The sequence below is a fragment of the Physella acuta genome, unplaced genomic scaffold, assembly GCF_028476545.2.
Source record: "Physella acuta isolate Inbredline_101_S28 unplaced genomic scaffold, ASM2847654v3 ptg000636l, whole genome shotgun sequence".
Classification (NCBI taxonomy): domain Eukaryota; kingdom Metazoa; phylum Mollusca; class Gastropoda; family Physidae; genus Physella; species Physella acuta.
This window is the reverse complement of record NW_026732155.1, coordinates 278855-339802: the sequence shown is the minus strand read 5'-3', so window position 1 is coordinate 339802 and position 60948 is coordinate 278855. Positions and strand designations below refer to the sequence as shown.

The following is a 60948-nucleotide window of genomic DNA, read 5'->3' as shown; positions in this document are numbered from 1 at the left end:
GGGGGGCGAAGCCCCCCCCCCCCCCGAAAATTTTTTACCGCTCCCCCGAACGAAATGAAATTTATATAATTTATATAGAAAATATATACTTTTAACAGTGTCCGCCCCCCCCCCGAAGAAAGTTTACCGCCCCCCCCGAAAACTTCAAAACTTCAAGTGCCCCCCCGGAGAAAAAAGTCTGGAAGAAACACTGGACTACTGTACAAGCTACATCTGGTATAACACGAATAATGTTACTGCTTAGCTACTTGTTCAACCTAAGTGATAATTTAAAACTGCCATAGAATACTTAGAATATACAAGATATGCAATTAAATGTTGTTACACAAATATTTTATACTTTTTATTTTTAATGTTTACGTATCATAGAACAAGACAGCTTCTGTATTCTTGTATAGTAAATTAAGTTTTTACATTAGTTTAATTTAAACTGTACTTAACATCTGTTACATTATATGAAAATGTTTTGTATATTTGTTTTAATTAGTTATTGTATAAAAGTCAAAATAAAAGTTACTACACTATTATTTACATATTCGTTTTCAATCAATACTTTATAGTATAGTTATAGTTTTCTTACATTTGAATGGATGGTATAATACAGATTTTAATATATGAGCAGTTTTTGTGAATGTATTGCTGCTTTACTACATTTTAATTAAAATTTCTTTCACATTTTGAATTTAACTTTGTAAATATTATGACTGATATGAGAATGGATATTTTTGTATGCTGAAAATCAAAATTTGAGCCAAGATGTAGCCAGGATATACTACAGACTGAGCCAAGGTATAGCCGAGATATAGCCATTATTGGGCCAAGATGTAGCCAGGATATAATACAGGATGAACCAAGGTATAGCCAATATTGGTCCAAGATATAGCCATTATTGAGCCAAGATGTAGCCAATATTGGGCCAAGATGTAAACATGGTATAGCCAATATTGAGCCAAGATACAGCCAATATTGAGCCAAGATGTAGCCAATGTTGGGCCAAGATGTAACTAAGATATAGCCAATGTTGGGCCAATATGTAGCCGGGATATAGCCAATACTGGGCCAAGATATAGCCAATATTTGGCCAAGATCTAGCAAATGTTGGGCCAATATGTAGCCGGGATATAGCCAACATTGCGCCAACATCATGCCGAGTTTCACTACCAATGTTTGGCCAAGGTTAAGCCAATGTTGCACCAAGATGTAGCCAATATTGGTAACCAATGTTTAGCCAATATTGTGTATCACTTTTATGACCTTAGAAACCAACTATGTAGCATATAATCAGTGGCGTAGTGAGGTCGACCAGAGGCGTAGCGACCCTTCCCGGGGACAAACTTTCATTTTTGGATTGCCCCCCCCCCTTCTCAAACTTTCGATATCCACCTCTTAAAAGACCATTTAACACTCGAATTAATCACTTAATTAAGTGGAATTATCATTTTTTCTCTATATATTTTGCTTTTTTTTGCCTCGGTGTAACCCCCTTGAATGGTGTCACTCGGTGCGGTCCGCCCCCGCCCCCCCCCCCTCGCTACGCCGCTGCATATTAATAACAGAGATTGTTCCAAAGATATAGTAAAAAACTAACCTAAATAAATTGGCCTACTATAAACTGCCATCAAACTCCGATCAGTCATATATTTTTCTGAAATTAATATTTTTACTTACTCGAATATGAAGTAAAGAGAAAGTATTATAATCGTGAAAGAAAATCGAAATCGAGATTTTGTCAAATCTCGACGTTATACACCTCCCTTAGTCGGGAAAAAAAAATCGCTTAGCAATTTTGTCTGTGTGTCTGTCTGTAAACACGATAACTTGAGTACTATTTCAGTTATGCTGATGAAATTTTACATGTAAGTATTATATTAATTTGTAGTTTCATATAAGCTTTTGAGCGATTTCCGGCAACCGGAAGTGGTACTTACTCTACTTTTGGTTTCTCAAAAGCTAACAACCGTTTACGAAATTGAACGAAATTTCAAACATAAATTTTACATCCAATGTGCATATTTTGAACGTTTTTCGGTAGCCGGAAGTAGCACTTTAGTCTATTTTAGTCTTTTTTCTTGTAAACATGAAAACTTGAGACTGTCTCAGTTATGTTGACGAAATTTCATATAAAGTATAAGATACGAGCTGACCCGCGCCGCAAGCATACGCCGCTATTTAGTTGTTTTATTTTCTACTTTTCAGTAATTCATAATTCACTACCAATGCTGCGACTGAAAATATTTTGCTTTAAAACACTATCAGTAGCTGGTAAACACGTTTATCCTCACCTTCGCTCCCCACCCCCACCCCTCCCGCGAACTCCGTGAAAGCAGCCGTCTGTGATGACAGTTTACAGACGACAATGAATAGTTATGGCAGAAATGGTTATTACCTCCCCTTTTTAAATTATCTGCCCCAACCCCTAATAGCCGACCCGGTTCCACGATTGTAAACATTCGGGGTGAACCACAGCTCTCCTGACAGGTGGGGATGAGGGTGGTGGCTATGCTGCGTGGTGTCTTCTATGGTCCCCATGAAAAGAATTATAAAGCACAGTTTTCTAAATTCGTTGAGGCCGAGCTTTTGATAAATTTAGATTTAGATTTTGTTGTGCACGATTACAATACAATACTGTGTGGAGAGAGGGAGTCTGATACATGGGCTACATCTGGCCCTTTCTTTTTTTTACCACCCCCTGGATATATATATATATATATATATATATATATATATATATATATATATATATATATATATATATATATATATATATATGTATATATATATATATGTATATGTGTATATATGTTACAGCTGGACTAAGGTGTACTTAAAAACAGGTCATATGACCGAAGAGGACATACTCTTATTCCCTCTCCCCAATGTGGACATGGCCTCGTAGTCCACGCCTAAAAAGGTGGGTGGGGGCACTGGTGGTGACTACCAGCTCACCCACATATTGGCTGGGGATTCTTTCTCTAACTCCATCCTATAATTAGAGGGGTGCACAGTTTCTGGCTCCCTTCCCCAAATAAGAGGATGGGTGCATTTTCCTCGTTCCCCCATAAGTGGGTGGACCAAGGTTGGGGATCTTCCTCCACATATGTGTGTGTGTGTGTGCAAGTGAAGGCCCCCAATTCCCCTTAATAAGCAGGCGGGGGCGCTGCTCCCTCCTCATAAATAAGCGGATGGGTTATGGCCGTATCCTCCCCTCCATAAGTGGGCAGTGTGTAGCCCCATCTCATCCCCCATAAGCGGGCGGTGGTGCTGCCCCATCAACCCGTATAAGTGGGTGTGGGCACAAATGGGTCGCCAAAACGCCTTCCTGTTTCTCTCATTTTGTCTGGGAGAAATGCTGGTAGGGAGTCTTTCACCCCACTCCTCTTCACACCCTCTATTAGCTGACATTACTTCCCCTGTAAATTGGCAAACAAGTTCAAAAAGGTAAGCCAATCTTAGTGTTACATAAAAGCACAGAGAGTAGCTATTGATTTAAATTAATAATCATAGTCCATGCAGTGGCGTAGCTAGGATTTTCGGGCCCCTATGCATAAATTATCAGTGTGCTCCTTCGTCATCCATTAGGCTACAAAAATAACAGCAATAAGGAAGAATGTGTTAACTTGATGCGTCAATCCGGCACCTAGGTTAAAATCACGAGAGTCGTGCAGATGGGCGACTATGTAGCAGAGGCGTAGCTAGGGGAGGGCGGGTGAGCGGCAGCCCCGGGCGCCAACCTTAAGGGGCGCCAAAAGGGGTAGAGAAATTAATTTGAAAGCTCATTTTAAGCTGAAGTATCGAATTATACACTGTCAAAGCTACGAAAAATAAACGACTACAAGGCTTCACACACTGATTTAACAACTTTGTGACACCGAAACAGAAATTGTTACAGGATAGTAAACCTTTCCAAACGGGGGGGGGGGGGGGGGGTGATTTTTCATAGAAAGGAACAACTATATATAGAAAGAGGGGGGGGGGGCGCAAAATTGATAGTCCGCCCCGGGCGCCGGATTAGGTCGCAACGCCTCTGTTATGTAGCAGAACGAACTGCATCTCTCCCCCCCCCCCCCCAAGAATTACATCACAGACTGCGGTCTGTAGTACACTGAACTCACGCATTAGTGGCGTTCCCTGCAAGTTATTACATGAGCTAACCATCCGTCCATCCTGCTTATTTTTCGGCATCTTCAAATGGAGGAACTGATGTTTTTGCGTGCAATTGCACATCTCTATTTTAGTTAGCCGAAAAACTGTTATTCCAATGACAATAGAATTTGCATATTTAGATGTATGGACAGACGGATGGACAGACAGACAGGTAGCCAAGGTGTGTGGATGGGCCATTCGGCCCGTTGGTATGTGGTAGGTGTTGGTGTAGCTGTAAACGTAGGTATATATGTAAGTGTAGGTGCAGCTTTGTTATGCAAATTGCCAATGGTCAAGTAACCTGTGATCAAAACCCGCGGTGAACAAACTGCCTGTGGACAACCCTTGGCTGTGGTCAAACAAGATGTGGGCTTATCACTTTTGGTCAAAATCTTAGGAATTTATGATTCTATTGATGTTAGAAAATGATAAAGCTTTCATTATCAAATAAAAATATACAGACGTTGAAATAAAATATTTCTGTCTATGTATATATAGGCACGTGCTAACTCAAACAAGCACGCACACAACACACGCGCATTGCCATAATCTTCATTGGTGAGCGATCTGTGTGTAGTTTTCTGTGTGCGCTAATTTTTTATTTGGGTGATTTCTGTGGGTGCACATTCCTGTTAGCACATTTTTCTGTGTGCCCAAATTTCTGTTTGTGCTTTTTTCTGTGTGCGCATTTTTCCTGCTCATTTTTTTTTTGATGTGCGCAAATTTCTGATTGTGCTTTTTTCTGTTTGCACTTTTTCCGTTGCGCATCTTTCTGGGAACTATAAAATGCAATGGATGTGTGTTTGTTTGTTAGTCCGTCTTTTATGCATTACTACACGTTTCATCCGATCAACATGAAACTTTAAGAAGTTGTTGTGAATACTTATGGGGAGGTTTGATATTCGCAGGGGTGACATGCCGCAATTTGTTTTTTCTCTATATACGGTATATAAAAATAAAAGTCAATTGCGGTTTGACTTTGGGAAGCTGTTGAGAATACTCCTGGGGAGGTTTCTCAGAATTTTTTTTTTCAATTTCGCACAGGCGGTGCACCAGCTGGGTGTGATTTGGCACCCCGGGTTATCCTGTGAGCGCTATGGCACCTAGGTTAGTTTTAAATAGTGCGATGGATTATGAATAAGATGGGGCATTTAGTCGTTCACTAAATTGAATCAGAAGTGTTCGCCGGCACCCAACAAGTTGCTTTTTGCCGCCCCGGAAGCGCTTTAAAGATTGTGATAGAATATGGATAATAAGCAGTATTATAGTCGTTCACTGAAGTGAATCAGGTGTCTGACCACGGCCCAGCAGGGTATGATTTGCCCCAGGCTATCCTGGGACTTTTTTAAACCCCGCGGCAACTGGCATGCTAGTTTATTTGTATAAAGCAAATATTAAAATTCCAATGTAATAGTTGATTTTTTTTAAAGAGGGAAAAGGGCCCCAATACGCCTTGGACCCCTATGCCTTGCTTACGCTAGCTTTATGGTAGCTACACCACTGAGTCCATGTCAGGTCCACCTAAATCCAATCTCAGTGGCTTAAGTTTTGATGGAGGTAATGACAAAGAAATTTGCTTTAAATCTGATCAGTAGCTTGTGATTTACGAACCCAGATTGTACTATCTGTCCCACATTAGCTCAGCTCTCAGGTTTGTGAACATCAATTGCTATTGAATATAGAAATCTTTAGGTGAGATATTCCTAGGCTGCTACTTGAGGTACTTTTATTTGAAAAGTGTAAAGAAAAGAGTCAAAACTGAGTTACAAGATTTGAGAAAAAACTTGTAAAAAACCAATTACATATGATCACACTTTAATCTTTCTAAACATTTGCCGTGATTATGTTTAGACTGTAGTTTCCTTCTGTTTCTTGTTATTACAGGAACCTTGGTTCTGTGAGAAGTCTTGTAAAGTTGTTTTATAGAGAGATTTGCCTTTAAGACTGAGGGAAGTTCCTGAAGTAATCTGGAACACAGATAGAGAAGACTAAGTAAAAGACTCAAAATGGATGAAATGTATTTATAATCAGAATTGCAATAGAAGTACTTACTTCTACTACAATGTAGTCTCCTGAATTTGCCTTTGACCCATCTTCTAGTACTTCAGGAAATATAACCTTTGTGTTTGCATCATTACGGCCAGCAAAATACTCAGGTGAGCGTTTACTTTCCTGTAAGAGAACATTTGCTGACCATTTTTTCAAAATTATATTTTAAGAAATAAACACATTCTCAGTAAACTGCTATAAATATTAATTAATAACTTTTTTATTTATTTTCTTCAACAAAAAACAATACAGTGAAAAAAGAAAAATTCAGCAGTGTTTACAGAAAAGGAAAAAGGAAATTAAAAGTGTAACATAAAGTTGCATATATGAGATAGTATTCATAAATAGACCCAAAAAATGTGAAAAATATTTTACTTACCCCTTCTACAAGTACTAGGTGCTGCTGACCAACCTGAGACAGATGCAATGCCTCTGCGTGCATACGATACCGGTCATGAAGTTCCATGTGGCGCCTATTTTTTACTTCTTTTGGAACATTATCATCCAATCTGTGGTGTGCTCTAGTTTTCTAGATGGTAAAAATTATTTAGAATATTGTGGCTATTTAGTTTTACCAAAATAATATTTATGTATTTAATAAAAATGCTTTATAATACAATCATAATCAATGATCAGCTCTTGGTTGGGCGATTTATCTAACGAAGCAGCATTATGTAAATAACTAAATCACTTGTGTAGAACATCCCAGTTCATAGTTAGTACGCAGCACTGTATGGCATGGACATATAAACACAATAGACCAGAAACTAAAATTCTAGAAATTTGAACACAAAAACTTGATACACTTAAATCAATATAGACATGAATATATCACATACTCTGACTAGCCCAGATATCCTAAGACATGAGAATTCAGTGGCACCTTATAAGCTGCAAACAAATAAGGTCACATGGTGAATTATGTGGTATTTTTAAAAAAATGGTACTAACCTGTCTCATGCTGTAAGGGAAACAGAAAGCTGTGTTGTATCTAACAATGTCCATTAAGGAGAGAGTATCTTCATGAGCTTTCTCTGTTTCCCCACAGAAACCAGAGATGAAATCACTTGAGAGAGCAACATCTGGTAGAAAAACAATGCTTTACTAGAGTGGTTTTGAATATCACAAAGAGAAAAGCATCGGTTTATTCAGAAATTCAATCAATTATGCACACAAAATCTGCACCTGGAATAATTTTCCTGATGTAGTTCACCAAATCTATGTACGCCTCTCTGGTGTAGCCTCTCCCCATAGCTGCTAAAATGTCAGAGTTGCCACTTTGTGCAGGTAGATGGATTTGTTTACAAACATTAGGGTACGCAAGTATTGTATGCAGCACCTATATCAAACATTTAGAAAACAAAGGATGAGTATAAAAAAAAACCCCACTGTTTGAGGTAATACAATTAAAAGCAGGTGCATATCAAACCTGAAAAGACCATTATAAAAACAAATGAACTAGGTCAAATATTTACATTATCTGGAAAATCTTTTGGATGTGGGGAGGTAAATCTGATTCTCATTTCTGGATTTATTTCTGCTACAGATTTCAATAACTTCGAGAATGTGTAGCCACCAGATTTTGGTTTATAGACAGTTTTAAAACCTGAAACATGAAACAGATATCTGCAATGATTTAGCTATATTTTCTTTAAATTATTGTTAACACTTTCATATAAAAATCTTTGTGTCAAAACTAACTAACTAGTAGTATAACCATAAAGGTAAATACCAACCAGCACTAAGTTGCATCACAGAGTCTTCATCATCAGCAGCAACAGACATATCCCTGTAACTATTCACATTCTGGCCCAGCAAAGTCACATCCTTTACCCCCTGAAATATATTCAAGTCATATTCTAATTTGCATTCAGTGTAAAAGTTAATAAAAATCATGATAAATGGGGGCTACTAAATGTAAATAAAAAATCTATAGAACTTTCTAAGAACAAGAAATTTTTAACTCCACTTCTTTGAATTTAGGATAAACAGTTTTAAAGTAACATTTTTATTCTATACTAGCATGCCCGTCCCTGCGCGTTGCCGTGTGGTTAAAAAAGTCCCAGGATAGCCCGGGGCAAATTGTACTCTGCCGGGGCGCTGTCAGAAGCCCTGATTCAGTTTAATGAACAACTATAATACTACTTCTTATCCACATTCTATCACAATCTTTTAAACAAACGTATGCATCATAGCACTAACGGGATAGCTCTGGGCAACCTCTGGTCCATTGCAACCTGTCAGGCACCGGCGAATATGTCTGATTCAAATTAGTGAACTACTAAATGCCCCATGTTATCCATAGTCTATCGCGTTGTTTAAGATTAACGTAGGTGCCATAGCGCTCACTGGATAACCCGGTGCGCCACACTCCCCAGGAGTATCCTCAACAACTTTCCAAAGTTTTATGGTGATCGGATGAAAGGTGTAGTAATGCATAAAAGACAAAAATAAAATCTGACAAAATATATTAGGATTTACAAATTCTATATTCCTAGACACGTGACCTTGTTTTCTAAAACTGAGATAATTAAATGTAAACAATGCCTGCGCTTGGATCATATTAATAAAAAATTATAATAACAGAAATATCATAATAATATGATTTTGCACACCCACGCAATAGTTAAATAAGTAAAAGTTGAACATATTTGAGAGATGAACACATTTTACTGTTATAAAATTTTTTTTCAATACAATATCGACAGATATACACTGTAGAGGTGTATCTTAGTTCATGGATGTTCAGTACTGTACAGAATGACGCCAGCTGATGATTCCTACTTGTAAATCAAATGCTTGACTTAAGAAAAACAAATGTTCTATGGAAAGTTTGTTTTCTGTGACACTATTTTGAAAATTTAAGCTCAAATTTCAAATAATCTGTTCAACATCTTACAATAGCTATGCATATATCAAAAGGATTACAATGCTATGCCTAGTAGCAACTTTGAGTATGCAGCTGTGCCCTGAGACTTAAATAAATTTTTAGCCAAGCTGACAAACATCATGGTGCCCTTCTGGCAGATGGCATAATTGTATTCTTATAGTATGGAACGCATGAGTTCAAAGAGAAAATAATTGTTTTTATGTTCGGCCTATTTAAAACAATTTTTTGCTGTATCTGTACAAGAACACAGATTTAACTATTACCACTTGTGCCAGCAATCTCTTCATGGAAAATAAAACAGTATTCTTACCTTTTAGTTATCTCAGTTACACACTTCACAATGTTCTTGGAATTCTAAAGCTATTATTTGTGTACAGCCCTTACATAAAAGACACATTTACATTTACTTCCGATAATTGACAAATTTAAGATAACAAACCCACACATCAGCATATATCATATGCTGAACAAATAAGCTGCCATACTGCATGTAACCTAATAATGCTTTTTAACTGGCTGGAGTTAGAACTCTGAACTGAATCGTGGTTTTTGAGTAAGAACAAAGTGGCATGACATTATTGCGCAATAATGGTAACAGATACAATCATTTTTTTACCATGTTACTTTGGTAGATCAAGAACACAATAGCACTAATCATTAAAAAAAATGAAAAATGAAGTTAAAACAGTCTTATTCTAGGGAAGCAATAAGTGAAAAATGAATTTAATGATTTAAAAAGAAACTTACCTGATCTGATAAAATTTGTATCTCATTGAGTATGGAGGAGAAAGGCCTGCTTCTCTCACGTCCCCGAGTAAATGGTACAATGCAATATGTGCACATGTTGTCACAGCCTCTCATTATTGATCTAAAAATATAAAATTATTAAAAAAAAACAATTCTAAATATTGCAATAAATTAAAAAAAAATAAATACTTGGATACTGATGAAACAAAACAAGAATTTACTGATGTTACTTTCAATACATAATAAATAAGTGTAGAATACCATTCACAGTAAGATTTAATAATGACAATAATTGCTCACTTACACAAATGCTGAAGGACTATTAGGATTATGACGAACAGGAATAACATCTGCATAGGTTTCTTCCAATGACAGTTGTACATTAACTAGATGAAAAACAATACATTTTATTGCAGAATGTTAAAGCTTTTTAAATTAAAGTAAAAAAAAAACACATTTAAGAAGCAGTTTAATATGGAGAACTAATTAAATTAAGGATTTTTCTTTTAGTTGTTATAAAAATAATATTTGCAAGGTAGCTACACATCTAAATGAAAGTTAAGAAAAATCATAGATTTGTAAGGACAGTGTATTCAAATGGTAGCTTGTTCAACTGCTAACCCCTATAATGTTCCTATGTCCACCCAAGGCCGATGCGTACCTGAATTTTGTCAGGAAAAGTAAAGGCGGCTCGGCATATTGCTGACCACACCGTCCGAGGTAAAAGAAAAAGCCAAAGCTTACTTCACCTTCCCCCATGGACCAAAAGGTTTTAAAGGGTATTAAAAAAAAGATTTGTACAGTTAAAAGAGTATTAGAAAGAATAAGTATTTAAAAATATACCTGCAGCTGCATCTGAAATTGCTAGCAGTCTAGGCAAATCTCTGTATGCATCAGGTCCACAAACAATATCTACCATTTTCTCCCTCTCAAGAATTTTATGCTTTAAGCGCTCAGCCATGCAACCTAAATAATATAAAAGCATTTACTTAGGCCTATACAACTTGATTGAAAAAAGTCTTTAAATAATCTTGTATGGACATTTTTGTAACCAGCACCTAAGATTCCAATTTTAAGAGGGTGGTCTTTGCTTCTCCTTAATTTGATACTTCGTAAAAAGCGAAGACGGCTCCAAATTTTTTCTTCAGCCCCTTCTCTTATAGCACAGGTAACAACCAAAACTGCATCAGCCTGATAAAAAGAATGTAAAAAATATCATAATCATCTTTTCTTAATTTTATTTATTGTTAACTTAATGCTTTTTTTGGTACTTGTTGGAAAACAAAACATTTACCATTGCTATTGTTACCTCATTTATATTCGATGCTTTGCTAAATCCATTCTTCTGCAATATGCCCCATGCTATTTCTGTGTCATTAACATTCATTTGACATCCATAGGTTTCAATAAATACTTAAAATGTAAAATTTAAACAGAGTTAATTGAGTTATCTGAACATAGTAGTATAGAACAGGCCTAATAAATACTTTTAAGTAAAGAGAAAAAAATCCCTGTCCCAATTCATTAGGCCTAACTAAAATATTTATTATTTAGGTATAAGCTACCTGATCTGTTGTTGCCATTAAACATTTCAGTATCAAAATATGAAGTATCATCATTTTCATCCTGTACTATGGAAGTTGACTTATAAGGATGTTGTAAGAAATCAGACAAAGAGGGACCTGATTGCAGTTGGATTCTAGAATTGGCAGTCCTATCTTTTAAACTTTTATTGTGGCTTGCTGAATTTTGAATTTCAGTTTTAGAATCATCATTACTTGCTTTAGAACTAAATCTCCTATGCATTTTTGGTAATTGAAACTTCTTAGGAGAATCTTGTTTAAATTGTGAGAAATTCCAAATACTCTTGGCAGAGGTACAAATATAATGATTATAATTATGGGCAGTACTATTAATAATTCCCGCATGAAATGGATCAGGATGAAGAACGAATTTAATTTGTTGATGCACATCTTTACTACTCAAAGTTTTAATACTTTCTGATAATATTCTTAATCTTTGTCCTTGAATTTTTGAGTGTGATTCATTTTTTTTAAACAAATAATAGTAGTGAGCTTTATAATTAATTCTATTTGCAGTAGACATAGATCTATTTGAATATAATATATTTGACTCTAGATCTAATTGTCTTTTGTCGCTTTTGGAAGGCATAGATGAAAATTCATTACATTTTTTTTTAACTGACGAATTTACAACAAAAAGACTGAAACCACCATTTTCCCGACTAAGAAAATCATCTAGATCTAGGCCTAGATTTTCTACTTGTGGATAGTTGTGGAAAGCTGCCAACAACTTGGTATTATGAGGGAATCTGTTTATTTTTGTACACAAACACATCATTTTAAAAACTATCGTATCACTGTGAGAAATTTAGTCAAGCAATCAGATCTTCTAGATCTAGATCTAGTCTACAAACTAAACAATTTGGCATTGAACTACGCTTCAAAAGCGAAAATGAAACTGCGACGGAAGTAGACTAGAACGTACTAAATAATGCCAGATAATAAAAGTTGTGAAACGTATTCAACAAATTGTAAAAATATGGTCGACCAGAGTTTCTTCCAGCAAGCATCTCTTCGCCCCCCCCCACCCAGAAGAAAGTCTACCGCGCCCCCGAGCGAAATGGAATTTATATAGAAAACATATACTTTTATTAGTGTCCGCCCCCCCGGAAAATGTTGTTCGCCCCCCCCCCCCCTCGAAAATATCAAGTGCCGCCCCCCTCGGAGAAAAAAGTTTGGAAGAATCACTGTGGTCGACGAAAGTGGATAGATATTTAAGTCCACAAATAATATATAGCATCAATCTTAATTTAATAAGGGGGAGGGGGATCTATAAATGACGTCACATTCTTGGAGGTTGTCCTTAAATGACGGCACAAAATGTAACAATACATTTTAGCATTAAAAAGTAATTAAAGAAATTGAATTGAGCAGACAGTTATCTTTTTATAGACTTTAACAATTGTCATACAAAGTGATCAGTAAAAACGCCTACTTAATGGTGTTCAAAATCAATTATAATATTTAAGAAATAAATTTCATTTTCAATAAATAATAATCACTGTTTGAAAAAAAAATTTGATAAACTTCATTATTTTACTTGATCAGCAAGGTTAAAAAAAAATAAACTTGTTTTACTGTATGTTGACTCCTAGGTTTAAGTGAAACTTTAATTACCTTATGACAAAATAACTGAGTTTAGACTTAAGTGCAACACTACTCATCCGTGTAGGTATCTCTCGAACTTAGGGGGGGGGGGGGGTAATACCAAAAAAGCACCTGCACCAACCCCTTCACGTTGGCCCAGAGACTGGTTACCTGATGAGGTCCACCCATTAAATAAAACACTGAAATACTTAAATGAAATACTGAATTACAAAGCTTCATTTATCCTGTAACAGAAATGTATAGGCCTGCCTAAATACGAAATAGATCTAGATCTAGATTCTAGGCTATTATATATTATATATTATATATATATTATGTGAGGCCTACATTTTTAACGGTGTTGTTCGTACTACATATATTAGCGATAAAGGGGAAAAAAGAAGCACAAATAGCTCATTTGGTTATAAAAATCACTGTATCCATTTATAAATATTTGACTGGTTAAAACAATTATTTAAAAACTCATAAAGGGTAGGCCTATATATATATATATATATATATATATATATATATATATATATATATATATATATATATATATATATATATATATATATATATATATATATACATTTTTTTTTTTTTTTTTTTTTTAAAGATCTTGATCTAGACGCAGTAGGCAAATTTTCCTTAATTTTCGACGTTTAGTGAGAACGTAGGAAGAAAAATAAACTTCCGGTATGAAACCATAATATTTTCATTTTTCACTCACTCAAAATCCTCCTTTTAAAAAGCAGAAATAAAGAAATAAAGATACAAAGACCTGACGTTATCTTAACAATTTATTTTTTGGTAATTGATTTATTGCTTCTAACAACTTATTATTTTAGGCTACTGGTCCGAATTATTTACTATTTACTATTTATTTATTTATTAGTTTATTAGTTAATAACTTAATATTTAATTATTTATTATTATTATTTAGTACGAAGTGTCTACTCGGAAGAAGATTTTTCTCCCCAACGTCTCCATTTAGTCGGCAAAAGATAGTTCTGCGCAGTGACTTATGGCTAGGGTTAGGGCTAGAATGAGGGTTAGGATTAGGGATAGGGTTAGGGTTAGGATTAGGGCTAGGGTTAGGGATAGGATTAGGGCTAGGATTAGGGTTAAGGATAGGATTAGGGTTGGTGTTAGGGTTCTGCGGTTGTAAGCACACGCATGCGCAGTACCATCGAAAACATCGCCGCTAAGGCAAGTCGTAGTTTCTCTCCATTGCGCATGCGTATCGCATGCGTATCTTATTCCGACTAGAATCGGCCTATAAATATTAGTTTAGATAGATTGAAATTCTAGTAGTAATTTACTATTAATTTAGACATAGGCCAGGGGTCGGCGTGGTCAAGTCGGTAAAGCTCATGGTTGCTAAACCGAAAAGTCTCGAGTTCGAACCCCCGGGCTGATGAGGCTCGTTAGCTGGGGACAGCCACTCTTCTAGGAGAGACAACTCCAAAATCAAACGACTACTGCCTTGTAGTTAGTTCTTGGTTGGACAAAAGCTATGGAAGCAAATCCGAAAAGAAAAGCAGGCTGAAATCGGAGTCAATGGCACTTTAATTGTGATGGAGGCGTGGTCGAGTAGGCAAAAGCTCGATCCCTTCCAACACTAAAACATTAAGAATGGAGAAGAAAGATCATGACTAGAGAATGAAGTACAGATTAAGAGAGCAGTGCTTTTTAAAAAAAAATGTGTTTTATTTTAATAAGAAAGAGTATTTCAATGGTTGAAGTATTTGCTATGTAAATTATTACTTATGCACTCTACAGCTAAATAAAATAATTGGGGCCTAAACGTCATTTTTAAATTAAAAGTTATATATAACTATTTAGAGTTCACAATGCTATTCTACTGCCAGTTTCCATTTTAAAATTAACAGAATTAATATCAGATAGCGTGTCCCAAATCAGGGATTTTAAAAAGGCTAAAATTTTAAACTATATACTTCCCATATCATTTATATATATTATTTTTCACTAACTAAATCAATTAGACAAATTGATTAAATTGCACTGGCAAAATCTTAATATAACCACAGTGGCAAACTGTTTTAAATGAAATTAAAAGTAAAAGAAATAGTAGTGTAAGCATCAGTATATCAAGATCTGAACCTATTAAGTAAGTATAAAAATGTCAGTATGTTTGACATTTTTTGTTGTAAATAATTTTTTTTTTACATGTGAGCAGACATGGCAGATGATAGAGAAATTCTAAGAGAATTGTGGGAAGGAAAAATACCAGTTTGTTTTCAACTTGCCCAAGAGGAAGTTTACACAGTTGGTCAGCCTGACCCTTTTTTTGTAAGTTTTTAAAACTACCTTTTTCATGTTTAACTTATAGAATAGTGCTACATTACCACAATAGCTGTCTTACTATGTCTAACACAAAGAGCTACATTACCTCATCTAAAATGATTGTATGTTTCTGAAGTAGATACAATCCTATGTTGTATTACCCACACCCTCCTGGCCTATGATATTTTAACATTAGCAGTCTGAGAAAAAAATCCACATTGTGTTACCTCTAAAATGATGTGTTATATTTACAATCCAGAGTCATTTAAATGATATGCTTTGAATTATGTAAGCAAACCAGAACAACAAATTTAATGTGACTTCAGATTTAAGGTTATCTTTTGTGGTTTGTTAAGTGGGAAACAATGGTAGCAAAAGTTCACTTAATTACTTGTAGCACTAAACTTGACATTTGTATTGACATCTTTGATTAGGTGACATGGATGTGTATAGCTCCTAAAGTTTGGCTAAATGTGACATTTGTATTGACATCTTTGATTAGGTGACATTGATGTGTATAGCTCTTAAAGTTTGTCTACACTTGACATTTGTATTGACATCTTTGATTAGGTGACATTGATGTGTATAGCTCCCTAAAGTTTGGCTAAATGTGACATTTGTATTGAGATCTTTGATTTGATGATATGGATGTGTATAGCTCCCTAAAGTTTGGCTAAATGTGACATTTGTATTGACAGCTATTGGTGCCCAGACTGAGCTACTTCCCATTGGTGACAGACAAAGTCTTGAGGTACATGGTCATGTACATCGAACCTGACAGCCACGGAGAAATGTGGCTGGAGTATGATGGCCAACCTTTGAAATGGTGAGAGAACTAAGAAATAAATTAAGTTTGATGGCCAACTACTGAATTAGATTCTGTAAGCTACTGAAGTAGATGTGAAAACTACTTAAGTAGATGTGAAAACTACAGAAGTAGATGTGAAAACTACTGAAGTAGATGTGTGAACTACTGAAGTAGATTCTGTAAGCTACTGAAGTAGATGTGTGAACTACTGAAGTAGATTCTGTAAGCTTCTTCTTCTTCTTCTTCGTTCTTAATTTTTGAATATGGTGGAGGATTCAGACAACAAGTCCAACTTCGTGGACAAACCGGACTGTGGTTTCCAGTTTGTCAGGTGTCCCATATAATTTTTCCCTGAGTGGGGTGGGCTGGGGCCAGTGTCTGACTCTTGCCTGGCTATACAGAGTACATTCCTGATTCTGTAAGCTACTGAAGTAGATGTGTGAACTACTAAAGTAGATGTGAAAACTACTGAAGTAGATGTGTAAACTACTGAAGTAGATTCTGTAAGCTACTGAAGTAGATGTGTAAACTACTAAAGTAGATGCTGAAGGCTACTGATTTATGTGCTATAGGCTATTGAAGTATATGCTGTAGTGTAGGTTTGCAAGAAATTTGTTAACCAATGTGTTTAGTTATAATGATGTTAAATAAATGCCTAAATGTAATTGCCCTGCCAAGTTTTTAGACTTACCTTACATGGCTACATTTGGTATTTAGATATTGACCTGGCAGAAGTGGTAGACTTTTCTCATTCTTTAAAATCTATTGTTGCCATATTGGTTTCATCAAAAGTTTTCTCATTCTTCAAATCTATTGTTGCCATATTGGTTTCATCAAAAGTTTTTTCCTTCTTCAAATCTATTGTTGCCATATTGGTTTCATCAAAAGTTTTCTCATTCTTCAAATCTTTTGTTGCCTTATTGGTTTCATCAACATTTTTCTCATTCTTTAAATCTATTGGTTTCACCAAGAGAAGTACATAATTTTTCTCTAGATTTAAACAAAAATTTCAAATTGATATTTCTCCAGATCTGTAGGCTGGTTAAAATATAACAGATGGATTCATGGATATTCATTTTAATAGCTACAGACGTATATTTTGGAGTTTTCGTAATAAACTTTATAAAAACTTTATGAGTTGATTTGTGGTACTGCTACTAGGGATACAATTTTTATATATTTGTTGATTTTTATTGCTAGTAATTTTTATTTATTTTAATATTTTCCTCCAGGCACTATCCAATTGGTTTATTGTTTGATTTGTATGGAAATCAAAATGAGTTACCATGGAAACTTACTGTACACTTTAAGGTATGGTTTATATTTGTTGTGCTACATATTTAAGTTTTGTAGTTTTCTGTTAGTTACTTTAAAAAAAAAATTAACTCTAATACTTACAGGCTAACAAAAGACCAAATGTACAGTAGTCTTTCAATCACACTATCAGAATATCATTTACTTCACTATATTTCACCTGAACTTGTCAAGGTCTGAATAAATGTAAAAAATACCTTAAGTAGATATATAGTGCATGCAGTTTTTTACATGTGAACATAGAAAATAATTGTACCTAAAGTTTTCAAATATTAGATACAGTGTGATCCATACCAAATGATTTCATTCCTCCAAGCAGTGTCAAACACACTGTAGGACTTGAATGAGAATTTTTTAGTCTGTGTCAATGCTGTTTTAATGTTTTAAAACTTATTTATGACAAGAGCATCGTTTATATTATTTTATTTGAATAAGATATTTTCTTGTTAGCTAATGATTACACACTAAAGTTAACGAATTAATCAAAAGGATGTCAGCCTGACCTTGTCCTGATCAACTTGTGTTATTTATTGGGCATTTAACATGAGCACACCTGACAGATAGCATTTAGTTTGAATTGATTGCTTTTACAGATACAAATATATTATGACAAAAATTGTTTGTTTTTCCCTTCCAAATTTTCTTTTATTTGAGTTGTATTTTGGCATGTATTTCCTGCCCATTGAATGAAAGCCAATGCTGTGATTGTCCAGAATTTCCCTGAGGAAGAGTTACTGCACTGTCTGGGTAAAGAAGCTGTGGAGTCTCACTTTATGTCTGTTGTCAAAGAAGCTGATGCACTCAAGCACAGAGGGCAGGCTATAAATAGCATGCAGAAGAAAGACCATAAAGCCTTGTGGACAGGATTGATGAATGGTCTGCTTTTATTGCTTCATAAATTATTTCTTTTCATGCCCAACGTTTTTTCTTTACAAATGTGTAGACATTTCATATTGTAAATATTTTACACAACTTCAAAGACACCAACAAGCAGGCCATAAATTGAAAACAGTTTATATGTTCTTCATTTTTAGCTCAATTAGTTAACACATTCCTAGATTTTAACTACTGAATTGTTTTCAAATAGTTTTAGCTTACCAGTTAATTAAAAGAATGAAATTGATTACTAGCTATTCCTTTTAAAAATATGCTAATTTCTGACAGTGTAATTTTTGCTTTCACTAAAAAAATAATTGGAAGGAAAATTTGTTAAAATCATTTTGTTTTGTTTCTGATATTTTTATGATGCTTATATTTTTTAATGTCTGTAGATAAATTTGATCAGTTTTGGTCTGTCAACAAGAAACTAATGGAGAACAGTGGAGAAGATGCTTTCAAATCTGTCCCTTTTAGAATATACCAGGTCAGTCAGACAGCCGCTGATGCCCATGCTTTTTTATTCAAACAATCAAAAATATTTTTCTCAAACAGAACTTTGATTTAAAAATTAAATTGTGTGTAACTTTGTTTGATTTTTATCTGAAGGTGGACAAGATCCCTATACAAAAGCTATTTAAACCTGTAGATGACAACGGTGAATTCCTGACTCTCAATAGTTTATTGAAGTCTGCCTTGCCTGACTTGGTTGAATCAGGTCAGAATTGTTTTAGTTTTGCTTTAAACAAGAACATATAACATGAAATGATGCATGTTGTTGACTGTTTCAATAAACTGTGCTTATCAAAATTAAAACTGTATTGTGCCAAGGCCCTTATAGTTCAGATCAAACAACCATTTAAAAAACAGGACTTTTTTTTCTGTGTACAGTTACTGTGAAAACTAAATTTACAATTGATTTCTGTACCACTGTTTGCAACAAAACTCCAGGTTTAAAACTACCTGTACTTCCCACCTCTGACAGTACTTCTCACCTCTGACTGTACTTCTCACCTGTGACAGTACTTCCCAACAGTGACAGTACTACCCACCTGTGACAGTACTTCCCACCCATGACTACTTCCCACCCATGACTGTACTTCCCACCAGTGACTGTACTTCCCACCCATGACTGCACTTCCCACCTGTGACTGCACTTCCCACCTTTGACTATACTACCCATCTGTGACAGTACCTACCACCCATGACTGTACTTCCCACCCATGACTGTACTACCCACCAGTGAAAGTACTTCCCACCTGTGACTGTACTTCCCACCCATGACTGCACTTCCCACCTGTGACTGCACTTCCCACCTTTGACTATACTACCCATCTGTGACAGTACCTACCACCCATGACTGTACTTCCCACCCATGACTGTACTACCCACCAGTGAAAGTACTTCCCACCTGTGACTGTACTTCCCACCCATGACTGTACTTCCCACCTGTAATTGTACTTCCCACCTGTGACTGTACTTCCCACTCTTTACTGTACTTCCCACCTGTGATTGTAATGGGCTGATTGTAATAAAAAAAACTTGTTGCAGGAGAAATTTCCAACTATCGTGTGATAACTCAAGGCATTGAACCCCCCCTGGAGACACCTGTGTCATGGATGAGTGAACACCTGAGTTACCCAGACAACTTTCTCCATATGATTTTAGTTTCAAGGACAGAAATTGAGAGCTAGTAATGTTTCTATGTAGTGTGTGACAGATTGTGTTTTAATGAATGAGAGAATTTAGAAAAATACTGGTGGGTGTATGAAACATTGATGAACATTTGTTATATGAAACATGAACATTTTATTTCCCTCAAATCAATGTAACTACTTTAGTCTGTATCATAATAAACCAAAGTTTATACTTGCAATGTTCTTGCCATGATTTTGTGTTGAGTTTATCCTGCTGGACAACAGAATTGACAGATATGGGGGTAGTGGCCATTCATTTCCTATAGAAACTGGTCTAAATTGGGTTAGAATATTGGACCTTATCAAACAACTAGACTGCTATCTGAACGATGCAAACATGTGTTCAGATTGATTTATTTATCTTTTGTCCAGGCCCCCCCCCCCCTCCACCTACCCTGTTAACTATTGTGTAGCCCAGGTGAAAAAAAAAGGTGGCATAGCGCCATTAAGATAAAATTATTGATTAGAAACAACGGGCGGCAGGGAGTTAAGCTACCGGATGTAACACAGGTGTTCATTCCAGATGGTGTCATGTCAGATGTTGTCAGGTGTTCTTGTCAGATAGTGTCATGTCAGATGGTGTCAGGTGTTCATGTCAGATGGTGTCATATCAGATGGTGTCAGGTGTTCATGTCAGATGGTGTCAGGTGTTCATGTCAGATGGTGTCAGGTGTTCATGTCAGATGGTATCATGTCAGATGGTGTCATGTCAGATGGTGTCAGGTGTTTATATCAGATGGTGTCAGGTGTTCATGTCAGATGGTGTCAGGTGTTCATGTCAGATGGTGTCATGTCAGATGGTATCATGCCAGATGGTGTCATGTCAGATGGTGTCAGGTGTTTATATCAGATGGTGTCAGGTGTTCATGTCAGATGGTGTCATGTCAGATGGTGTCATGTCAGATGGTGTCAGGTGTTCATGTCAGATGGTGTCATGTCAGATGGTGTCATGTCAGATGGTGTCAGGTGATCATGTCAGATGGTGTCAGGTGTTCATGTAAGATGGTGTCATGTCAGATGGTGTCATGTCAGATGGTGTCATGTCAAATGGTGTCAGGTGTTCATGTCAAATGGTATCAAGTGTCCTGAACCCCTATACATGGGTGCAGCAGGAGCAGGGCCAATTAATTGGCCCAAAATCTGATAACAATACTTGTTGAGAATATGAAAACGGAACTTAGGAAACAATACCAGGCATTCCGTGAAAATATACGCCAGACAGTTCTAAGTGAACAATGTGAACCTTGAACAAACATATCCTACCCTGAACAAAATTACCCAAACCCAATACAGCCTCCCCTGAAATAAACCCTGAACATGTATATCGTAGACTAATTTTAATATACTTTAACATTCACTCAAGAGTTGAACAATATCAAACTTTTATTTAAAGACAAACACGTTAAAAAATCCATAAATTGAATGAGATGAGAAGATGAGGCCAAATTTAAAATACATCTTCGATATTATCAAGGGTGTGAAAATCATATGTTCCAATATTTCGTGGTTGTCTGTCAAGAATATTTAACGGAGACATTCTACATTCGGGTACACTAATACACAATTCGGCCTAACGCCCATTCTGTTTGGTAAAGTTTGCAAAGAAAAACTAATCGATGTGCAGTTTCTTTATGCGCATCTATTCCCCCCTCCCCTCCGGAACAATATATATATATACATATATACATATATATATATATATATATATATATATATATATATATATATATATATATATATATACATATATATATATACATATATATATATACATATATATATACATATATATATATATATATATATATATATATATATATATATATATATATATATATATATATATATATATATATATATATATAATACATATATATATACATATATATATATACATATATATATACATATATATATATATATATATACATATATATATGTATATATATATATATATATATATATATATATATATATATATATATATATATATATATATTATGTATATATATATATATATATATATATATATATATATATATATATATATATATATATATATATATATATATGTATATGTATATATATATATATATATATATATATATATATATATATATATATATATATATATATATATATATATATATATATATATATATATATATATATATATATATATATATATATATATATATATATATATATATATATATATATATATATATATATATATATATATATATATATATATATATATATATATATATATATATATATATATATATATATATATATATATATATATGTTACGGTCAAAGCCCGAAGTGCGGCCAAAGCGCGGATTGGCCGGCCAATCCGCGCATTGGCCGGCTCTCTTAGCCAAAGCCCGAAGAACTTAGCACTAAGATCGTATTTCGTACATTGGCCGGCCAATGCGCGCACTGGCCGGGATGTCCTGGCCAATGTTCTATCTAGACTAAGTTGTGATCGCATTTTCATTATTCTGGGTGCGTTTTCATTGAGAGTAACGTATTGTTTAGCTCTTGTTTGTATAGCATTCTATATGCTACGTATTGTTTAGCTCTTGTTTGTATAGCATTCTATATGCAAGGCGACATGGATCAAAAGGGCCATCAGACCATGAGACAGACTTAGCAGATGGATGTCAAAAGAAAAAAATGTAAATCCATGTTAGTTTCCATATATGGGCTCTCTATAAAATAGTTACTGAGGAAGATCTTGAGAACATTGAACAAGAAATGGAGGTTGCCATAAATGCCAACGATGTCCATGCTATTTGTGGAATACCCAATGAAGCAGACGAAGGGTACAGAGGGAACATTACCTGCAGATTGTGTCACAACAAACAAGACATCATGGAACACAGATCAGCAGCTCATACTGGCTTGCAAACTCAAGGTGCTAAGATGCTTAAAACATCAAATACAAAATTTAAAGATGGTGAAGTGGGTGAAAATGTACACGTCCGTTTTCCAGATGTTGACAGAGGTCACGGTGATCCCCGAAGCGTGATTGCAGTTGTCATGAGCGTCGAGGGCGGTTTCTACAAATTAGGAAAGGAACATGGTGTTCTAAAACAACTGTATGCTAGAAGTGAGTTTTCAATTCTTCACGAAAAACTGCTCTTATTGTCGTCAGTTGGCATTGAGAAAAAATCACTACGAACCATCGCATCTTCACAATCATTGACTGGGGGCCAAGGCTACACTCGCTGCAACTGCACAACTAAGTGCACAACAAATCGCTGCAAGTGTAAAAATAACAAGCTGCTATGTAATTCTAAATGCCGTAAAAGTTCAACTTGTTGTAACAAATGATGATATTGATAGATTGAGACTATAGTACAATAAAAAAATTTGAATGTTTCTGTCATTTACTTTAATTAATAATCAATAAAGACTTAATTTCATGTTTTTTACGGCATAAAAAAACCAAAATCTGCTCATGATCTTCTAATTCGGACTTTGGCCGGTCGTCCCTAGCCAGATGATCTTCTAATTAAGACTTTGGCCGGTCCACCATGGCCTGTCTGTGGATTGGCCGGCCAAAGGCCGAAATCAAGCAAAGTTTCGGACTTTGACTGCCCTATGGGAAGCGATATTGGCCATTGCGCGGATTGGCCGGCCAATCCTAGCATTGGCCGACTTCGGGCTTTGACCGTAACATATATATATATATATATATATATATATATATATATATATATATATATATATATATATATATATATATATATATATATATATATATATATATATATATATATATAAACAAGCCCCCCACCTCGGGAGTTTCAAGTGCTGCCCCCCCCCCCCCATGTGAAAAATGTGTGTTGGAAACCCTCTCGTTAATTTCTGTGTTTTTGCGCGATTTACAGACAATACATGAATTGCTAAGTTGAAAGAGTAACACAGACCACCTACGGCTAATCCGAGTTAACTAATCGGGTATTTACAGCCTACACAGTCAAACAGATTTAAACCTGAATTAAATGCCATAAATAGACTTTATCAAGAAAATTCAGTCGTGAGAAATTCGATCTGACGAAATCAATACACAGCCCTCCCCCCCCCGATTAATTAAATACGTGTGCGTGTTAAGTCGTCATTATCGTAGCCGGATGACGTATTAAAAGGTTCTATTGCGCACTTTCTCTTGGCTTACAAGTTATTTACAAAATTTGAAATCAGTTTGCTAATAAAGTGCACCGTCAATGGTTTCCAACACTCGTTTGTTAACTTTTGGTAAGCGAATGTAAGCAATGTAAGTGTAATGTAAGCAATAAAATGTAAGTGTAATGTAAGCAATACAATGTAGGTGTAATGTAAGCAATACAATGTAAGTGTAATATAAGCAATACAACGTAAGTGTAATGTCAGCAATACAATGTAAGTGTAATGTAAGCAATACAATGTAAGTGTAATGTAAGCAATACAATGTAAGTGTGCTGTAAGCAATACAACGTAAGTGTAATGTCAGCGATACAATGTAAGTGTAATGTAAGCAATACAATGTAAGTGTAATGTCAGCAACACAATGTAAGTGTGCTGTAATCTATGTAATATGATCGTCAAAAATACAAAATTTTACAGGCTTCTAAGTTCACAATGTCTGTTTGTGGATTTGTGGCAAATCTTGTAATTCAGTTTTGAACCACCTCCAATGCAGCAATTTTGTTCAAATTCCCAGATACCTTCTACTTCAATGACAAAGCAACGATATCTATTTTTAAAATACGATGAAATACAAACGTGTTTGTTCGATCGAGACCGTCGAGGATGATATGTTTGTCACTGCTTGTTGATTTCTTGCCTGGGCGTGGACCACGAACAAAAGACGTCGCAGCTGAGACCTAGAGGTTGAAATGGGTTGGGCACACTTTTATGTGACACGTCGGTCGATGGGTGGAACCGCTAGGGAAGGCAAAAATACACCCACAACAGAGCTCAAAGAACTTTAGACCGCCGGGATGTCCTGGGAGACGGTAAAATATATAACGGATGTCCTGGGAGACGGTAAAATATATAACGGATGTCCTGAGAGACGGTAAAAATATATAACGGATGTCCTGGGAGACGGTAAAATATATAACGGGTATCCTGGGAGACGGTAAAATATATAACGGATATCCTGGGAGACGGTAAAATATATAACGGGTGTCCTGGGAGACGGTAAAATATATAACGGATGTCCTGGGAGACGGTAAAATATATAACGGATGTCCTGGGAGACGGTAAAATATATAACGGGTATCCTGGGAGACGGTAAAATATATAACGGATATCCTGGGAGACGGTAAAATATATAACGGGTGTCCTGGGAGACGGTAAAATATATAACGGATGTCCTGGGAGACGGTAAAATATATAACGGATGTCCTGGGAGACGGTAAAATATATAACTGATGTCCTGGGAGACGGTAAAATATATAACGGATGTCCTGGGAGACGGTAAAATATATAACGGATGTCCTGGGAGACGGTAAAATATATAACGGATGTCCTGGGAGACGGTAAAATATATAACGGATGTCCTGGGAGACGGTAAAATATGTAACGGATGTCCTGGGAGACGGTAAAATATATAACGGATGTCCTGGGAGACGGTAAAATATATAACGGATGTCCTGGGAGACGGTAAAATATATAACGGATTCCTGGGAGACGGTAAAATATATAACGGATGTCCTGGGAGACGGTAAAATATATAACGGATGTCCTGGGAGAAGGTAAAATATATAACCGATATCCTGGGAGACCGTAAAAATATATAACGGATGTCCTGGGAGACGGTAAAATATGTAACGGATGTCCTGGGAGACGGTAAAATATATAACGGATGTCCTGGGAGACGGTAAAATATGTAACGGATGTCCTGGGAGACGGTAAAATATATAACGGATGTCCTGGGAGACGGTAAAATATATAACGAATGTCCTGGGAGACGGTAAAATATATAACCGGGGACTGGTCACAGTGGAAGATAATGATTGAGGATTCGGTCAAATTAGTAAAGCCAGTATGGAAAAAAAGGTTAAAGAAAGTGTCTAGTGAAAAAGCTCACTATAAAAGGGTTACAGAAAGTTAGTAACAAGTCAATGAGCTCATAATAAAAGGGTTAAAGAAAGTTTGTGTTCCAACTAGTGTGGCTCAGACAAGATTTGATCATCGATCATCTGACCCGTTCACCCGTTGATCCCATCCCACGGTTCCATAGAAAGTAGAAATCCACGTTGATCCCATCCCACGGTTCCAAAGAAAGCCATGTTGTTTCCATCCCACGGTTCTGTAGAAAGCCATGTTGATCCCATCTCACGGTTCTGTAGAAAGCCATGTTGATCCCGTCCCACGGTTCTGTAGAAAGCCATGTTGTTCCCATCCCACGGTTCCATAGAAAGTAGAAAGCCATGTTGATCCCATCCCACGGTTCCATAGAAAGTAGAAAGCCTTGTTGTTCCCACCCCACGGTTCTGTAGAAAGTAAAAAGCCATGGTTTAAAATTAGTTCCAAGAAAAGTAACATTCTGTGATCGTTTTACCTGCGTTAAGTTCGATGAAAAACAATGCACAGTAAGAAATACGCAAATACATTCTACAAATTCACTATTACAAAATACAAAATATACCAGTAAACTACTCAAAACACACGTTTATGCAACAAAAAATATACACATACAGAATACAAAATACACCGAATAAACTAATACATAGTACAAAATATTCTAAAGCACAATCGTATAAATCGGCAAGAACTCCAAAAACTCAGAGATTGGCATTGACCTACCACAAGTGGTCAAATACCTGGCAATGCCCTTGACCCAACTCATTGCCCGTGAGAAGATCCAATTTCACATGTCGGCTGCCCAGCTGAGGTTATACTGACCTTCGTCCAACTGACACCGGAAGTGGGTCCGGAAATTATTTCTCGGTGTGTGATTGACCTACCCAGTGATTTCCTGGGCCCTTGTAGGACTCACGGAAGAGCCACGCCCAGAACATTGGCCCTAGCTCTCTCTCGAGTCGCCCGTCGACCCACCCGCAGCTCATTAAGTTTATTCAGAGTCCCAGGCACAACCTAAGGCACCCATGTGTAAAGTGTCATTATTTATTTAACACGTCATGAACTGGGACCTTTAATAAGCACATGTTTTTAATAAGCTCAAAATATGTCTTTTGAGTACAAACAAGGCAGGCATATGCCAATAATCATGTATTCAATAGATACCAAATAAATCTAAATACTTTACTTCATATTTATATTTTAAAAATATTTTAATTATTTTACTTTCATTGAAATAAGAGAGGACACTGCACCATCATCGAGCAGATTGTTTAAACTTTTCACATTCTAGAATTTAACTATATAGCTAACATTTTTCGCTTTCTAGAATTTAACTATTTAGCTAACATTTTTCACATTCTAGAATTTAACTATTTAGCTAACATTTTTCACATTCTAGAATTTAACCATTTAGCTAACATTTTTCGCTTTCTGGAATAAAACTCTTACACGTTCCGCTTAAAAAAACGCTTTAATGAATTTTATACCTTTTACAGTTGAAAAATAACTTTTTTACTTACACTTTCCACATTTTGGAAATTACCAACTTAGCTTACAGGTTTCAGGCTCTCAAATAAAACTTTTAAAAACTTTTCAAATAAAAAAAAAATAAAACAAACACAAAACAAACAGAAAAAAAAAACAACAACACAAATTATAGATAAAAAAACTAACAAAATACAAAATACAAACACACAAAAACAAAACAACCTGTTTTACTTCTACTTTCCACACTCTCAAGGAAAGTTGTTTAACTCACACTTTACATTCTTCAATGAATGTCGGGCCAACAATGATCAGCCACCCTCTATTTCTTAAACATTACTCAAAAATTCTTTACCAGAAGAACGAAACATTCGCAACCTGCAATTGCTAGGGCACTATTACTGCACTTTTGACGATTGTTATAAAAAAGCTGGATCCAGGGAAAATAGTAGACGCCTAAAACAGCAACGCCATTCAATAGGAATCGGCGGTTTGAACTCCTCAGACCACTCCAAGAATGGATAAGTATTCCCACTAGACAGCCTCAGCAGATACATTAAAAAAAGCCAAACGACGCAAGAGAAGCACGCTAAGTTGTCGAGTCCAATTTGTTCGTCTATTTTAAAATTGTATGTCCTGGTTTGGCTTTTCGGCAGCCAATTTGGCAATTCGTGTTTAAAAAAAAAGCTTTAAAAAATATTAGCTACACCGTTTTCCCCCAATAGGTGCCATGATTATTTTGTGGAATACAAGCCAAAGTCTATATAGTTTATATCAGTGGTTCCCAACCTTTTTCGAGTGGCGACCCCCTTTTATAAAAAGTAAGTGACCCGCGACCCCCATAGAATTAAAAAGCCGAAATTAGTATGGAAAGTAATAAGCACTAAAATAAGATTTTCTAGTAGACTTTTAATATGAACTACTCTTGATAACTGTTTTAATAGCATGAGTAAAATTGCATACTATTCACTAAACCTGCGTGGTTAAGTTTTTAATTTGTCATTATAATTATCTTAATTTTGTTTTTAATCGAAGAATAGTGTTGAAAATATATTCTCGAAAAGTCAATCAATTTTACGTTTGGGTATGAATGGTGAATACTACACCAAAATTGTGTATGCAGTTTTTCATCTTACTCGGAAATATTCTGCAAATCAAAGAATTCATCTTGTAATTCATCAGGAATGCTAGCAACATTAAGGGAAGAAGAGAATGGGTAATGCGTAAATGCAGATTCTTCTTTTTTCAGCTCAGAGAAATAGCGATGCAGTTCATTTTCAAGAGATTCAAGATGCCCAGAAATTGCTTCTTTCAAAATTTTAATTATCTCACAATCAGATTCGTCTACCACACCGCAGAGTTTCTCAAATTTACAATATTTCCAAGATTTATTTTCTTTACCGATTTTGCAGCTTTGATAAAAATGCCCCGAGATTATCATGGAAAGTTATAATATTGTTCATTTTCCATGAAGCTTCAGGTTAAGCTAATCTTGATGTTCGAACACATCTGCTATGTATGATACTCTCTCCAACCACTCTATGTTGTTTTAAGTATACCAAAATGTCTTGTTTCCTTTGCACTTCCAAGAACAATTTGATTTCAGATTTCAATTCAAAAACACAACTTACAACATTTCATTTGACAGCCAGCGTACTGTAGTGTAGAAGAGCCGAACCTCGTGATCTATATTAATGTTTTTGCTCAGTTCTTCGAAGGCTCCAGATTTTATATAATTTACGACTTATACTAGCAATGGACTCTTGATGGCGATTGGTTAGGGCAGTGGTTAAGGAACTAAATCTTTTCTGTTTTCTGAAAGCCCGATTTTGAGCTAAACATAGAAGGCGCACCATCCGTACAAACCCCCACAGCCGGTCTAACCCATTTTAATCATCCCGTTAAAAAAAAAACGTATTTATTTTCTCCATGCTATCTTCACAAAATAGCAACTCTTCTTTGTTATCATCCGCATGAATATAGACACAGACCAGCAACTGCCAACACGAACTCACGTCTGTTGATTTATCAACTTGGAAAGCAAACAATGTTGAAAGCTTAATTTCAATAAAAATGTGTTATTTAACATTTACGTACATGCAGCGTTTGATGAGATTTTCTATTTTTTTTTGCTTGGCATTTTCTATCGCGACTTCATTTGATGCTTGCACTAATGCAGGTTAAAACTTCCTGTTCGATCAAGTCTCTGACGTTTACAACTAGCTTCTTAGCGACGAAAGAACTCGATATATTTTTTGGTGTGTTCCGAATGACTCATCTCAAATGACGTTTTAGTTTTGAAGATTTCATAGATTCATGACTGAGAACAACTTTGTACAGTGCGCTTTGTTTTTTCTCTATTACATTTCCAGTGATGTTAATGAAGCCGAATTTCAAAAATTCTTCTAAATATTTATGTTTTATTTCAAATTACTAAGGTTTAGTATACCAGTTGGCGACCCCCCAGAAAGACCTTCGCGACCCCCAGGGGGGTCGCGACCCCCAGGTTGGGAACCCGTGGTTTATATGAGGTAGCATTATTTTGTGAAACAATGGCAAATCTTTAAACGAGTAAGCAATCATTTTGTGCAGTTACATCCAATTTTCAACTAACAATTATTGCGTGGAACTTGTTCAGAATTTACAACGGCCATACAGCCGACAAAGTCCCAACAGCACACAGCGACCCTCTAGTTCTGCAATGTCAGTACACTTCACTGGCAACAATAGGGCCGTCTATTCAATCAAACTGGGCCCTGAGATAGTCCCAACAGCGCCCCAGCTGTCTCCAAATCAAATCGACCAACTGAAGACAAAGATTTTTGTAATCCAGGGCCATTCCCATTGCCTCATTCGACACTGTCCCCAAACCCGCCCCACGCCACTGTCCCCAATCAAGCCCACCCTATCTCCCACCCCATGCCACTGTCCCCAAACAAGCCCACCCTACCCCCACCCCACTGTCCCCAATCAAGCCCACCCTATCTCCCACCCCATGCCACTGTCCCCAAACAAGCCTACCCTACCCCCACCCCACTGTCCCCAATCAAGCCAACCCTACCCCCACCCCACGCCACTGTCCCCAAACAAGCCCACCCTATCCCCACCCCACGCCACTGTCCCCAAACAAGCCCACCCTACCCCACCCCACGCCACTGTCCCCAATCAAGCCCACCCTACCCCCGCCCAGTGCCACTGTCCCCAAACAAGCCCACCCTACCCCACCCCACCCCACGCCACTGTCCCCAAACAAGCCCACCCTACCCCACCCCACCCCACACCACTGTCCCCAATCAAGCCCACCCTACCCCCGCCCAGTGCCACTGTCCCCAAACAAGCCCACCCTACCCCACCCCACCCCACGCCACTGTCACCAAACAAGCCAATCCAACCCCCACGCCACCCCACTGTCCCCAATCAAGCCCACCCTACCCCCGCCCAATGCCACTGTCCCCAAACAAGTCAGCCCCCCGCCCAATGCCACTGTCCCCAATCAAGCCCACCCTACCCCCACGCCACCGCACTGTCCCCAAACAAGCCCACCCTACCCCCGCCCGATGCCACTGTCCCTGAACAAGTCAGCCCCCCCCCCCGCCCATTGATCCAGATGGTAATCACCGATGTTGAGAGTACAGTGTTCTGGTCCCTGTATCAAGTGAGTGCCGACAGTCTTCAAGTCTGTGTCCACCTCTAATTAGATCTCCAACTCCAGATTACATTTCCTCACACGGTTCCTCTCTTGTCGGTAGACCCTCACCCCTAGACACGAAATTACTTTTTCTTATCCAGCCAACTTACATTACTCAGTCTCACCAGATCTCTATCAACATATCTACCCAAAACAGTTAATTTCACTTCATAGAACGGACTTTTTCTTATTACTAAAAAAATAATATTTAAGCTATCAATTTTAGAGTACATTTTAAAACATCTTTATAGTAAACTGTTAAATGCTACAATGAATGTTGAAATGCTCAAAGTTTACAATTATTTTTAATTTCTCGTATATACGAAGTATAGAGAAAAATCTTGTAATCGTGCAAAAAAAAAATAAATAAAAAAAAATCGAGATTTTTGCAAATCTCGACGTTTTACACCTCCCTGAGACATAATTTTGCAATATTGTCCGTATGTCTGTGTGTGTATGTGTGTGTGTGCGTGTGTCTGTAAACACGATAACTTGAGTACCGTTACAGTTAGGTTGATGAAATTTCATATATAAGTATTTTATCAAAATCGTAGATCCGTATAAACTTTTGAGCGATTTCCGATAACCGGAAGTGGTACTTTTTCTACTTTGAATTTTTCAAAAGCCTATAACTTGAGTACTATTTCAGATAGATAAATAAAATTTCACATGTAAGTAAAAGATCTAATTACCTACCTTCTGTCAAAGTTTGAGTAATTTCCGTTGACCAGAAGTAGTAATTTACGCTTATTCCGATTTCTCAAAATTCTAATATAAATTCATAAAGTACTAATAATATTGCGCACTATTATGCACATTTTATTTGGCGTTCACCTTACTAAATGTATATAGAAATTTATTTCTTACAAGACACTACCGTTTGGCTGAACCGCGAGTAGACCCTTTGGCTTACAAGATGCTCCATATATATATATATATATATATATATATATATATATATATATATATATATATATATATATATATATATATATATATATATATATATATATATATATATATATGGAGCATCTTGTAAGCCAAAGGGTCTACTCGCGGTTCAGCCAAACGGTAGTGTCTTGTAAGAAATAAATTTCTATATACATTTAGTAAGGTCTGACCTCCCGAACAGCTCCCTGAAGCCCTTATACAGTGAGTAAAAGTACATCTTATTTTAATTATACTCGACTTTTTGTTGGCTGTATTCCTGCTTAAAAATGATTCGACTTGCGTAATGTATTCCTAAAACGTTGGTAACAGTTATCTAATCCGACACTTGTTACTCCTATATCTTCTTTTGGTTAGACGGGCAGTGTCACGCGTAGGGCTCAAGTCGTCATTGGCCTCACAGAGTTTATTGATGTCCGTCACCGAAATCTCTTGTGTACATCGGTATATAACCAGACAAAATTTGTCTGACAAATGGAAAATAATAAAGGGTAATAAGTTTCTGAACTTGGAATGCAAGAGTTAGTTGAGGATGGTCGAACAGTTTACGTTTCTATTCGAGCAGAGTAAAAACTAGTGTGTGTTTAAGCTCCTAAAAATATCGTAGATGAATCAACTTTGATCAGCAATGGCGCCGACAAAGAGATGCATGGATAAGCTTGTTAGAAGCTAAACTAGTTTAGTAGCACCGTTGTGTGATCGTATTAAGCGCTCAAACATGTTTTCAGTTGGGGGTGCTCAAAACAAGCAGGGGAAATAAAAGATAACTGTAGGCATAGCTGGAAACCACACAGTGAAATAATATTCAAAATTATTTTTTATACGAGGCAAATAAATCTTCGTAGGATCACGCAATACCCGTGATGTTTCCCAATTGTGCCACTAAAATCTTTTTATTATACATTTTTACTTTCTCGTATATACGTAGTATAGAGAAAGTATTGTAATCGTGCAAAAAAAAAAATCGAGATTTTTACAAATCTCGACGTTTTACACCTCACTGATACGGAAAAACATAATTTTGCAATCTTGTCCGTATGTCTGTGTGTGTGTGTGTCTGTGTGTGTGTGTGTGTCTGTCCGTGTGTAAACACGATAACTTGAGTACCGTTACAGCTAGGTTGATGAAATTTCATATATAAGTATTTTATCAAAATCGTAGATCCGTATCAACTTTTGAGCGATTTCCGATAACCGGAAGTGGTACTTTTCCTACTTTGAATTTTTTAAAAGCCTATAACTTGAGTACTATTTCAGATAGATAAATGAAATTTCACATGTAAGTAAAAGATCTAATTCTCTACCTTCTGTTAAATTTTGAGTAATTTCCGTTGACTGGAAGTAGTAATTTACGCTACTTCCGATTTCTCAAAAAACTAATGTAATATATATACATATATATTATATATATATATATATATATATATATATATATATATATATATATATATATATATATATATATATATATATATATATATATATATATATATATATATATATATATATATATATATATATATATATATATATATATATATATATATATATATATATATATATATATATATATATATATATATATATATATATGTTTTTCTACTTGTTTGACAACAAAAATGAAAGCTACAAGTTACAATGCACGGTTGACATTTTACCTTAGCCAGGGGCGATAACCCCCAACATTCTCAGATCGATGAGAGATACATATGTTAAGTAGCGGATTATTTCTAAACGTTTATTTCTACATTCATTAGCGTGCCATTTAATAGCGCAGCTAATGCCATCTTTTATAAGGAAAACTCTAACATCTATTAAATAGAATTGACACTGTCTAACTCTAACATCAATTAAATAGAATTGACACTGTCTAACTCTTACATCAATTAAATAGAATTGACACTGTCTAACTCTTACATCAATTAAATAGAATTGACACTGTATAACTCTTACATCAATTAAATAGAATTGACACTGTCTAACTCTTACATCAATTAAATAGAATTGACACTAACTCCAACATCAAGTAAATAGAATTGATACTGTCTAACTCGAACCTTTTACTTTCGACTCTCACAACTTACCGTCTAGACCTGTGTTTCTTCCAGACTTTTTTCTCTGAGGGGGGGGGGGGGCACTTGATATTTTCGGGGGGGGGGGGGGGGGGTCAACATTTTTCGAGGGGGCGGACACTAGTAAAAGTGTATGTTTACTATATAAATTCAATTTCGTTCGGGGGGGGGGGGGGGTTGGGCTCCGAAGAGATGCCTGGAAGAAACTCTGGTCTAGACTCTCACAACTTACCGTTTAGACTCTCACAACTTACCTCTCACAACTTACCGTCTAGACTCTCACAACTTACCTCTCACAACTTACCGTCTAGACTCTCACAACTTACCTCTCACAACTTACCGTCTAGACGTTTATTACTAATTGCCAATATTCTCAAATTTGCTTTTAATATGATCGTACACCAAAATACACAATTGGACCAAACCTAGTTACACCAAAATACACAATTGGATCGTACCTTGTTACACAAAAATACACAGTTGGACCGTACTTTGTTACACCATAATGCACCTTTGGACCGTACACAATGCCAAACTTTGGACTTTTATACACAATCTTTTAGCCTTTGATATATAAAGCCACATATTTTTATTTTAAGGTTACAAAAAAAATATAAAAAAGCCGAACTTTATACATCAAGCCGCTGTTTTGATCGTGTATTAGCTTTTAGCTCTCTGAAGACTGATGATAAATCGATACTCATATTAACCTAAAGATCAAAGGCCATTATCATTTTGTTTGTCTATTAAAACCAAAACCGCCAACCAGCCCAGCATTAGCCGACCCAAGTGTTCAATTTGTTTGGGATGGCCCAGCATTAGCCGACCCAAGTGTTCAATTTGTTTGGGATGGCCCAGCATTAGCCGACCCAAGTGTTCAATTTGTTTGGGATGGCCCAGCATTAGCCGACCCAAGTGTTCAATTTGTTTGGGATGGCCCAGCATTAGCCGACCTGTTTGTATGTTGAGATGGCCCAGCATTAGCCGACCCAAGTGTTCAATTTGTTTGGGATGGCCCAGCATTAGCCGACCCAAGTGTTCAATTTGTTTGAGATGGCCCAGCATTAGCCGACCCAAGTGTTCAATTTGTTTAGGATGGCCCAGCATTAGCCGACCCAAGTGTTCAATTTGTTTGGGATGGCCCAGCATTAGCCGACCCAAGTGTTGAACTTGTTTGGGATGGCCCAGCATTAGCCGACCTGTTTGTATGTTGAGATTGCCCAGCATTAGCCGACCTATTTGTATATTGGGATGGCCCAGCATTAGCCGACCTGTTTGTATGTTGAGATTGCCCAGCATTAGCCGACCTATTTGTATATTGGGATGGCCCAGCATTAGCCCATGTCACATGTCGTATGTCACATGTCACATGTCAGACTCCCACCAAATTGAAACAAAAACTGTCTCAATGTACCTGCCACAACAGCACCAACGACTGGTACCAACGATATGGTATCGCAAAAAACTTGGTCGACATTTTATAAACACTCTGCAGTTCTCTCCCAACGCCCCCTCCCTCCCCCTTAATTACGCGAAAATAAATATCAACACACAGTTAATGTAAAAACTCGACGCTATTTAAGATGACATTACAATTTGCTACCAAACTGATAAGTACATAGCTTCTACTGGAATAATAATTTAATAATACACAATTTGATTGAACGCCAGTTTTTATCCCCCCCCCTCCCCACTCACTCCACCCCCGCGGCAGAATAATTCTATAAATATTGGAGAACTGCTGCGCACCAGCAACACCCACGCCGTCTTTTGCCGTAGTAATGTACAGCTACACGCCCACCCCCACGTTGTCTTTTGCCGTAGTAATGTACAGCTACACGCCCCCCCCCCCCCCCACGTTGTCTTTTGCCGTAGTAATGTACAGCTACACGCCCCACGCCGTCTTTTGCCGTAGTAATGTACAGCTACACGCCCCACGCCGTCTTTTGCCGTAGTAATGTACAGCTACACGCCCCACGCCGTCTTTTGCCGTAGTAATGTACAACTACACACCCCACGCCGTCTTTTGCCGTAGTAATGTACAGCTACACGCCCCACGCCGTCTTTTGCCGTAGTAATGTACAACTACACACCCCACGCCGTCTTTTGCCGTAGTAATGTACAGCTACACGCCCCCCACGCCGTCTTTTGCCGTAGTAATGTACAGCTACACGCCCCCCCACGTTGTTTTTGCCGTAGTAATGTACAGCTACACGCCCCCACGCTGTTTTTGCCGTAGTAATGTACAGCTACACGCCCCCCCCGCTGTTTTTTGCCGTAGTAATGTACAGCTACACGCCCCCAGGCCGTCTTTTGCCGTAGTAATGTACAGCTACACGCCCCCCTGCTGTTTTTGCCGTAGTAATGTACAGCTACACGCCCCCCACGCCGTCTTTTGCCGTAGTAATGTACAGCTACACGCCCCCCCCCACGTTGTCTTTTGCCGTAGTAATGTACAGCTACACGCCCCCCCGCTGTCTTTTGCCGTAGTAATGTACAGCTACACGCCCCCCACGTTGTCTTTTGCCGTAGTAATGTACAGCTACACGCCCCCCGCTGTCTTTTGCCGTAGTAATGTACAGCTACACGCCCCCACGCCGTCTTTTGCCGTAGTAATGTACAGCTACACGCCCCCACGTTGTCTTTTGCCGTAGTAATGTACAGCTACACGCCCCCCCCCCGCTGTCTTTTGCCGTAGTAATGTACAGCTACACGCCCCCCGCTGTCTTTTGCCGTAGTAATGTACAGCTACACGCCCCCCACGCCGTCTTTTGCCGTAGTAATGTACAGCTACACGCCCCCCGCTGTTTTTTGCCGTAGTAATGTACAGCTACACGCCCCACGCCTTCTTTTGCCGTTGTAATGTACAGCTACACGCCCCCACGTTGTCTTTTGCCGTAGTAATGTACAGCTACACGCCCCCCGCTGTCTTTTGCCGTAGTAATGTACAGCTACACGCCCCCCGCTGTCTTTTGCCGTAGTAATGTACAGCTACACGCCCCCCACGCCGTCTTTTGCCGTAGTAATGTACAGCTACACGCCCCCCCACGTTGTCTTTTGCCGTAGTAATGTACAGCTACACGCCCCCCCGCTGTCTTTTGCCGTAGTAATGTACAGCTACACGCCCCCCACGTTGTCTTTTGCCGTAGTAATGTACAGCTACACGCCCCCCGCTGTCTTTTGCCGTAGTAATGTACAGCTACACGCCCCCCACGCCGTCTTTTGCCGTAGTAATGTACAGCTACACGCCCCCCCCCACGTTGTCTTTTGCCGTAGTAATGTACAGCTACACGCCCCCCCCACGTTGTCTTTTGCCGTAGTAATGTACAGCTACACGCCCCCCGCTGTCTTTTGCCGTAGTAATGTACAGCTACACGCCCCCCGCTGTCTTTTGCCGTAGTAATGTACAGCTACACGCCCCCCACGCCGTCTTTTGCCGTAGTAATGTACAGCTACACGCCCCCACGTTGTCTTTTGCCGTAGTAATGTACAGCTACACGCCCCCCCGCTGTCTTTTGCCGTAGTAATGTACAGCTACACGCCCCCCGCTGTCTTTTGCCGTAGTAATGTACAGCTACACGCCCCCCACGCCGTCTTTTGCCGTAGTAATGTACAGCTACACGCCCCCCCCCCCGCTGTCTTTTGCCGTAGTAATGTACAGCTACACGCCCCCCGCTGTCTTTTGCCGTAGTAATGTACAGCTACACGCCCCCCCACGCCGTCTTTTGCCGTAGTAATGTACAGCTACACGCCCCCCGCTGTTTTTTGCCGTAGTAATGTACAGCTACACGCCCCCCGCTGTCTTTTGCCGTAGTAATGTACAGCTACACGCCCCCCACGCCGTCTTTTGCCGTAGTAATGTACAGCTACACGCCCCCCACGCCGTCTTTTGCCGTAGTAATGTACAGCTACACGCCCCCCGCTGTCTTTTCGGTGTGTGTAGACATAGGTCTAGGCCAGTGGTTCCCAACCTTTTTCCAGTGGCGAACCCCATTTATAAAAAGTAAGTGACCCGCGACCCTCATAGAATTAAAAAGCCGAAATTAGTATGGAAATCAATAAGCACTAAAATAAGATTTTCTAGTAGACTTTCAATATGAACTACTCTTGATAACTGTTTTAATAGCATGAGTAAAATTGCATACTATTCACTAAACCTTCGTGGTTAAGTTTTTAATTTTAAAAAAAAATTGTTAACGCCAACCTATGTCATTATAATTATCTTAATTTTATTTTTAATCGAAGAATAGTGTTGAAAATATATTCTCGAAAAGTCAATCAATTTTAATTTTGGGTATGAATGGTGAATACTACACCAAAATTGTGTCTGCAGTTTTTCATCTTACACGGAATCATTCTGCAAATCAAAGAATTCATCTTGTAATTCATCGGGAATGCTGGCAACATCAAGGAAGAAGAGAATGGGTAATGCGTAAATGCAGATTCTTCTTTTTTCAGCTCAGAGAAATAGCGATGCAGTTCGTTTTCAAGAGATCCAAGACGCCAAGAAATCGCTTCTTTCAAAATTTTAATTATCTCACAATCAGATTCATCTACCACACCGCAGAGTTTCTCAAATTTACAATGTTTCCAAGATTTATTTTCTTTACAGATTTTGCAGCTTTGATAAAAATGCCCCGAGATTATCATGGAAAGTTATAATATTCGTTCATTTTCCATGAATCTTCAGGTTAAGCTTATCTTGATGTTCGAACACATCTGCTAGGTAAGATACTCTCTCCAACTGCTCTATGTCGTTTTAAGTATACCAAAAAGTCTTTTTTCCTTTGCACTCACAAGAACAATTTGATTTCAGATATCAATTCAAAAACACAATTTACATTTCTTTTGACAGCCAGCGTACTGTAGTGTAGAAGAGCAGAACCTCGTGATCTATATTAAGGTTTTTGCTCAGTTCTTTGAAGGCTCCAGATTTTATATAATTTACGACTTATACTAGCAATGGACTCTTGATGTCGATTGGTTAGGGCAGTGGTTAGGGAGCTAAATCTTTTCTGTTTTCTGAAAGCCCGATTTTGAGCTAAACATAGATGGCGCACCATCCGTACAAACCCCCACAGCCGTTCTAACCCAATTTAATCATCCAGTTTCAAAATAGATATTTATTTTCTCCATACTATCTTCACAAAAGAGCTACTCTTTTATCTTTGCTATCATCCGCATGAATATAGACACAGACCAGCAACTGCGAACACGAACTCACGTCTGTTGATTTATCATCTTGAAAAGCAAACAATGGTGAAAGCTTAATTTCAATAAAAATGTGTTATTTAACATTTATGTACATGCAGCGTTTGATGAGATTTTCTCCTATTGTTTTTTTTTGCTTGGCATTTTCTATCGCGACTTCATTTGATGCTTGCACTAATGCTGGTTAAAAATTCCTGTTCGATCAAGTCTCTGGCGTTTGCAACTAGCTTCTTATGACGAAAGAACTCCATATATTTTTTGGTATGTTCCGAATGACTCGTCTCAAATGACGTTTTAGTTTTTAAGATTTCATAGATTCGTGACTGAGAACAACTTTTTACAGTGCGCTTTGTTTCTTCTCTATTACATTTCCAGTGATGTTAATGAAGCCGAATTTCAAAACATTCTTCTAAATATTTATGTTTTGTTTCAAATTACTAAGGTTTAGTATACCAGTTGGCGACCCCCCCCCCAGAAAGACCTTCGCGACCCCCAGGTTGGGAACCCGTGGTCTAGGCGGTAAGTACATGTGAGAAGATAGGGTAGCAATACTAGCACTGAGATGGGGAGTCACCGATAGCAGGGGACACAGGAGTCACATCTAGCATGGGATGGGGGTGGGAATACATGTAGCATGGGACGTGGGAGTCAAATCTAGCATGGGACGTTGAAGTCACAGCTAGCATGGGACATGGGAGTCACAACTAGCATGGGACGTGGGAGTCACATCTAGCATGGGACGTGGGAGTCACAGCTAGCAGTGGACGTGGGAGTCACAGCTAGCATGGGACGTGGGAGTCAAATCTAGCATGGGACGTGGGAGTCACAGCTAGCAGTGGACGTGGGAGTCACAGCTAGCATAGGACGTGGGAGTCACAACTAGCAGGGGACGATGAAGCCATATCTAGCAGAGAAGTGAGGCTTGGTTGCAGTTGTAGATAATAAAATATAAAGGTGGAGGGGTGGGTGTGGAGTCCCATCTATCCCCGCTCGCACGTGTCTCCGTGAGCGGGCGGCACCGCTGGAGTAGACATAGAACGGTTCCAGTCTCGCTCACCCGATGTCGCACCCGTTCCCCCACACTCCCACACACGCAGCACGAGGTTCCCATACTAGAACGTAAAAGTGGTCAGTGGATTTCCTTCCCAAACGTGGTTAGGTCGCGTTGGTTAACGTCTTCTTTTTTAAAACTAACACCCAGAATAGCAACTAGGAGACTTTTATCATACAAATAATATTAGACTTTTTTATGAAGGAAAATTTTAGAATTTTAGAATTTTAGATTTTAATAGTTTTAAATGTAATTCCCTGTGAATACCCTATTTGTTCTTCGAAATTAAAAATTTAAATTCTTTTTTTTTCTAACTCCAGCAGTTGATTGTAGAGTGAGTAAACATTAAGAGCGGCAGAAGACAAACTAGCAAGCAGATTCCTAACGACAGAAGAAAGCTTGTGGACAAGAGTTCTAGAAGTATCCACGTCTGTTTCGTCAAGCTTCTGCGGACTATTTCACACGTCAAACTCAGGTAAGAATTCTTTCCTCTATGCCATCCAGATGTTGTCGTCCATTTTATTTAATTAAAAAAATTATTTGGTTCAGTTTGTCGTTGAATTCAAATTGGACAATACGGGCCTTAGTAGTTCTGACAGATGAAAGGGTGGAGTTATTCTGTTGGTTAGCATAAAGAGGCGCTCATTTGTACAAGGACATGCGCTTTTTGTACAAAGACATTCTCTCATTTGTACAAAGACATTCTCTCATTTGTACAAAGACATTCTCTCATTTGTACAAAGACATTCTCTCATTTGTACAAAGACATTCTCTCATTTGTACAAAGACATTCTCTCATTTGTACAAAGACATTCTCTCATTTGTACAAAGACATTCTCTCATTTGTACAAAGACATTCTCTCATTTGTACAAAGACATTCTCTCATTTGTACAAAGACATTCTCTCATTTGTACAAAGACATTCTCTCATTTGTACAAAGACATTCTCTCATTTGTACAAAGACATTCTCTCATTTGTACAAAGACATTCTCTCATTTGTACAAAGACATTCTCTCATTTGTACAAAGACATTCTCTCATTTGTACAAAGTCATTCTCTCATTTGTACAAAGACATTCTCTCATTTGTACAAAGTCATTCTCTCATTTGTACAAAGACATTCTCTCATTTGTACAAAGACATTCTCTCATTTGTACAAAGACATTCTCTCATTTGTACAAAGACATTCTCTCATTTGTACAAAGACATTCTCTCATTTGTACAAAGACATTCTCTCATTTGTACAAAGACATTCTCTCATTTGTACAAAGACATTCTCTCATTTGTACAAAGATATTCTCTCATTTGTACAAAGACATTCTCTCATTTGTACAAAGACATTCTCTCATTTGTACAAAGACATTCTCTCATTTGTACAAAGACATTCTCTCATTTGTACAAAGACATTCTCTCATTTGTACAAAGACATGCGCTCTTTCACGTGGGGAGCAGAACATTATCCCTGTCAATTACCCCCCGGATGTTCCCCCGCCATGAACCCCCCCCCCAAGTTATTACCCCCTGTCAATTATCCTCTTGATAATTACCCCCTGCTAAATTTTTTTATATTTAAATCAAAAGTTGAGTACACAATGTGAACAAAATTATTATAGATTCCTATTGTGATAGTACGTAAACAGTCCACTGTGGTAGGACATGGACAGTCTACTGTGGTAGGACATTGCCAGTCCACTGTGGTAGGACATGGACAGTCTACTGTGGTAGGACATGGACAGATGGACAGTCTACTGTGGTAGGACACGGACAGTCTACTGTGGTAGGACATGGACAGATGGACAGTCTACTGTGGTAGGACACGGACAGTTTACTGTGGTAGGACATGGACAGTCTACTGTGGTAGGACATGGACAGTCTACTGTGGTAGGACATGGACAGTCTACTGTGGTAGGACATGGACAGATGGACAGTCTACTGTGGTAGGACATGGACAGTCTACTGTGGTAGGTCATGGACAGTCTACTGTGGTAGGACATGGACAGTCTACTGTGGTAGGACATGGACAGTCTACTGTGGTAGGACATGGACAGTCTACTGGGGTAGGACATGGACAGTCTACTGTGGTAGGACATGGACAGATGGACACTCTACTGTGGTAGGATATGGACAGTCTACTGGGGTAGGACATAGACAGTCTACTGTGGTAGGACATTGCCAGTCTACTGTGGTAGGACATTGCCAGTCTACTGTGGTAGGACATGGACAGTCTACTGTGGTAGGACATGGACAGTCTACTGTGGTAGGACATGGACAGATGGACACTCTACTGTGGTAGGATATGGACAGTCTACTGGGGTAGGACATAGACAGTCTACTGTAGTAGGACATTGCCAGTCTACTGTGGTAGGACATTGCCAGTCTACTATGGTAGGACATGGACAGATGGACAGTCTACTGTGGTAGGACATGGACAGTCTACTGTGGTAGGACATGGACAGTCTACTGTGGTAGCACATGGACAGATGGACAGTCTACTGTGGTAGGACATGGACAGATGGACAGTCTACTGTGGTAGGACATGGACAGTCTACTGTGGTAGGACATGGACAGTCTACTGTGGTAGGACATGGACAGTCTACTGTGGTAGAACATGGACAGTCTACTGTGGTAGGACACGGACAGTCTACTGTGGTAGCACATGGACAGATGGACAGTCTACTGGGGTAGGACATGGACAGTCTACTGTGGTAGGACATAGACAGTCTACTGTGGTAGGACATTGCCAGTCTACTGTGGTAGGACATTGCCAGTCTACTATGGTAGGACATGGACAGATGGACAGTCTACTGTGGTAGGACATGGACAGTCTACTGTGGTAGGACATGGACAGTCTACTGTGGTAGCACATGGACAGATGGACAGTCTACTGTGGTAGGACATGGACAGATGGACAGTCTACTGTGGTAGGACATGGACAGTCTACTGTGGTAGGACATGGACAGTCTACTGTGGTAGGACATGGACAGTCTACTGTGGTAGAACATGGACAGTCTACTGTGGTAGGACATGGACAGTCTACTGTGGTAGCACATGGACAGATGGACAGTCTACTGTGGTAGGACATGGACAGATGGACAGTCTACTGTGGTAGGACATGGACAGTCTACTGTGGTAGGACATGGACAGTCTACTGTGGTAGCACATGGACAGATGGACAGTCTACTGTGGTAGGACATGGACAGTCTACTGTGGTAGGACATGGACAGTCTACTGTGGTAGGACATGGACAGTCTACTGTGGTAGGACATGGACAGATGGGCAGTCTACTGTGGTAGGACATGGGCTATTGGTTGTTGCGTGCTCATGCAGAACAACACTATCTTGTTTAATATTTGCTTTACCAACAGAAATTCTTGCTCCGTTTCCTCGAAACTTTTCACTTTGAATACTTTCGATAGACATATCAACTGTGCCCAACTTTTTTCTTAGAATTTCACGAATGGTAAGAAATGTATTCATAAGATCTATTTCTGTTGATAATCATAGAGAGCGAATAGTAGCGATGACGTGTATTGATAGACTATTTCTCTGCCGTCATGAGAAACAGCGGCACCACATTAAGATGTGTATGTTTACGTCATTCGCTTCTTAAGTCCACTCCTTCACTAGCATCAACCAACATCATCATAAGTACTTGAACAGATTAGCTAAATAAATACATACACCACATTTAGGTATATGAGGTCTCTTTGGTATACATACTACATCTATACATATCGCTATTCCTATTCATCTCCATCTTCATCTAAAAAAAATGTATATATATATATATATATATATATATATATATATATATATATATATATATATATATATATATATATATATATATATATATATCCTTAGTTGATAGGGGTTTAATGTCCTACTGTTAATGTCTTATATAACACCGAGTATGATACGATGCACAAAATGCATCTACCATTATCTCTTTCCCACGCCCTCTTTGTCTCCCTCTTTCATTTCCTTTAGAAAACTATGCTTTTAAGGTAGGTAGCAGCGGTCCTAGGACCTTTGACCATAGCGGTGCTTTGACCATAGGGGGTTTGATCATAGGGGGTTTGACCATGGGGGGTTTGACCACAGGTGTTTTTTCAGGAGAGGGTCTTTGATCACAGGTGGTCTATCAACTGGTGTTTGATCACCATATATATATATATATATATATATATATATATATATATATATATATATATATATATATATATATATATATATATATATATATATACATAGAGAGAGAGAGAGAGGAGCGTTGATTATGATAAATTTAACATCAACATAATTTTATAACATTTTTGTTTCACTAAATGAGAAAGCCCTTTATAAAAGTTTAAAAAAAAATAACGGTGTTGTCGCAGTTAGTTTAAATAGGATGAAAATATTAGAATGCAATAAATGTCGTCTACACGTTGTCGGCATTTGTTTGATGCAGCGAATAACATGCTATGGTGTATACATTAAGCTAACAACAAAAACTTTTGTTACACAAAGCAATCAACACCAACATACAGATGAGATGCACCAGTATACAATTTTAGAAATGATACTATAAACATTAATATCTAACTTTATTTTAAAATCTCTTTCATTATTGTATTCGTAAGATGGGATTACAAATCTCGAAAACGTTTTAAAACTTTTGAAACTCAACGTGGAATTAAATAAATATCAAAACAACTAGAAAATTCCGCCTTTAAAAAACCCACCTCAATCTTGTACTTTATACAAGTCACGAATATAAAAACACTATGGACAAACAAACTCAGTTGCGTAATGTCAGATTCAAATTAATTACGTCAAAACTAATTTTTAGCGCAATTTCCATACTGGAATTGCGATTATTAATTCGTCATTTCTGGATGTGTGTCCGCAGCTTTACCGCAGCTTTAAGCCGTATCTCCTCCTCAACGAAGCAATATCGAGGACTAGTTCCAAAGCAAATATGTTAAGCAAGTTCCGAGGATGATTGTGGGCCAAAAAAATTCCCGGAATTCCTTCCTGGATTTCCCGGAAAAGCCAAAAAACCTCGAAAAAATGTAGTTTTTGGCCCATATCTCGGCAACCAGACCACTTAGCGACTTCAAACATTTACCAATCGATTCCTGCCATAATTTAGAACAATATTGCCGAAGAAAGTTTTCAAAAATATCCTTTCGTTCTGTCACAAATTTAAAAAAAAAATTACATTATACATAATACTCTACAGTACTATATAGCAATATAGAGAGCGCGACAACTAAATACCCCCTATACGTCCGCATATTTTTTAAATCTCGTTAATAAATATTTGTTCTATTTTGTTTTGAATTATTAAAACTACTTGTGTTGCATTATTTATTTGCTGAATATATGATTTAGCTCGATTTAAAATTGTTGTGGATCACATAAGGAAATTGCGCTTAAATTGTCACTAGACTTTTTATTAACTTGTTTTTATTTCTGAGCTTTGCAATTCTGTCCGTGTGTGTGTATGTGTGTCTGTGAACACGATAACTTGAGTACCGTTACAGCTAGGTTGATGAAAATTTAGTAAGTATTACATCAATATTGTAGTTCTGTATCAACTTCTGAGCAATATCCAGTAAATTTGTAGTTGTGTATCAACTTCTGAGCAATTTCCGGTAACCGGAAGTGGAACTTATTCTACTTTTGATTTTTCAAAAGCTTATAACTTGACTACTGTTTAAGACAGATAGACTAAATTTCACATACAAGTAAAAAATATAATCTCTGTGTTCTAACAAATTTTGAGTAATTTCCGTGTGCCGGAAGTAGTGCTTTACGCTATTTCCGATTTCTCAACAAAAAAAAGTATATGAATTTATAAGGTATCAATATTCCGCTGTTCACCTAATGCTCAATACTCTTTTTCTACGAGATTCTATTCTATTTTAAAAAGTTTAAGTAATTAAAAAATTGATTAAAAATCATGTCTATAATATCTCGAGTTGCATTCCCCGTAGTGTTATATAAGAATATTCGAAAAAGTTTAGGGGAAATCACTCCCGCTTTATTTTTTTTCTCGTATACGAAGTATAGAGGAAGTAATGTAATCGTGCAAAAAAATCGAAATTGAGATTTTCACAAATTTGACGTTTTACTCTTCCTTGAGTCAGAAAAACTTAGTGTTGCAATTTTGTCTGTATGACTGTGTGACTGTCTGCGCGTATTTCTGTGTGTTTGTATATGAACACGATAACTTGAGTACCGTTTAAGTTTTGTTTTAAATTTCATGTACATGTATTATCAGCTTTTGAACGATTTTCGGTAACTGGAAGTGGTACTTACACAATTTCCGGTTTCTGAAAAGCCAATTACTTGAGTACTGTTTATGTAAGTTAGACAAACTTTAACAAATAAGTAATACATGGTATGCGCATGCTTCTGTCAAAATTTTAATGAATTCCAGTTAACGGAAATTGTACTTTACTCTATTTCCGTGATAACACTATAGCTTGAGTACTGTTTAAGTTAGGTAGACGAAAATTCACATAAAAGTATAGGATCTTTTTTTTAAATTACTTATTTTTGAGTGACTTCCGATAACCGGAAGTGGTACTTTACTCTTTAACTGATTTCCAATATCTTGAGTACCGTTTTACTTAGGTGGGCGAAATTTTAAACATAGGTAAAAGATACTATTCTCTTGATTTTCTCAAATTTTGAGTGATTTCCAGTGAACGGAAGTATTACTTTACGCTATTTCCGATTTCTGAAAAAAAATCACTTCTACTGGACCGATAATCTAGTTGAAATGCACTGTGACATGCAATTTGGCTGAATTAGTTGTTTAATTAACTTTGTAAAAAAATTAATCAATTTTTCCTCTATAAAGCACAAATTGTCCATTTTATAAAATTCATTTGGTACGCAATTTTTTTTTCTACGTGATTCTATTGTATTTAGAAAAAAAAAGATAAACGAGAAAGTTTAGGGGAGATGACTCCCGTTTTATTTTGTTGTATCTGCCATCATTGATCAAGCACACACATTAGTCAGGCGTTAATTGGACGTCACGTGATTAAATCCTTGCCTAGAGGTAATTCATCAATAAGTTACCAGACGACACAAACCTTCTGGATTCATCAGAGGTCATTCATTAATAAGTCATCAGTTAGCGCGAACCTAGTAGGTTTATCACTACACGGCAATTCAGAAACAGCATCGCCAACTGTTGTAATTAGACCCACTACTTAATTATTTACTTTAATCAAAGTTAAATTACAACCTATGGCCGAGTAATTTATTGCTTTAAATAAAGTTCAAACCCAATGCCTAAATCGTTAGCGTTTCATCTGTAGAGAAAACTCGAAAAGCATCAACAATTGAAGTCAGCGAACATAGATTTTTCTAACAGCATATTCCTCTATTCATTGGGGTAGCCAAATGTGATTTTATATAACCATCCTGGGTTGTCATCATGTCCGTAGTGTGTGGGTTGTCATCCTGCCAGTAGTGTGTGGGTTGTCATCCTGCCAGTAGTGCGTGGGTTGTCATCCTGCCAGTAGTGTGTGGGTTGTCATCCTGCCAGTAGTGTGTGGGTTGTCATCATGTCCGTAGTGTGTGGGTTGTCATCATGTCCGTAGTGTGTGGGTTGTCATCTACAGTAGTGTGTGGGTTGTCATCCTGCCAGTAGTGTGTGGGTTGTCATCTACAGTAGTGTGTGGGTTGTCATCCTGCCAGTAGTGTGTGGGTTGTCATCCTGCCAGTAGTGTGTGGGTTGTCATCCTGCCAGTAGTGTGTGGGTTGTCATCCTGCCAGTAGTGTGTGGGTTGTCATCCTGCCAGTAGTGCGTGGGTTGTCATCCTGCCAGTAGTGTGTGGGTTGTCATCCTGCCAGTAGTGCGTGGGTTGTCATCCTGCCAGTAGTGTGTGGGTTGTCATCCTGCCAGTAGTGCGTGGGTTGTCATCCTGCCAGTAGTGTGTGGGTTGTCATCCTGCCAGTAGTGCGTGGGTTGTCATCCTGCCAGTAGTGTGTGGGTTGTCATCCTGCCAGTAGTGTGTGGGTTGTCATCATGTCCGTAGTGTGTGGGTTGTCATCATGTCCGTAGTGTGTGGGTTGTCATCCTGCCAGTAGTGTGTGGGTTGTCATCCTGCCAGTAGTGCGTGGGTTGTCATCCTGCCAGTAGTGTGTGGGTTGTCATCCTGCCAGTAGTGTGTGGGTTGTCATCTACAGTAGTGTGTGGGTTGTCATCCTGCCAGTAGTGTGTGGGTTGTCATCTACAGTAGTGTGTGGGTTGTCATCCTGCCAGTAGTGTGTGGGTTGTCATCCTGCCAGTAGTGTGTGGGTTGTCATCCTGCCAGTAGTGTGTGGGTTGTCATCCTGCCAGTAGTGTGTGGGTTGTCATCTACAGTAGTGTGTGGGTTGTCATCCTGCCAGTAGTGTGTGGGTTGTCATCCTGCCAGTAGTGTGTGGGTTGTCATCCTGCCAGTAGTGTGTGGGTTGTCATCTACAGTAGTGTGTGGGTTGTCATCCTGCCAGTAGTGTGTGGGTTGTCATCTACAGTAGTGTGTGGGTTGTCATCCTGCCAGTAGTGTGTGGGTTGTCATCCTGCCAGTAGTGTGTGGGTTGTCATCCTGCCAGTAGTGTGTGGGTTGTCATCCTGCCAGTAGTGTGTTGGTTGTCAACCTGCCAGTAGTGTGTGGGTTGTCATCCTGCCAGTAGTGTGTGGGTTGTCATCATGTCCGTAGTGTGTGGGTTGTCATCATGTCCGTAGTGTGTGGGTTGTCATCATGTCCGTAGTGTGTGGGTTGTCATCCTGCCAGTAGTGTGTGGGTTGTCATCCTGCCAGTAGTGTGTGGGTTGTCATCATGTCCGTAGTGTGTGGGTTGTCATCATGTCCGTAGTGTGTGGGTTGTCATCCTGCCAGTAGTGTGTGGGTTGTCATCCTGCCAGTAGTGTGTGGGTTGTCATCCTGCCAGTAGTGTGTTGGTTGTCAACCTGCCAGTAGTGTGTGGGTTGTCATCCTGCCAGTAGTGTGTGGGTTGTCATCCTGCCAGTAGTGTGTGGGTTGTCATCCTGCCAGTAGTGTGTGGGTTGTCATCCTGCCAGTAGTGTATGGGTTGTCATCCTGCCAGTAGTGTGTGGGTTGTCAACCTGCCAGTAGTGTGTGGGTTGTCATAATGTCCGTAGTGTGTGGGTTGTCATCCTGCCAGTAGTGTGTGGGTTGTCAACCTGCCAGTAGTGTGTGGGTTGTCATCCTGCCAGTAGTGTGTGGGTTGTCAACCTGCCAGTAGTGTGTGGGTTGTCATCCTGCCAGTAGTGTGTGGGTTGTCATCCTGCCAGTAGTGTGTGGGTTGTCATCCTGCCAGTAGTGTGTGGGTTGTCATCCTGCCAGTAGTGTGTGGGTTGTCATAATGTCCGTAGTGTGTGGGTTGTCATCCTGCCAGTAGTGTGTAGGTTGTCATCCTGCCAGTAGTGTGTGGGTTGTCAACCTGCCAGTAGTGTGTGGGTTGTCAACCTGCCAGTAGTGTGTGGGTTGTCAACCTGCCAGTAGTGTGTGGGTTGTCATCCTGCCAGTAGTGTGTGGGTTGTCATCCTGCCAGTAGTGTGTGGGTTGTCATCCTGCCAGTAGTGTGTGGGTTGTCATCCTGCCAGTAGTGTGTGGGTTGTCATCCTGCCAGTAGTGTGTGGGTTGTCATCCTGCCAGTAGTGTGTGGGTTGTCATCCTGCCAGTAGTGTGTGGGTTGTCATCCTGCCAGTAGTGTGTGGGTTGTCATCAGTAGTGTGTAGGTTGTCAACCTGCCAGTAGTGTGTGGGTTGTCATCCTGCCAGTAGTGTGTGGGTTGTCAACAGTAGTGTGTGGGTTGTCATCCTGCCAGTAGTGTGTGGGTTGTCATCCTGCCAGTAGTGTGTGGGTTGTCAACAGTAGTGTGTGGGTTGTCAACCTGCCAGTAGTGTGTGGGTTGTCATCCTGCCAGTAGTGTGTGGGTTGTCAACAGTAGTGTGTGGGTTGTCATCCTGCCAGTAGTGTGTGGGTTGTCATCAGTAGTGTGTGGGTTGTCATCAGTAGTGTGTGGGTTGTCAACCTGCCAGTAGTGTGTGGGTTGTCATCCTGCCAGTAGTGTGTGGGTTGTCATCAGTAGTGTGTAGGTTGTCAACCTGCCAGTAGTGTGTGGGTTGTCATCCTGCCAGTAGTGTGTGGGTTGTCAACAGTAGTGTGTGGGTTGTCATCCTGCCAGTAGTGTGTGGGTTGTCATCCTGCCAGTAGTGTGTGGGTTGTCATCAGTAGTGTGTGGGTTGTCATCCTGCCAGTAGTGTATGGGTTGTCATCCTGCCAGTAGTGTGTGGGTTGTCATCAGTAGTGTGTGGGTTGTCATCCTGCCAGTAGTGTGTGGGTTGTCAACCTGCCAGTAGTGTGTGGGTTGTCAACAGTAGTGTGTGGGTTGTCATCCTGCCAGTAGTGTGTGGGTTGTCAACCTGCCAGTAGTGTGTGGGTTGTCAACAGTAGTGTGTGGGTTGTCATCCTGCCAGTAGTGTGTGGGTTGTCATCCTGCCAGTAGTGTGTGGGTTGTCATCAGTAGTGTGTGGGTTGTCAACCTGCCAGTAGTGTGTGGGTTGTCATCATGTCCGTAGTGTGTGGGTTGTCATCCTGCCAGTAGTGTGTGGGTTGTCAACAGTAGTGTGTGGGTTGTCATCCTGCCAGTAGTGTGTGGGTTGTCAACCTGCCAGTAGTGTGTGGGTTGTCATCCTGCCAGTAGTGTGTGGGTTGTCATCCTGCCAGTAGTGTGTGGGTTGTCATCAGTAGTGTGTGGGTTGTCATCCTGCCAGTAGTGTGTGGGTTGTCATCAGTAGTGTGTGGGTTGTCATCCTGCCAGTAGTGTGTGGGTTGTCATCCTGCCAGTAGTGTGTGGGTTGTCATCCTGCCAGTAGTGTGTGGGTTGTCATCAGTAGTATGTGGGTTGTCATCCTGCCAGTAGTGTGTGGGTTGTCATCCTGCCAGTAGTGTGTGGGTTGTCATCCTGCCAGTAGTATGTGGGTTGTCATCCTGCCAGTAGTGTGTGGGTTGTCATCCTGCCAGTAGTGTGTGGGTTGTCAACCTGCCAGTAGTGTGTGGGTTGTCAACCTGCCAGTAGTGTGTGGGTTGTCATCCTGCCAGTAGTGTGTGGGTTGTCATCCTGCCAGTAGTGTGTGGGTTGTCATCAGTAGTGTGTGGGTTGTCATCAGTAGTGTGTGGGTTGTCATCAGTAGTGTGTGGGTTGTCATCAGTAGTGTGTGGGTTGTCATCCTGCCAGTAGTGTGTGGGTTGTCATCAGTAGTGTGTGGGTTGTCATCCTGCCAGTAGTGTGTGGGTTGTCATCCTGCCAGTAGTGTGTGGGTTGTCATCCTGCCAGTAGTGTGTGGGTTGTCATCAGTAGTGTGTGGGTTGTCATCCTGCCAGTAGTGTGTGGGTTGTCATCCTGCCAGTAGTGTGTGGGTTGTCATCAGTAGTGTGTGGGTTGTCATCCTGCCAGTAGTTGAAGTACCAGAATGATGTGTTGTAGATGTTGATGTTGGCTTGTTTAGAACAATGTCGTTAGTGTCAGAATTGTTGTATGCACGCTAAGGTTATAACAATAGCCAAATGATATTTGTACAAGTAGCAGAATAATTGGATAGGTTAAACCAGTGCAAGTGATTTGCTGCCAACCAATATATTTGAACGAGACCTGCTAATTATACACACAAACAGTTGTGTTATTGCATGCCCCCCCCTCAATTCCACCCCACACAGCCTGTGTCTAGGAAATAAAACAGTTTCTATGTGTCAAGTCCTGACGTAGGCCTCTAAATATTCTTTACACACAACTACGACACACATCTGCACTGAACTAAAACCACGTATGTCATATGGGGGTCTAACTAACATATACTTTACTAATATCTGCAAACTCACGGTCTAACCAACACACACACACCATGAATATCTGCAGATAGAGTTGAAACTGTCGGGACAGTTTGAACTCTATATAATTGTCGTCCCAAGATGTCTGCCACACAACCAGGGTGTTTGTATTATAACATGACAAAACTGGCCTGGACTTAAATGACAACTTGATACACCAGCAGCCCGATCAACAAGAACCCTGTCAATATCAATCTTCCCGTCGTACCCGATTGTAAACCGGCAGTGACGACACAGGGGGGTGATGGACTTGGCTTGGTGATGGACAAATAAATGGAGTGTCAGCCCGCATTACTGGCCTTCGTACAGAAATCTGGCAACAAATCCCTACATAGGATGGCTAGGCTAGAGCTAGCTGCTAGATCAGTTGGATCTCTCACACAATCTACAATCAGTTGGGATCTCTCACACAATCTACACATCAGTTGGGATCTCTCACACAATCTACAATCAGTTGGGTCCCCACACACAATCTACAATCAGTTGGGTTCTCTCACACAATCTACACATCAGTTGGGATCTCATACACAATCTACACAATCAGTTGGGATCTCTCACACAATCTACAATCAGTTGGGGTCTCTCACACAATCACCACATCAGTTGGGTCCCCACACAATCTACACATCAGTTGGGATCTCTCACACAATCTACAATCAGTTGGATCTCTCACACAATCTACAATCAGTTGGGATCTCTCACACAATCTACACATCAGTTGGGTCCCCACACACAATCTACAATCAGTTGGATCTCTCACACAATCTACACATCAGTTGGGTCCCCACACAATCTACAATCAGTTGGATCTCTCACACAATCTACAATCAGTTGGGATCTCTCACACAATCTACACATCAGTTGGTTCTCTCACACAATCTACACATCAGTTGGGATCCCTCACACAATCTACAATCAGTTGGGATCTCTCACACAATCTACACATCAGTCGAGATCTCTCACACAATCTACAATCAGTTGGGATCCCTCACACAATCTACACATCAGTTGGTTCTCTCACACAATCTACACATCAGTTGGTATCTCTCACACAATCTACAATCAGTTGGTTCTCTCACACAATCTAAACATCAGTTGGTTCTCTCACACAATCTACAATCAGTTGGGATCTCTCACACAATCTACAATCAGTTGGGATCTCTCACACAATCTACACATCAGTCGAGATCTCTCACACAATCTACAATCAGTTTGGATCCCTCACACAATCTACAATCAGTTGGATCTCTCACACAATCTACAATCAGTTGGGATCTCTCACACAATCTACACATCAGTTGGTTCTCTCACACAATCTACACATCAGTTGGGATCCCTCACACAATCTACAATCAGTTGGGATCTCTCACACAATCTACACATCAGTCGTTATCTCTCACACAATCTACAATCAGTTGTGATCTCTCACACAATCTACACATCAGTTGGTTCTCTCACACAATCTACACATCAGTTGGTATCTCTCACACAATCTACAATCAGTTGGTTCTCTCACACAATCTAAACATCAGTTGGTTCTCTCACACAATCTACAATCAGTTGGGATCTCTCACACAATCTACAATCAGTTGGGATCTCTCACACAATCTACACATCAGTCGAGATCTCTCACACAATCTACAATCAGTTGGGATCCCTCACACAATCTACACATCAGTTGGTTCTCTCACACAATCTACACATCAGTTGGGATCTCTCACACAATCTACACATCAGTTGGTATCTCTCACACAATCTACAATCAGTTGGATGTCTCACACAATCTACACATCAGTTGGGATCTCTCACACAATCTACACATCAGTTGGTTCTCTCACACAATCTACACATCAGTTGGTTCTCTTTCACAATCTACAATCAGTTGGGTTCTCTCACACAATCTACACATCAGTTGGTTCTCTTTCACAATCTACAATCAGTTGGGTTCTCTCACACAATCTACACATCAGTTGGGATCTCACACACAATCTACAATCAGTTGGATCCCTCACACAATCTACACATCAGTTGGGATCTCTCACACAATCTCCACATCAGTTGGGATCTCTCACACAATCTACACATCAGTTGGGATCTCTCACACAATCTACACATCAGTTGGGTCCCCACACACAATCTACAATCAGTTGGATCTCTCACACAATCTACAATCAGTTGGGATCTCTCACACAATCTACAATCAGTTGGATCTCTCACACAATCTACACATCAGTTGGGTCCCCACACACAATCTACAATCAGTTGGATCTCTCACACAATCTACACATCAGTTGGGATCTCTCACACAATCTACAATCAGTTGGGATCTCTCACACAATCTACACATCAGTTGGGATCTCTCACACAATCTACACATCAGTTGGATCTCTCACACAATCTACAATCAGTTGGGATCTCTCACACAATCTACACATAAGTTGGATCTCTCACACAATCTCCACATCAGTTGGTTCTCTCACACAATCTACAATCAGTTTGATCCCTCTCACAATCTACACATCAGTTGGTATCTCTCACACAATCTACACATCAGTTGTTATCTCTCACACAATCTACAATCAGTTGTGATCTCTCACACAATCTACACATCAGTTGGGTCCCCACACACAATCTACAATCAGTTGGATCTCTCACACAATCTACACATCAGTTGGGTCCCCACACACAATCTACAATCAGTTGGATCTCTCACACAATCTACACATCAGTTGGGTCCCCACACACAATCTACAATCAGTTGGATCTCTCACACAATCTACAATCAGTTGGGATCTCTCACACAATCTACACATCAGTTGGGATCTCTCACACAATCTACAATCAGTTGGGATCCCTCACACAATCTACAATCAGTTGGGATCTCTCACACAATCTACACATCAGACGGTCCCCACACACAATATACACATCAGTTGGATCTCTCACACAATCTACAATCAGTTGGGATCCCTTACACAATCTACAATCAGTTGGGATCTCTCACACAATCTACACATCAGTTGGTTCTCTCACACAATCTACACATCAGTTGTGATCCCTCACACAATCTACAATCAGTTGGGATCTCTCACACAATCTACACATCAGTCGAGATCTCTCACACACTCTACAATCAGTTGGGATCCCTCACACAATCTACACATCAGTTGGTTCTCTCACACAATCTACACATCAGTTGGTATCTCTCACACAATCTACAATCAGTTGGTTCTCTCACACAATCTACACATCAGTGGTTCTCTCACACAATCTACAATCAGTTGGGATCTCTCACACAATCTACAATCAGTTGGGATCTCTCACACAATCTACAATCAGTTGGGATCTCTCACACAATCTACAAATCAGACATCACAATGTGCACATCAGCTGAAAGTTTTATTGTCATCATTTCAATAGTTACTATCTATAGTTAAAATAATCCGTGAGTGATCTCACCTAAGCGTTCTCGAATATTCTTATATGAAACAACAGGGGATGGCAACTCGGGATATAGACATGATTTTTAATCCATTTTAAATACTTAAAGTTTTTAAAATAGAATAAAATCTCGTAGAAAAAAGAATTGAACACCAAGTGAACGCCAATAAAATGTGCATAACAGTGCGGAATATTATTAGTACTTTATAAATACACATTCGTTTTTTGAGAAATCGGAAATAGCAAACATTACTATTTCGGTCAACAGAAACTACTCAAAATTTGAAAGAAGGCAGAGAATTTGATCTTTTACTTACATGTGAAATGGCATTTATCTATCTGAAATAGTCATCAAGTTAAAGGCTTTTGAAAACTTCAAAGTTGAAAAAGTTCCACTTCCGGTTCTCAGAAATCGCTCAAAAGTTGATACGGATCTACGATTTTGATATAATACATATCTATGAAATTTCATCAACCTAGCTTTAACGGTACTCGTTATCGTGTTTACAGACACACACCCACAGACACACACACACAGACATACGGACAAGATTGCAAAACTATATTTTTCCGACTCAGTGAGCTGTAAAACGTCAAAAATCTCGATTTTTTTTTGCACTATTACAAGACTTTCTCTATACTTCGTATATACGATAAAGTAAAAATGAATATATGTTCATAGTCTGTTATGCGTTACTACACTACTCATTCGATCACCAAGAAACTTTTTGAAGCTGTCGGGCACACTCCAAACAAGGTTTCAATATTAGCTTTTAAAAAAAATATCGGTCGTGTACCATGGCGCCCCAAACTCCCCAGCGGGTCAATAGCAGTCAACTGACCCTATACGCGCCGGACTCCATGATGATCACCATGACACGCACGTCACTAGGGGCAGGGTGGGCTACTACTGTTGATGTCGACCTTAGTGTTGACAAAGACGCACCCCCACCCGACAACTTACATCCAAGCAATCTAGTACCGACATTGCCTCAGATTGGCGTTTTAGTTAACAAAAATCATAAATTAATTTGTCATTAAGAAACAGCATATAGGGTCACATGACACTCAGTGCTGGCATGTGAGAGCGGCACTACAAACATACGTGGGCCTAAACGTCGGTCTTAGTGACTTGACACTGCTCGTCATCTTTTCATTCAAGATCGTACAAATGACTCATTTTTCATTTACCTATTTAGTGCGCTAATACGTTTATCTTTACAAATTTTCTAATGCAACAAGCCAGGTAATTATATGATCCAATCACAATTCAGAAGCCTTAAAACAAGGTCACGCGACTAGATATACACTTTTGTTGATAAGATTTGAATGTTAGCGTAACGAGCTTCCTTGGTTTTCATTCATTTCTTTTTCAAATGGCAGTAACGTGCTACGGGCTAACAAGTCTTTTCTAAACATCCAACAAGACTCCGTTGTGGGTGTAGTTTTTTCTAAGGAGGTTAAAGGGAAGTAATTACGTTGTCTTGTTACAGAGACACGGAGCTTTCTGTAACCTAGGACACACGTTGGTCCGGTATGAGGGAACTTGTAGGCTTATATATATATATATATATATATATATATATATATATATATATATATATATAATTCTCTTCATGGAGACCATAGACAACACCACGCAGCTTAGCCACCACCCTCATCCCCGTCTGTCGGGTGAGCTGTGGTTCACCCCGAATGTTTACAATCGTAGAGCCGGGTTAGTGACAGCTATTAGGGGCAGATAATTTAGTATTAAACTATTTGAAATGAAGGGGAGGTAACAATTTCTAATTAATCTTTTCTTTGTCTGTAAACGGCTGCTTTCACTGGGCGGGAGGGGGGGGGGAAAGGGAGGGCGGGTGGGGAGGGGGGGTAGTGTTGAATTCACAAATTATGAATTGCTAATAAGCAGAAAATAAAACAACTAGATGGTATACTACGTCGCGGGTCAGCTCGTATATATATATATATATATATATATATATATATATATATATATATATATATATATATATATATATATATATATATATATATATATATATATATAAATGAGACCGCTACGACGCATATTTTGAAAGAACATGTTTAGTTGTATGCAAAATGTTGAAAGAAAAACGGTGGCCGCCCTAGCAGCTTGCATGTGGAGGTGTCAGCGTAATATCAGGCGCAGGAAATAATTTTCAGATTCCCTCCGCCCCAATAAAAATATTTCTTTCACATTTTTAACAACCCAATATCACACTTCCACGCGCCAAATAATGCGCATATCCTGTGTAAGGGCGTGCTTAAAGCGCAATTATAAGAACGTGTTCTGCTAGACTCTATGGTGGAATATTTGAATTCACGGTTCTGTATTGTAGCAAGTATTCATATTTTTTCAGCTAGATTTTAACATAGGTATACATTCATTCTTCCAACAGCTAGAATCAACCATCTGTTTAGCTAGACTTAAGTCTACATTTATTCTTCCAACAGCTAGAATCAACCATCTGTTTAGCTAGACTTAAGTCTACATTTATTCTTCCAACAGCTAGAATCAACCATCTGTTTAGCTAGACTTAAGTCTACATTTATTCTTCCAACAGCTAGAATCAACCATCTGTTTAGCTAGACTTAAGTCTACATTTATTCTTCCAACAGCTAGAATCAACCATCTGTTTAGCTAGACTTAAGTCTACATTTATTCTTCCAACAGCTAGAATCAACCATCTGTTTAGCTAGACTTAAGTCTACATTCATTCTTCCAACAGCTAGAATCAACCATCTGTTTAGCTAGACTTAAGTCTACATTCATTCTTCCAACAGCTAGAATCAACCATCTGTTTAGCTAGACTTAAGTCTACATTCATTCTTCCAACAGCTAGAATCAGCCATGGGGTTAGCTAGACTTAACATAGGTCTTGATCAGGGGTCTCCAAACTTTTCAGTCCGAGAGCCGTATTAACTATCAAATTTCAGTTCGGGGGCCAGTTTCTTCCAGGCATGTCTTTGACTTTTCTGGGCAAAGTTCCTCAGCCATCACCAACAAACGATTTTTCCTTGGACAGAAAGATCTCAGCGGGCCGGATGAGAGGACTTCGCGGGCCGCATCCGGCCGTAGTTTGGAGATCCCTGGTCTAGATTGATCAACTATGCACTGAACCTTACAATTGAGTTCAACGAAACAGTGTGTAGCTTCAAGGCCGTCACGTGATAACCTGTGATGCAGTAGACAGAAACTTGATCGTCGGCTGATGAGCTTAGATCTCAACATTGTGATAGGGCTGCAATAGATTCCAATGAAACAAAGGTTCAATACGGTGCACAAGCATGAAATACAGCAGGAGTTAGCTCCCCAAAACTGTCGCGTTTAGAGCAGCAAAGGTTGGGAAGGGACTTTCAGTGGAATTTTGCAATGGAAATTTGTGAGGAAACTGCTCGTTTGTAGGCAAAACATAGAGGCAAAAAGTTGTTAGAATATGCTTCATGAGAAAATGATGTAAATTATTAAAATTCTGGAGGTTTAAAAAAAAAAACAAAGGAAATGTTGTACCACTTCCGGTTACCGCAGACCGCTCAAAAGTTGACGGAAACCTGCTACATGATCTAACACATACTGAAGCGGTAATCATTCTATTGTGTTAACACACAGACAAACACACACACACACTGAAGCGGTAATCATGTTATTGTGTTAACACACACAGAGACACACTGAAGCGGTAATTAGGTTACAAACACACTGACTGAATTCCGTGTACCAAAATGTAAACAAGCATAATGAAACCGTGAACTCGACAAATTACGATTTTTTGCTAGAGCTAATACTATTTCAAGTAAACTCGGTATTTGAAAGGTAACTATGACTACAAACTAAACATGAATATATCAATAACGAGAACATGCAACGGTTAATTTAATTTCTCAACGATGGAAGCAGTTGATCGGATTTAGACACAGTTTTTAGAGACCCTGCAGGGAGGACGCAGGAAGTTTTTGTTTAAAATTGAGTGCTCTGGAAGGAAAGCTGGACTAATTGTTTATTTTCAGGTGACCGTTAGCTGGGGAAGGGTGGAGTGAGGGCTGTTTCTGTATTTTCTCGAACTAAATATCCGTCCAAACTCTGAGTTTAATTAAGTTTTGAACGTGTTTTTTTAAAAAGATAAACAGATTTTCACATTTAAATGAAATTCTATTAATTTTTTGTTTCGTTTCCCTTTTCTTTGTTTTCCGAACGTTGATGTCGCTAATGTTTTAAAAATAATTCTCTAGCAGCGGTCTCAAAAAGTTCCAAGAAAAGGTCTACGAGTTTATAGCGGTCTCAAAGGGGGCGGGAGGTGGGGGGGGGGGAGGGGTGGTGGGGGGTGTTGGATTCTCGGTTATACTGGAGGTAGCGGTGTTCCGCTGGTTACATTGTAGTTATTACATGTAAAGGTCTTTCATTGGCTAGTTATTACATGTAAAGGTCTTTCATTGGCTAGTTATTACATGTAAAGGTCTTTCATTGGCTAGTTATTACATGTAAAGGTCTTTCATTGGCTACCTTCATTACGCGTAAAGGTCTTTGTTAGGCTACAGTTGTTACATATAAAAGTCTTTCATTGGCCATATGAAAGTAAAACATTTGACAATCTTCTTTTGGTTTAATTCTTCTAGCAATACATTTCTTTCTTGTATAAATCAGCTTAAATTTGCACTAATTGTACCTTGTATATGTTCATTACACTGTTTCATAGCTTAAGAAGTCAGCATATCTATAACTGTATATCCTAACACAACTGTCTATAACTATACATCCTAATACAAATATCTATAACTTTACATCCTAATAGACATATCTACAACTATACATCCTAACACAACTATTTTAAACTATACATCCCACTACAACTACCCATTAAATCTAACCATATGTTTACAAACTTTCACATCTAACTGCAGATATCTAGAATTGGTTTGAAAAAGAATGTAAAATATATAGATAAAAACATCAGAGTTAATTCCCCTCACAAATCTGGCTTTTAGCAACACGCCGGTGTTGCTAGGCAATAAACTAAACAAACCAAAGTCTGATTATTT

General features: G+C 38.7%; 3 protein-coding genes across 13 annotated transcripts in view; 2 read left to right on the top strand and 1 right to left on the bottom strand.

The window, feature by feature from the left end:
- Positions 1 to 5941: 5941 nt before the first annotated feature.
- Positions 5942 to 12322, bottom strand: LOC131948290 (mitochondrial tRNA methylthiotransferase CDK5RAP1). 4 transcript variants are annotated; one of them, XM_059309840.1, is made up of 14 exons: positions 12064 to 12322; positions 11395 to 11695; positions 11139 to 11242; positions 10888 to 11020; positions 10673 to 10795; positions 10134 to 10215; positions 9830 to 9950; positions 7929 to 8028; positions 7668 to 7798; positions 7378 to 7531; positions 7144 to 7274; positions 6572 to 6721; positions 6196 to 6315; positions 5942 to 6110 (listed from the first exon to the last, which is right to left on the bottom strand). In XM_059309840.1, the coding sequence occupies exons 1-14, from the start codon at positions 12085 to 12087 to the stop codon at positions 5991 to 5993; spliced, it is 1794 nt and encodes a 597-aa protein (XP_059165823.1). In that variant the 5' UTR covers positions 12088 to 12322; the 3' UTR covers positions 5942 to 5990. The 4 variants fall into 4 exon arrangements, with proteins under 4 accessions (XP_059165823.1, XP_059165821.1, XP_059165822.1 ...); XM_059309838.1 differs by having other exon boundaries at positions 11395 to 11987; positions 12113 to 12322; XM_059309839.1 differs by having other exon boundaries at positions 12113 to 12322.
- A 1151-nt stretch (positions 12323 to 13473) lies between these two features.
- LOC131948280 (autophagy protein 5) lies at positions 13474 to 20180 on the top strand. Of its 3 annotated transcripts, none has more exons than XM_059309821.1 (8): positions 13474 to 13491; positions 15203 to 15315; positions 16008 to 16135; positions 17350 to 17428; positions 18145 to 18307; positions 18703 to 18794; positions 18917 to 19025; positions 19859 to 20180. In XM_059309821.1, exons 2-8 carry the CDS (start codon positions 15205 to 15207, stop codon positions 19999 to 20001), a joined length of 825 nt encoding a protein of 274 aa, XP_059165804.1. In that variant the 5' UTR covers positions 13474 to 13491; positions 15203 to 15204; the 3' UTR covers positions 20002 to 20180. The 3 variants fall into 3 exon arrangements, with proteins under 3 accessions (XP_059165804.1, XP_059165802.1, XP_059165801.1); XM_059309819.1 differs by lacking the exon at positions 13474 to 13491 and adding an exon at positions 13663 to 13698; XM_059309818.1 differs by lacking the exon at positions 13474 to 13491 and adding an exon at positions 13706 to 13812.
- Positions 20181 to 40495: 20315 nt separating this feature from the next.
- The window catches only part of LOC131948295 (U8-agatoxin-Ao1a), a 119585-nt gene continuing 99132 nt past the window's right edge, over positions 40496 to 60948 (top strand). The window contains exons 1-2 of one of the 6 annotated variants that reach the window (XM_059309852.1): positions 40496 to 40618; positions 40862 to 41016. The gene's annotated coding sequence lies outside the window, so the exon portion shown is untranslated. Of the gene's footprint in view, positions 40659 to 40861; positions 41017 to 60948 lie in introns of all 6 variants that reach the window. The other 5 variants (XM_059309851.1, XM_059309853.1, XM_059309854.1 and 2 more) reach the window with 5 other exon arrangements.

Bases quoted from the DNA above. Each gene is read 5' to 3' on its own strand.
- LOC131948290 (XM_059309837.1), bottom strand. From the start codon at position 12,190: ATGATGTGTTTGTGTACAAAAATAAACAGATTCCCTCATAATACCAAG. The intron at 11,243-11,394 runs GTAGCTTATACC...TTACATTTTAAG, and splicing joins TAATGGCAACAACAGATCAG to TATTTATTGAAACCTATGGA. The intron at 10,796-10,887 runs GTGCTGGTTACA...TATATTATTTAG, and splicing joins TCTTAAAATTGGAATCTTAG to GTTGCATGGCTGAGCGCTTA.
- LOC131948280 (XM_059309821.1), top strand. From the start codon at position 15,205: ATGGCAGATGATAGAGAAATTCTAAGAGAATTGTGGGAAGGAAAAATA. The intron at 15,316-16,007 runs GTAAGTTTTTAA...TTGTATTGACAG, and splicing joins GTCAGCCTGACCCTTTTTTT to CTATTGGTGCCCAGACTGAG. The intron at 18,308-18,702 runs GTCTGCTTTTAT...TAATGTCTGTAG, and splicing joins GTGGACAGGATTGATGAATG to ATAAATTTGATCAGTTTTGG.